At 40.0% G+C, this 72,089-nt stretch overlaps 3 protein-coding genes across 3 annotated transcripts; all 3 read right to left on the minus strand.

Moving 5' to 3' along the window:
• Positions 1-4,683: 4,683 nt before the first annotated feature.
• LOC101418845 (caspase-13) lies at positions 4,684-22,765 on the minus strand. The gene is made up of 9 exons (XM_004453282.4): positions 22,655-22,765; positions 15,730-15,984; positions 12,061-12,170; positions 11,110-11,283; positions 9,740-9,974; positions 8,773-8,904; positions 8,027-8,136; positions 6,383-6,486; positions 4,684-4,789 (listed from the first exon to the last, which is right to left on the minus strand). Exons 1-8 carry the CDS (start codon positions 22,659-22,661, stop codon positions 6,388-6,390), a joined length of 1,122 nt encoding a protein of 373 aa, XP_004453339.1. The 5' UTR covers positions 22,662-22,765; the 3' UTR covers positions 4,684-4,789; positions 6,383-6,387.
• Positions 22,766-24,499: 1,734 nt separating this feature from the next.
• Positions 24,500-37,823, minus strand: CASP1 (caspase 1). Its single transcript, XM_004453280.3, has 10 exons — positions 37,719-37,823; positions 36,817-37,083; positions 33,420-33,482; positions 30,416-30,531; positions 29,572-29,745; positions 28,922-29,156; positions 28,346-28,489; positions 25,931-26,040; positions 25,424-25,527; positions 24,500-24,595 (listed from the first exon to the last, which is right to left on the minus strand). Exons 1-9 carry the CDS (start codon positions 37,723-37,725, stop codon positions 25,429-25,431), a joined length of 1,215 nt encoding a protein of 404 aa, XP_004453337.1. The 5' UTR covers positions 37,726-37,823; the 3' UTR covers positions 24,500-24,595; positions 25,424-25,428.
• A 23,755-nt stretch (positions 37,824-61,578) lies between these two features.
• Positions 61,579-71,669, minus strand: LOC101425305 (caspase-13-like). Its single transcript, XM_012523223.2, has 5 exons — positions 71,490-71,669; positions 70,558-70,678; positions 68,777-68,920; positions 66,788-66,894; positions 61,579-61,677 (listed from the first exon to the last, which is right to left on the minus strand). Exons 1-5 carry the CDS (start codon positions 71,667-71,669, stop codon positions 61,579-61,581), a joined length of 651 nt encoding a protein of 216 aa, XP_012378677.2.
• Positions 71,670-72,089: the final 420 nt, after the last annotated feature.

A 72,089-nucleotide genomic window follows, 5' to 3' on the forward strand; every position in this document is an offset into this window, starting at 1 on the left:
TGAGGTCCCATTCAACCCCACCCCCCCACCCCCCCTCTCCCCCCCCCCAACAACACTCGTTCCCATCATCATGACACATCCATTGGATTTGGTAAGTACATCTTTGGGCACCTCTGCACCTCATATACATTGGTTCACATCATGGCCCATACTCTCCTCTATTCCATCATGTAGGCCCTGTGAGGATTTACAATGTCCGGTGATTACCTCTGAAGCACCATCCAGGGCAGCTCCATGTCCCGAAGACGCCTCCACCTCTCATCTCTTCCTGCCTTTCCCCATACCCTTTGTCCATTATGTCCACTTTTCCCAATCCAATGCCACCTCTTCTATGTGGACACTGGATTGGTTGTGTCCATTGCACCTTTATGTCAAGAGGAGGCTCAGATTCCACCTGGATGCTGGATGCAATCCTCCCATTTTCAGTTGTAATCACTCTAGGCTCCATGGTGTGGTGGTTGTCCTTCTTCACCTCCATCTTAGCTGAGTGTGGTAAGTCCAATAAATCAGATTGTAGGTGCTGGAGTCTGTTGAGGCTCAGGATCTGGCTATCACATTGTCAGTCCAGAGATTCAAATCCCCTAAATATATCTTAAACCCCAACATTAACTGCACCTCCAGCACATTAGCATGAAAGTCTTATGAAGGGAGATCCCATCTGAGTCCAGATTCATCACACATAAACACCATTTCCAAAGAGGGGCCATCTGCCCTGGTAGTTAACCCCATCGGCCATGACCATAACTCCCATGGGTCTCTTTAGCCCTCAAAGGAACCAATATCTGGGGGTTGTATCTGCTTTATCTGTCTCTCTGACTCTGCTCAGTTGTGCATGAGGGCAAACCTTCTGCCAGCCTCCAGACTCTTTTTTAGAAACTCGTAGCCATATAAACTTTCCATGTGTGCAGTGCCACTCCTGGGCAGGCTGAACTTTCTTTTGTACTGGGTCGCTCTCCTTATGGGACACGCTCCCCATGTGTGGGGATCCCTTATGTGGGGGACACCCCTGCGTGGCAGGGCACTCCTTGCATGCATCAGCACTGCATGTGAGCCAGCTCCACATGGGTCAAGGAGGCCCTGGGTTTGAACCATGGACCTCCCATATGATAGGTGGACAGTCTATCCGCTGAGCCAAGTCTGCTTCCCTACATTCCTTTTTGAGATACAGCTTTTGACCTGATACTGGGCCTTTGTAGTGATTGGTCACCTAGTTACTATAAGACCTGAGTTGCCCATCATAAATTGGGTGCTAGATAACTCATCAAACCATAAATTTAGGCATCCGCAGTGTATCAGCCAGTGTATTGGCTTCAGCCAAAGGAGTATGAAGCAAAATACCAAAAATCTTTTGGCTTTTATAAAGGATATTTCTTTGGGGCAAAAGAGTACAATTATAAGGCCCTAAAGAGTCCAACTCAGGGTACCATAAGAGGTACTTTCTCACCAAAGTAAGCTGCCATGTGATGAAGCAAGATGGTAGGTAATCTCTGCCTGGTCTCTCCTTCCTTCTTTCATCCTCTAAAGGCTCCATGGTCCCAGCTTCTTCTGATCTCAGCACTAGGCTGGCATAGACTCATCACTTTCCAAGCCTTCACAGCTGCTCAGCTGCTCTGTTTGCTTCAGCAGCAAACTATCAGGTGAATGGCTTGTTTCTTTTTGGGGGCTTTAGCTGTTTGAAACTTCTTCTTTCTGATGCATGGTAAGACAAACATGACCAAGTTCTTTCCTCATTCACATGTCTTCTTGAATGAGTGTCCATTTATATAGGCCCACCAAAGGGGCAGGGACTCAACCAGAGCCATTTCCTACTGATGTTGTCAAATCAAAATCTAAATTGATTTAACCAAGAAAACATAAAACCTTTGAATTTAATACAAACAAAAGGTATCACACCTAGAAGAACAGACCAGTTTACAGACATCATTTTCTTTCTTTTTTGGAATTCATAAATAATCTCAAACTGCCGCAGGCCACATTACATCATAGTATCTAAGTCACAGGATATCAAGAAGAAGAATGAACATCACCTAAAGGCTGCAAACTCTTCTGAAGAAAGGATCAAATGGTGTGTTTTCAGGCGTACACATGATAGTTGTGTCATGTTAAGTAGAAGTATGACTTTGCTATTATCTTTATTTGGAGATTAAGTATGGTTTAAGGAGATGTATATAGGTGCCAAGTAGACAAGGAGTGAACAGTGATGATTAAAATTATGTGTCACTTTGGTTAGAATGTGGTGTGTAGGTGCTTTTTCAAACACTGGCCTACATGGTTCTGTGGAGATATTTCATCAATGGGATTACCAGCCTCAATAAGGTGACCTTAAATAACTGAGATTATTCTGTATAATGTGAGTGGGCCTGATCCAATCATTTGGAAGTTTCAACAGCAAGAACTGAGGGTTCTATAAATCATAGGAAATTCTGTTTCAAGACGATACTTTTCCTACTCCTTGCTAAATATCCAGCTGCCAGCGTCCCTAAGATATCAAAACCCAGGACTTCAACATCATTCTTACTAGAATTTCCAGCCTATTGGCCCACCCTACAGAATTCTGACTTCCCAGCTCCCACAACTGCATGACTCAATTCCTTAAATAAAATCTAAATATATATATATTTCTTCTTTCTGCTCCTCAGACTAAATGAGTTCAATTGTCTTATCATCAACTTCACTGATTCTTCCTCCAGCCCACTCCAATCTGCTGTGACCCCTTCTAGGGAATTTTTAATTTCTGTTACTTTTGTCTTCATCTGTCTGGTCCCTTTTCATAATTTTCATCTCTCTGTTGTTATTCTGTCTGTGTTCTATCATTTTCCTGATTTCCTTTAATTTTTTGCCCATTTTTCCTTTATCTCTTTGAGAATATTTAGGATCCATTTTTAAAACTCTTTGTCTAGTCTGCCCCAGGCCTGTTCCTCCCCACAGATGATTTCCAATGCTTTAATCCTCTCCTTTGTCTGGGCCCTTATTTCCCTGTTTCTTTGCATGTTTTGTAACCTTTTGTAGAATCCTGAACATTTTGATATTTTAAAGTGTTATCACTGAAAATTATACTCTGGTATCTGTTCCTTGAACTTATACCCAGCCTTGGTTATGACCACGTTTTCACTGAATGCCAGGAAAGGAAGGGAGAGTGAGAGAGAGAGAGAGACAGAGAGAGAGGGAGGGAGGGAGGGAGGGAGGGAGGGAGGGAGGGGAAGAAGAAGGAGGAGGAGGAGGAGGAGGGAGGGAGGGAGGGAGGGAAGGGGGAGGGAGGGAGATGAGGGAAGGGAGGGAGGGAGACATTTCCCAGTCTTTGCAGATGACCTCTGCAAGGGCTCTCCTTCAGGGTTTTATCTATACAATGGGTCGTAAGATAACAGCTCCAGGACTAAGCATATGGGCCTCCCAGATGCTTTCTGAGTAAGCCTGGGTCTTTTGTGTGTGGCCCTGGGAATTCCCCCATTTACATTGTTATAAATGTCCCCTCTGAACTAGGAAACAGTTTCCTCATGGTCCTGGGCACTGCACTGTGTGTTCTGCGGCCAGCAATCTCTTGCCCCAGGCAGCTCGACTGGACTACTCTCCCACAGATTTTATAGGAGAGCTCCCTGAGCTGCCTTCTACATACAAGGCAAGTTCTGGGATGGGGAGTCCCTTGGGCCACCACCAGACAAATTGGACCAGACATATATGCTTCCAGCATGTACACCGGCGCAACTCTGCTGCCTCTAGAACCAGGAGGAGGCATCCAACTGAGAGCATGGCTGACTCTGTACTGAGCCAAGAGAGGATAAAGGAGGGTCCAGAGAAACACCACAAGATCCTACCACCTTTAAGTAGCCTTTCTTAAAATTTGGTGCTTGCCTGTTACTGCAGTTATTTAACTGTTTTCTGGAACTTTGAGAAATACTTTTCTGCCAGTTCTTGCTCATTGTTCAAAGCTTCTTAGAAGGGATAGAGACTATAAACTTCTCACTCTACTATCTTGATCAGGATGGGCCTCCTCATTCTGTGTTTGTGTAGCAGACATCTTTTTACACAGTAGCTCAGAGGAACATTTTGTCAAAATTTCCTAACACTGTTCACTTTTTCTGAAATTTAAAATTTTCTCTCTTCCATTGCTGATATTCCCCATCCTCTTTACAGCTCTTTGTCTCATTACATGTTTATTGTTTATACAAATAGAGTATGATAACACCATCTTGCATCAAAAGTCCAATTTACTTTAGGTAATATCCAAACACTTGCTAAAGAATAAAATGTTCCTGAAGTATGGAAATGTGCAGAAATCTGGAAAGAAAATAATCAACCAGGAAATGAATTAACTTACAGTAAGAAGAAAGAGATGCATGAGAATAAATTGCTAAAATCATAATAGTTTACTGAAGAAAAATTAGCTCAACTTATGATATAGGTTAAGTAAGAAATTAAAAAACCTATTCTGGACTATCCCAGACTCAGAATTTGATAAGTATGCAAATGAAGAGCTGATGGATTTAGAATTCTTGTCTCTGAATGAGCTCCATCTGCTTCTTCCCTGGGATGGAGCTATGGCTGTTTTTCTTTCCTGGGTAAAGTACAGATACTGTATGAGGCATAAAGCTGGAAAGTTCAGGTAGCTACTTCTACTTCATTTCCAGTCAACCACCACTTTCCCTGAAATTCCATTCTTGATTAGAGAGCGCAAAATACAGTTGATTTCTTTTCATTGTTTTTATTGAAATATAAAAATTTAAATAAGCATGCTATATCAGCAAAGGTTCTTCTTGAAGTTGGTAAGAATGACTGGTCTGCCTGTGATTTCCTGCAGAAGAGAGAGAACAGAAGGTTGAGATGTGCTTTGCAGCTTTAACGCACCCCTTCTTCATGATCCTCTTCCATTCTCCCCCATGTGCTTTTGCCACTTCCCTGGTCTTCCTACTTCCACCTGTGACTCCTAAAGTCTATACACCACATTGCACTCAGGGTGAGCTTTGTAAAACCTAGGTTAGATTATGTCACTTCTTTGTTCAAAGCACTCCAGTGATTTCCCATCTCACTGAGAACACACATTTCAGAAGATCTATCATGTGATCACCAAGGTCCTTGTGATCCGACTTCTCCTCACCTCCCTGAGTTTGTCTCTTGCTGTGCTCCCCATTCTCATTCTCCTCCTCCAGTTGCAGTTTTCTTCCTGTTCTCTAAACATGGCAAGAATATTTCGGCCTCAGAACATTAGTAATTGCTGTGCCTGTGCTGGAATACTTTTCCTGCAAAGAGCCACAAGTTTCACTCTCTCACTTTTCCGAAGTCTTTGTTCTACTTTTGCCATTTCAAAGATACCTTTCCTGAATAATCTAAAGCAGTGCTTTGTGTTCCTTTATCCTTCATTTCTCTACTTAGCTCTTCCCACTCTCTAACATATTTCCTTGTTTAGGTAATGTCTGTTTCCATTCACTAGTGTACAAGCTTTCTGAGAGCAGACTCCATTTGCTTTGTTCAGTAGTATATTCTGTGTCTAGAACAAATAATGGCACATAATAGGTGCTTAACAAAGTATTAGAAAATTAAATAATTCAATACCCAAATGTGTTCCTATTAGACTAATTAGGCACCAAAATCTGTTCTGCTGAATTGTCTTTCCAGTTGTGCAACCGGATGTCAAAAACCAGGGCAAAGAAATGATGTGGGTAAATATTTGCAATACTGAGATGAACTTTACTATAAAATATACTTTATATTTTTGAGAGTGAGATTACTAGTATGCTTTATATGTGATATAAAACTATTATGAATAAAAAAATAGCTGTTGATTCTAAACTCAATATACTAATACCAAAATATTTTGACAAAAAAATTGTTTACATGTTACTATGGGTGTTTGCAGGAATTCCTGAGGAGTAATTAATGGAATGAGAGCAGGCTCTGAGTGGTCTGTGAGCTACACTGTGGGAACAGGCTGAGAAACAGAGCCTGCCCCAACACAAACTTCACAGTCCAGAGTATGATGTCTGGTCATGTTGATTTGATATCTGTGCACTGAGAGGGTCGTAGTTCTGATTGATCCATAGTCAGCTTTTCTGTGTTTTCAGGATCTGATGAGAATATAAGTAATAATGGAAGTACAAGTCCATTTCTATTTTAATGATTTCTGCTCTGTGTCCTCTATTGTTCAACCCTGCCTGCCTGCTTTAGACTTGCTTACCTCCTTGATTCATTGATTGGTTGTGGAGATGGGAGCAGGGGAATCAGATGGCACTTAAATATAACTTTTTTAAAAAAGCAAATAATCCTCAAGCTATATAAAAAAACAAACACTAAATTGACCATCCAAGCCAACAGGTATCACTGGTCATTGGATCTTGTCATCATATTATATTCCTATTTATTTCACCAGTCGAGAGTTGATGATACTTACAGTTTTTAATTGCCAGGAAAGAGGTAGAAATATCTACTCATGGACTGCCGTTCGATGGTAGGCATCTGGACTTTAACACCTGGGTTTTCAAATGAATTCTGCACCTAAAAACAAGGAGAGGGTCTAGAGCAGACATATTGTGCACTGACAGAAAACATTCTGCACCATGAGCCAGAAAGGGCTAGGAATGGAGGGTGATCCTTTGGTTGATGCAACCATGTCCATGGACATTCTAACGCCCTGCATGGCCCCTCTGTCTCTGAGCAAAGACATCCCATGCCAGACTGTCATCTTTACCTCAGATTAAATGCCCCATGACAGGATCCAAGGACTTTCAACCTTGCTTTCCTTACTTTCTGATTTTGATCTGTAGATTCTGATGACCAATTATTCCTTGGTCATAAGAACTGAACTTGGAGACCTCCTACTATCCATCCCACCAAGGCTGACATCTCTATCTTCTGGGACTCAAGTCCCAGGATTTCTTCATTTCTTCCTTTAAATCCTGAGACTACACAGCCTTCACCTCCTCCCTCACCCCCATGCCACCAGGTGAAACTCTGAAATACTCCGCTATAGGCTGAACAGTGAGACCCTGCTTGCCTCAAAGCCACTATTTCTAGTCTTTTCTCAGGAATTCATTGAAAGTAAAATGTCTAATTCTTTTTGATGCAGGATGACTTCCAGCTTCCTACTTACAGGAACCCTGACTGTTCTGATGGGATCTTCTCCAACCCCACAGGAGTAATAATGCTCTCTACAGACTTGAACTTAAAAGTAACCACACTTTCCTGTGTGCTTAATACCAATCGCATTCTCTTTAAAAGAAAGAGAGCAGCGGATATCTAGTCACTCATTCATGCGTTTATTTATTTAGTGAATGTTAACTGAATGTCTGCTACATTGAGGTGTTTGAGGAAACCCCTGCCTACATGAAGTTTGCATTCTAGCAAGTAAATCTATGTCAAACAAACAAACAACAACAACAACAAAAAGCACACACAACAAATAATAGCATTTATAGTAAGTGAGTGTTGTTAAGAGCTACAGAGAAAAGTAAATCAGGATGGAAGGGAAGTAAGGGATGCCCCGTGTTGAGGAGGAACATTGAGTCTTCCCTTCTGGACCACTCTGTTGTCTGTCACTTGTCCTAGGTCTTTTTCTTTAAGGATCCCATCAGGATGTGTAATCACACATTTGTTTGTTGACCTGCTTGTTTGGTGTCATTGTCCCTCACAAGAGCGTAAGCTCCAGGTAGTGTATGTCACTTCTTTCTTGTTTATACCTATATCACCAGGAGAAAGACTGCTACCTAGTAGGTCATTCAATACATATTTATTTAATACCTTAAGCAATTAAAAATTGCTCCAAAATGCTCTTTTTCTTTTCTGAATTTTAAGAATTTATTGACCACAACATGCAAGTTTATGTTTTGTATTATTTTGTTCCATTTTATCTCCAGCTGTGGTATGTTGATGTCTTATTATTCTAACCCTTATTTGAAACACCCAGATGATAGAAAGCAGATACCACTCTACTTTTGTTTGCCTGACAAAGTCTGGCATTGTCACTTGAAAGGTGAAAAAGAATAAATTCTTCCTGAATGAATAAATGAAATTAATAGAAAAGGCAAGAGAAGCTTACCTTCCGAAATATTTCCTCTAGGTGAAAGCACCAGGAATATTTCTGGAAGCATGTGATGAGTTGTCTGATGAAGAAAGAACCCTTTGTTCTGTCTCTCCAGGATATGTTATCTATGAAGATAGAGGGTGGTGAGCTTTGGGCTGGGTCTTCTTTTCCTTTTTTTGTTTTTTTCTTTCAGAATAACTTAGGAATTCTCTTGACAGGTTTGGGGGAAGTATTTATAACCCTACACTAACTCACTTTCTCAGACAGACAGAGATCAAAATAGCTGACAGAGGCTGAAGACAGGAGGAGCCTGTCAGTTGCGGGAGATGGCGTTGCAGTTCTTGGGCCTGATTTTCTTCTCTGTGCCTTACATTAATTCACGTGGCTTCCAAAAGAGGCTTGAGAGAAAACTGGAGTTATCCCACTTTACAGAGGAAAGAGGAAAGAGCAAAGCTCAGGAGGATTCAATAACTTTCCCATGTTTACAGTGAGTAAGTGACAAAAAACAATGGCTGGCTGCCTGGGCCCCAGGTTGTTCATAAATTAAACCGTGCTGTCTTTTACATATGATAGTACAAAACAGACACATAGAGCCACATGAGAAGCTCGGTCCTCACAGCATAGAAGGAGGAAATGTAGCATGTATTGACAGCAGTCAAAATTTCTCTCAGACCATTCCTACATGCAAACTAGCTTGATGTTCTAGAGTCATTCTGAAGTGGCCTCAGGCCCACAAAACTCCGTCATGGGAAGACACGTACGTGGGGTAGAGGAGCAGAAGGCGATGAAGTCCTTCTCCACGTGGGTCCTGTAAACAGCATCTTCCTCGAGGTTTTCAGGTGAAGTGCTGTCTGCCGAGGCCACCGGGGAGTAGCTGACCCACCCGTGTTTCACTGTGGAGACATCAACTTTCTGTACATTGTTGTGCTTCTCTCAGTATCATTTTCTGATACTGTTCAGCAATTGTCCACCTCATTCTTTTCTAATGTTTATTCTAACTAGTTTCCCATGAGCACACACGCACAACCCCCTCCCCCCTGACATCACTGCCTTCTCTCCAGTGTTGAATGTCAACAAAGTGAGCGTATTACAAAACTGGAAAAATTCTTTCGCCAAGAAGTGTAAAGGGCTTACAACCTTATCTGCATAGTTTCTTACATATTTGCTGCACTGTTACAGGTTTATAAATAAAGTATTACTGCCTTTTTTTTTTTTCCAAAAATGGCTCTTATTAGTTGCAAATATTGCTCCTAATAGCCAGGAGAAACTTGGAAGAAAAAAAAATAAAAACAAAATTCTTACTGAATTTCCATTAACCTTTCTCACAACCTACTTATTCCCCCTTCAATCATATATGAAAAACAAAGAGTTCTGTTGTTATATAATGGCCCCACTTTCAAATGAAATCTTCTCAAGCCAGAGAATGTCAAAATGTAAAGCACTTACAGGTAAAGGTGTCATTAAAATAACTCCTTTCCAAGGTTTGACTCTTTTTGTTTAACTTTGATTTAGGGGTCCAGGTGTTTTCCTTCACCCCTTACCATATATTAAGTTGTGTAGGAACTTCTCAGCTAACCAAATTCTCACCATGCCAGCCCCCTAGAAGGAGTTTCCTAATAATTTGATTTAGTTAATTTGCACTGATATTTTTTCTCTAGATACAAAACGCACTTCATAACCTTCTCCAAACACCTCCTTGACCTGTGGACTTCCCACCTCAAAACTCACCACCTCTGCAGGCCTGGATAATGATGACCTTGGGTTTGTCCTTCAGACTGGGGCAGTAGCGGTTATTGAAAATCTGGAAGATGGTGTCATAAGACAGCACGTCTGGATTCTTGTCACTGTGCTTGGTCCCACAGATGGCTTCCAGGAGACCATGGGACATGAGCACCAAGAATGTGCTATCCGATGTCCTGTGCTCTGGGCGGGCAGCAAATTCCTTCAGCACACACTCCATGTCCTGCAAAGACCACAAAGGCTTATGTTAATAGGACAAGCATTAAAACTCATCAGACCTCCTGGATATCCCATGAGCATTATGAGAAATAGATGAGAAGTTCCTGGTACAGTGCCTTCACATTGTAGCTACTTGATGATGAGGCAGTGGGTTCCAACTTTCTGCTCCTGCTATCCTCATGACACGTTTTACATTTACTAATTGTCTCTGAAATCACCAATTCCTTTCCCTCTCTGTCTTTCCTCAGTATGGAACAAAAGCATGGCACCATAAATGCGTCAAACCACTTTCCTTCGGAGACCCTCACCCCTATGCTAGAAGAAAAGTCAAACCTCTAGCCCAGCTGCACTCCCTGCTTTTTACCATGCTCCCTTCTCCTCTCACCCCAAGTCAAATGGAGTCTCTCCTGGCTCAGATGTAGACTCGGTCCCAACCTTTCACTTGCAGTTATCCAGCTTGGAATACTCTGTACTCCCATCTTTCCATAGCTGCCTCTTTGCTGGTAGTCAAGTTTCAGCCAATGTTCTCTCTTCAAAGAAGCCTTTCTTGACCACCTAATTAAACGACCCTCTACCATCCAGCTTGCTCTTACGTTTTCTTTTCACTTTTCCTTTATTGTTTCATATTTTTTAGATTTTCTTTTTACTTAACACTCTCTGAAATTACCTGTTTGGTTTACAGTTTTATTAATTGTTCCCCCCCGCCCCCCTCCAAGAACCTCAAGTCAATCTGAGTTGGGAACTTCTTGTCACATTTATAGACCTACCCCAGTGCCAGGAATAGCTCTTGGTACAGTTGGAACTCAACATTTGATGAGCGCACACCTGCTAGATATTTATTATTCTAGCATTTCCCGCTTGAGGCTCAATCCTAGTCACTCCACTCAGGAACTAACTAAGAACTGTGTGGGTATATATGACAATCTTTTTCTGCCCAGTTTCATGGACTCAAAGATATTTGGACTTCAAAAGAGACTCTGGATTTCAATTCCTGAATACTTTCATTTTATAAATGCACACAAGCACACTCACACCCAGGGCTTGAGGCTGTGCAAGCATTTCCCAGAAGTTTTAAACCTGGCTTGTTCATAGGAAGATGCATATGGAATGTGTGTTTGTGAGCATGTGTGTATATTTACCCTGGCTGTGAGATTTTCTTCCACATCCACACTGAAGCCCAGGCCCTCGAGCAGCTCCTTCATCCCTGTGACGTCAAGGTCAGCCCCATTCCTTTCAGAGAGGTGGTCAAACATTGTATTGCATATGATGAGAGCCAGACGAGTGCGGTCTTTCTTCTCCTTTATTGGATAGATCTGCAGGAAAAAGATATGCAGTGAGCTGGACTTCCCTGAGTCTTTTTTATTTCCACCAACTAATGGATGTTGCTTTATTAAGAGCTCATACTGTTCTCACTCCCCGCACCTCTACCAGAAGACACTGCCTTCCTCTCCCTTTATAATGGATTGAGCTGACAAGAGAAAGAAGTGGGAATGAGAAGCAAAATACTTTTCAAGAACCTGGAGCAGGAATCAGGAAATATGTGGAGTAGTTACTCAGGGTTCTTGGGGAACTAGAATAATTCCTTTCATCCCCTTCTCTCCTCTCTTCTCCACCTCATCAAATATTTCTTAGAATTCAAGGTTCAGAGCAAATTTCATAAAAACTAACTAGAGGTATTCCCCATTGACTCTAGCCAAAAATGACTGCATCAAAGGTCTTTGGCCTTTGGTGGCATTAATATGCTGGCACTACTTTTAACACACCAACTTAAAAAGATTTGCAGACTTAAATTATTTTTTAAAAGTTCATGTCTAGCATTCTTTTTAATGAGAATGCAAACAATTACTGGTCTGCTGTGGTATCTAATAAATATTTTGATTCCATGACTACAGCTAAAGTTATCAAAAACCCCAAACTGTTATGAGAACAAATAAATAAACAGAACAGGTTATCTGCATTTTATCATTCCGTTGAAAGAGCATTGGAATCTGGGTGAGGTCATGGGGATCCCCCTTCTTCTCTCTTCAAGAACATTTGTGTTTAGATAAAGCAATCGTTTCTCTCCTTATTTCATGCAAAGAGCTCAGCACCTCTCCAGCTCTTTTTTCGCAAATTCTCAGGAATTCTTCACGAGGACAAAGCTTGAGGGTATCTGTGCCTTCTCCAGGTTCAGCTGGTCCAGGCTCAACTTCTGGAAGAACTGCAGGATATATGACATAACATAAATTGTTGCATCTGCCTCTGTGGCCCGATTATCACCTAACATGATTGATAGAGAAGGGAAATCCTGGGAAGAAGTCTTTTAGCAGGTAAGGATTATAGCTGTTCCTAACCTCTAGTGAGAAAAGGTGTTTTGTGACTAGGAAAGAAACCAGAAGTCCTTGGTGGAGAAAACTGATCCACCTAAAAATGTGGTAATAGGTTCTGATAATTCTGGTGAAAACATGTAGAGGATCTGGAATCAACTTTGACCAGGTTTGTCTTTCCTTATTCAGCAAACACAGCATGATTTTTCCAGTGGATTTACTCTAGGAATCTCATTCATGTGGACTTTCTGTCATCTCTGAGCAAGATTATGTTGAGTGTTTCTCAAAACGCTGTCTATCAGATAGGTAATGTGAGCCATGTATGCAGTTTTACATTTTTGGATAGCCACATTATGAAAAGTAAAAAGAAACAGGTGAAATTAAATTTAAGAATGGTTTTATTTAGTTTAATATATACAAAATATTACCATTCCAACATGTCGTAGCCACAGTGCTTGCATTTAATAGCCACACATAGCTAGTGGCTACTATATCGGATGGTACAAAATCCCGTCTGGGATGAGTCTCCTCCCAATCTAGACTGTACACAGAAACCCTAACATACACCCACACTTCTAGAATCCTGAATCCTGTAACATCCAGGTATTATTCTTTTCAAAAATCTCAGCCTGAATTTTTAACCTTTCCAGAAGAAATGGGCTTCAATTATGCCTGGACAAGTTGTATGCCAGCTATTTAAAGGAGAAATGCTGTTTAGAAGCCACGGCGGTATACCCAGGGTCAAAAGGACAATTTTGTTTTATTTTTTTGCCAGAGATTCTGACTTGTTCTGGATGTCCTTGCCTCCCAAGAGCTGAGTAACAAACTCTAAATTTTTCAACCCATGTTTGAGAATCTGTGGAAATAGCTCTTCCTTACTGGAGAAGTTTCAATCTGAGGTCCTCCTAAATTATATAATTTTATCCTTTACTGCTTGGCCTGATTTGACTGTGATTGTGCAAGAGACTGGGAAAGCCCAGAGCCTGCCCCCTGGAGAAAAAAGAAGAGGAATTTATAATTAGAAATTTGAAGAGCAGCATACCACAATGTAATATAATGAGGTGTCTGTCCAGGAAAGGAATAAACTTTTATGTTTGGTTTCATGAACCACCTAGGAAATTCTCCAATTTGATCTTATAATTTTTCTCTTTTCAAATATTTCACTCTTTTTTTTTTTTTTTTTTTTGCCATTAGTTTTTGAATAATGTTTGTAGATAAATATCTTTCTAAAAAGTATAGGCTCAAGCTCTGGGAGATAGAAAATTGTATAAGTCTCCAAGGCCACCAAAATTTCTGAACATTTCCAAATTTTGATAGATTAGACATCAATCTATCTATGACACATGGTCTCCTCCCAACTCCAGAAGATTCCTTCCAGTGTGAAGACCTCCAGGGTCCTGGAATGTCCCTCAGTCAGAGAGTCTGTTTCCTCATCAAAGGTCTCTTCCTCTGTTTCCAGTTTATTGACAAGTTTGGAGGACTCTCCATATTAACATCATCTCCTGAGTGCCCGTTTTGGTCCCAGTAATGGATATAAGGTTTGCAGGTTTCTATCTTACATCTAATAGTAATATTAACATGAAACATGATCCTTTCATTGCAGCACAGTAATTGCTAAGGAACTGACCATTGCCCAAAGGAATCTCCCATTACTGTGGCAGTACAACAGAAAGAAATGAGGCAATTAGAAAGTTCAGATAAAAAAACTCAATTTCTGAGTCTCACCTGGTATCTCAAGAAATGCTCAAGAAACCATTAAACTGATAAAATCAGGAAGGAACTGGCATGGGATTGGACTGAGCCATTGCCCTTGGCAGTGGTAATTGGCTGGTTAACTAACTAAATGACAAGAGTGCCTGGCAACTAGTAGTTTGTTAAATGAAACAAACAAACAAATACTCTTGGAATCTTCCTGTCCCGTGTTCCGTTCCCTCCCCTCAAGGCTATGCTAGTCTCCACAGAACGGCCTGAGCAGAGCCTTCACGGGTGCTATTGGCCCCTCCTCACCCAGCATCCTGGCCTGTTAGGCCAATGAATGCACAGTGATTGGAGACCCCTCGTGCAGAGAGAACCCACAGAGCCACTGAACCTCCCCTGAGAAGGCCACACCTGCCTCCTGCCTGCCACAGCTATTGTTGACAGGATAGGTTATTTCAGATTAGAGTTTGGTGCTACTTGTTATTCCTGGGGTTGCTAAAGGCATTCTGATTCAGTTTTTGATCCCTATTTCCACCATTTCCTTTCAATCTAGAATGTTACTAACCCATCCCATGTTTGAATGGAACCAGTTTAAATATCAAAGAGAATGCAGTCTTGTTCGCCATCTTGTGTGTCTATCAGACTAGCAGGTGCTTCCTACTGGTGGGAATGTCCCTTCTTCATAGAGGACTACTATTGAAATAGCTGATTTGATATAGTGAGGTCTCTCCAATTTATGTTGCCTTATGCTTATTATTGATAAACTAGTGTTCCAAGGTCAAGGATTTCAGGTAAAACTTGGTAGCAAATTGAGTCTGTCACTGGTGAACTTGGGCCTGAGAACATTTAGGCTCTAGTAATATTTATAATTCAATTCTGGGCCAAAGGTTTTGAAGGGTTATAAACATTTTTATGCTTTATAGGGGTTTTCCTTATCATATTTTCATAGCTTGCAGAAATGGATAAGCACTAAAAATCTTAGTGTCTACACCATAATTATGATAACTAGTAGTTATTTCATGCATGTTCTTCATTTGTCTATTCATCCTATATTTATTAAGTACATGCTATGTGCCTGGCACTTTAAAAGCTATAATTCACTGATGAAAAAAACCAGTTATGCTTTTGGTTTGAGAAACATGGTGGATGACAGTCCTGTTTACTGAGATAGAAGGGGGATAAACGTGGAAAAGATTTGATGGGGGCAATCAAGTGTTTAATTTTAGATATGTTGCTCCCATGGTTCCAGTGGACATTCAAGTGGATATGCTGAATATGCAGCTAAAAGTAAGTGAGTTTGGAGCTCAGAGGAGAGTTCCGGATGAGAGCTAACTCTTGATGGGAGCTGTCACTGTGCCTGAGGTTATGCTCCATATCTTAGAAAGCCTTATGAGGAAGGCACTGGCATTTTCCCTATATTACATATGCTGAGACTGATGTCTAAAGAGGTTAAGAAACTTGCACAAATTCACATCGTTTCCAAGGTAACAGAACCTCGAATCAGGTTCAAGCATCCCTTACTACACAGTGTCTACAATTAGTTATTACCATGAACAGCTTCAACACAAGGACTTGGCTTTTTCGCTAATTTCAAATGTGGTCTTCTCACACAAAAGACAAGCTGGTCTCTAAATGGACATAAGTTTAGTGAAAAGGATACTTTAGCAATGGAAGGATGGGAGGATCAGAGAAGACACTGATGGAGACCTGGGGATGATGGGAAATATGAGATTCATGTCGATGAATCAGTCTTACCTTCTGTACTGGTGGACTCTACTTCTTTGTTTAGAAGGGTGTCAACTAGGATTTGTCTTGCCTCGCGGCCTTTCTTTCGGACAGTATCCACAAAGACCCAAGCCTTATCTTTAGGTTTGGCATCATAAAATTTTTTCTCTTCTTCTTCATCCAATTTCAGGACATTTTTTTCTACCAAGTCTTCACAAAGGCTGGTTATGAGTCCTTTCCCCATGGATTCCAAAGCCTTAAGTGTTGTTTTGTTCCAGCGGTTTTCTGTCAGAAATGCAAAAACCCCTTCAACTGTGGCCACAGCTTAGAGTTTTGCACCCACTTCAAAGACAGCTCCCAATAATGTAAAATACTCTTGAAAAAATAACTCCTGACCATTTCACCATCTTGCCAGTAAATTATATGTTTCTTTCATTGTACCTGTAGACTCCTCTTGCCCCATCAAATTGATTCTAGGCTGTGTGCAACAATTTATCACCGGTTAAGATTTTCTTTTGTAGCTTCTCATCTCCCCTTTCATGGCATTGAGACTAATGCTAACTACCTAGCCATGCTTTATTCTCTCGTTTCTTTTTCTTCTTCCCAAAGCCCATGATGGTGATGATCCACCTGGAATGTATGCTCTGAAGCAAGTTCACATCCTTACCTAGACTGTAAATCCCTCCTCCAATGATTGTAAGATCTTTCCTCTCATTCATATTTAGCACTAAGACTTGGTAAAAGCACTATGACTTAGACTTTTTGTCATTGTGTCCATATCCTATACTCATATCTTTGTGCTTGAAAAGATTAATGTACTGAATATTTTTGTGGAATACATGAATGGATGAATAAGTGAATGAATGCATCTAAAGTTCTAATTCTTTAAGATCTTATTCTCAATCAATAATCAGAATTGAAAATAATCTGGTGAATAATCTTTCAATATTATAGATCAATTTGAAACCAGGTTAATGTATTACTTCCTAGGATAATATAAATTTTTATAGGGAAATATACAAGTCAAAGTACTAATCCCTTTATTTTAAGACTATATATATAATTTGGCAGGAGGTGTATGGGAAGAGTGAGTAGCTCATCAATTCTCAATTAACTCTAAACAGGTAGCTATTTGTCCATCTAGACACAAAAGGGCATTTTCTAAGGAAAATGTGCCAGGACGTTAAACAAGAGTGTTGGCCTAGAAGTACCAGCCTCATTGTCCATGCACTCCTCATTACTATTTCAATAGTGTTTATCATACAATTAGTTTGAGAAAGAAATGTGTAAGTTAAAATGAACAAAATGTTACTTAATATCAATTAACTTAACAACTAATATTTCCTATGCACTTAAATTGATAAAAAATGAAATACATATAAAACAATGTATGTCATCTCCATCATTATTATTATTACTTGCAAGACTTTACAGAAGTACACGATTCTCACAAGAATAAATGGGATAGTTATTATGTTCCCTAGCTCACATATAATTCAGATAACCTGTCCTAAAGCACATGAATTAGCATTTAAATCCTGTTCTTTTGCCACATGCTATTTAGTAGACCATGACACAACTTCATTCATAATCGTGAAGTATCATAATTAATAATCATTAAACCCTTATCATACCAAATGCTTTCAATGAACCTTCTCACTTAAGTTTCATAGAAAATATCATATAGCACATATGTTAGTATCTCTATTTCATGGAAAAGATAACAGACACAGAGAAGTCTCAGTGATTGATCAAATCATGTGTAGAGTATATAGTGTACAGGGAGTGGGGGGCATGGATTCAAACCTAGTGATTCTGAATCCAGAGCCCAAGTCTTTAATCATCACCTTGACTTACATGTGACTTGATAAAGGTCCACTTAAGAGAACACAGGCAAAATACTTCAGGAAATCAAGAAGATCAGATAAATTCTAATGGGTGGGGTTTCATAAAAAAGACCTCTTAAAAAGAGGTGGTGGAAACACTAGTCCTTAAATATGGTATAATGACATTGAATCAGAGTTTCAAGAATTGCAAGCAGAGCATAGGTTGGTGTCTGGAATATTCACCCAGCCTGGAGTCAGGGTTTCTGTTCTAGTTGTTTGAATCTTCTAAAGCTAGTAGGATTTTCACTGAAAGAATAGTATGGGGAGAAAGACAGTAAGAAACAAAACCTAAAAGCTTCTGCCTGAGGTTCTCACACACTTTATCATGGTTTCAATTATTACCTTATTCAAATGTCTCCCAAATTTATAGATTTAGCCAAGGTGTGGATCCCCAAAATGGGCCTATATATTCAACTGACTATGAGACGTCTCTTCTTAATATCCCACATACTCCTTAAACTCCATTTATTTTAAGCTGAACTGCTAATTTTTCCTTCACCTCCTTCATTCCCTATACTAGGAAATGATAATGTCGAACTCCCAAGGACACAAAAGCAGAAAAGATGAGAAGCATTGATCTTGTTCCACCTTTTTGAAATCTTGTTTTCCTTCTCTCCCCAAATGATATTGCTTTGATCTGCTAAATATTCAAGAATTTGACCACTTCTCTCAATTCTAACTGCTCATTATTGTAGTTCAGGCCAACCTCCTTCCTTTCCTAACTACTATAAGAACCCTTCAAATCTGCTCTTATACCCTTCCAATCTATTCTTTAAAATGCAGTAGTGAATGTTTCAATTTATAGATTTGATCATGTAACCTCTCAGCTTAATCTCACCCAGGCCTTCTCATTTATTTCAGAATAAGCCTCCAACATTTAAGAAGGCATACGGGACCTTGGTGAGCTGTCGGCCCTCCTCCACTGTAGCCTCATCTATTCCTACTCTCACCTTGCTCAGTACATTTCAAAGACTCTGCCCGCCCTTCAGCTCCTAGACAGCCTCTACTTGGAACCTCCAGGCTTGCGGTCTCCTCGCCCCCACATTCCTTCCTTTTCCTTTAAACTCCCTGTTTATTCTCAGATTAGATGCTGCTTCTTTCAGAAAAGCTTCTTTGATGCTCCTAGACTAGATGGAATATCAGAGGTATGTCCTCCCAGGACACGTGTTTCTCCTGAGGGTAACATTTTTTCCATGTTATGCACATACCTATTTCTTGTATGCTGCAGTTGAGATCTGTGCTCTGTGAGGCCAAGGAGCCTGAACTAAACCTGCACTACTTCTGGCATTCTGGAGGTGCTCAAGAATTGTTTAGTGAGTGAGTGATCAAAAGAACGTTTGAACAAGTGAATAAAATTTAGGTGTGGGCCAACTCATGAAGAATCTGTAATAACTAAGGAAGTAAGCTTGATTTTACTTAATAAGCAAATGAGCACATTGAAAGTTTTCAAACAGAGGGAAGGCATTCATTTACTCATTCATTAAGGAGTATTTAATGAGTGTTTGTTGGCAAAAAAAAAAAACTCTGCTAGTGTTGGCAGTACCATGTTGGACATATAGGCTAACCGTCAAGTGGAGAGACAGATACTCAAGTAAGTAAAATGGGTCCCACCATAAAATTTAAATCATGGCTCTATCTACACGATAACTATGAGCAAAGGCTTTGGAAGGAGGATGGCTGCCCTGAGGAGTGAGGGCTTGAACAGGGATCTAAAGCATTGGTAAGAGTTTGTCTCCTGGACAAGCTGGGCTGGTCTCCTGGCAAAGAGTATTGTGAGAAGATGCATAAAAGACTGAGGGTAACTGACATAATCAGGGAGCAAGGAGCATAAACTTGGGCTAGAACAGCTTTAGAAAAAAGAGTAGAGAAGTTGAAGCGTGCAGTTCTGCCTGAAGTCAGAGTGATCACAGACAGACTGGCCATAGGAAACCTTTTGCAGAAAATTGGAGTAATTGCAGTCTTGAGTTTGAAACTCAGGCAAACCAGATCACTCCACTCCATAGACATTTGTCCTAAGACAAATTACTTGCCTCTCTCATAGTGTTCTCCTCAATTATAAAATAGGAATAATAAGACCAAACTTTTTGGTAGATTTAAATATTCAATCAGGCAGGTATAAAGTACCTGTCATATGGTAGGTGTTCAAAATAATAGCTGTGGGTTGATGCTTTCTTTGGCTTTGTTGTTGAAACATTTGAGGAATCGAGGTTGCAGGAATAATAGAATTGGAGGGAATCATTTAGGAGGGAGAAGTCACCCATACCACATTTTTGCTTCCAGACATTCTAGGACATTATTCCCAAGGAGGTTAATTTAACATTGTCCAGCTCAACTCGATGGTATATGCATTGAGCCATTTTACTTGTCTTTGTCTTGTCTTAAAATTTCTGACATCTGTTATCTAATGAATCCAATAACCAATGAGGTTTACTGATGTGGCCAAAGACGTGGCCATGGGTGTAAATTCAAACAACCGCTCCTCAGTCAAATGATTGTTCAGTACTAAGAAGGTGACAAAAAAAGAATCAACCCTTGCATTTTTATGAGCTTAAATTAAATGTCAAGAGATGGGCTATAAACCCTGAAAAGAATTATACTTCAGGGACAATCATAGGAACAAAAAAAAATAACAACCAGGAAGTATGAGTGGATGAACACACACACACAAAAATTTTTAATGAAGCTGAAATGATGCTTTATAAAGATTAGTAGATAAATGTTTAAATACATTTTGAAAGGTCGGAAAGTCTGAGGAGTTCAGACATGATTTTTAAAGGATGGCAGCACAATATGGTGAATGTAATTAACACCACTGAATTACAGACTTGAGAGTGGTTAAAATGGGAAATTTTATGTTGTGTATATGTCACCAGGAGGGTAAAAATAGCAACATAGAACTGTACGACACACAGTGTAGACTATGTACTGTGTGCATAGTCCCACATAAACTGTGGACTATAATTATTAAGGTAGTAATAGTGGTTCATCGGTTGTAATTGTCATTGGGGCAACTCTAGCAGGGCTGGCTGCACGTCCCTGGGCCTCATAAATGCATCCTGTGCTCTGGACAGGTGTGTCAGCTTGGCAGGCTAGTGGATCAGGGGATAAGGGCCTGCAGTAGGTTCCTTCCCTCTGGGCCTACGCATCCATCACATTCGTTGGGGGCAGCCTGACTCCGGTGGGAGGGTTTTATGACCTCCAGCCCTGTGGTTTGTTGTCCCCAGCCTGTCCCTGGCCTGGAGGGAGCGGGGTTCTGCAGTACTCAACCCTGAGAGAGGGGTGCTGCATTAGAATATCTCCCCGCCAAGGCCATAGATGGCCACCTGCTGCCTGTGGGATGCTGGCAGCCAATGGCGAGGTTGACCGTGCTCTGTCTCTTCTCAATGGGAGTGAAATATCTTCCCGTCATGTCCCATGTCAGTCATACTTTTATTGGGGGTCCCGACACTTGTATTGGAGGAGTTGACACCTCTTGAGGTGTCTCTTCTTCTGCCCACCAGTAACAAAGTAACCACAATAATGCAAAGTATAAATAATCGGGAAAACTGGGGGTGGGCAGATGGGGATATGGAACTTGGAAACTTCCGCATAATCATTCTATAAACCTACAACTGCTGGAGGGAAGGAAGGGAGGCAGGGAGGGAGGAAAGAAGGAAGGGCCATAGGGAGCCATTGTGTGTTTCTGAGTGAGAGAATTATATGAATTATATGACTAGAGACCTAGAAGGTAAGAACTGGAACGTACCTAACTAATCATCCTTCCCAGGAATGCTATAGTCTGCAGACAACCCTATGTCAGGTCAGCTGCATAAGAATTATCTGTAGAACTTTAAAAAGTTGTATGTACATGCCTACAGTCTACTTACAATTGTGCAATTCTGGATCAGAGGAGGGTGTGATAATCTAAATATTTTTTAAAAGTGATAAAATTATATAGAGAAAGCTTGGGGACCCTGTAAAAGCCAAAACATCTGTACCCTACCTCTGCTCTGAGCTCCCTCTTGTTTCTTTTTGATAACTTTTGAACTTTAAAATCCCCACCAAAGTGACTGATTCAAATAACAAACCAAGCCCCTGGCGCATTACATCGGACCCAATACAAAATAAAGCCCACCCGTCCTAAATCCACCTCTATTAGATGGCCAAAGCCAGTTCAATCCCTAGGAGTCAAGCTAATGCCTTGTAAGGCTCTAAAAAATCATTTGCCATTCCTGAAACATCAAAGCTTTTTCCGTTTTTATACAAGACTGGGCTTCCATACTACAGCAAAACTTTTGGTATCTTGAATAAAATGCCGCAATCTGCAACCTTGACTCCAGTTTGTCCATTGACAAAGGAACTACAGAGTCTTCAGATAACCGCCAAGATTTAGGAATCACTGATCTAGTTAAACCTCTTCCCTCTCCAGGGAGGAAAGTGAAGTCAGAGAAGGGCTGACATGTTTAAGCACTAGCTGTATGAATAGCTAATGGCTCGACCACTTAGGTTTTTCGGATTCTGTGTCTAAGAAAGTTTAACCTGATCACAAGGGTCATAACCTGGAGGCAGCAATACCAGTTAAAAATCAGTGATAGCAATCCAAGAAATACGGAGGAGCTCGGCCAGGTTGCAACAGGGCTAGGATGAAAGGGGAAATGACTGAGTCGTTTTAAAAAGACCTAGAGTGTAATTCAATACGGGGACTGGCAAAAGGGGGCGGGGATCCAAAGGCTCTCAGATCTGAATCTGTTAGCAAAATTTATGACGTGGGTGATTAATTTAGATGAAGAAGAGCAGAGAAGATCTGAGTTCATTTAAAAACTTCCAGAGATGTCTCACAGGAAAACAACTTACTCTGTTTGTCCTTCTTCTTTCTCTCTTTGCCTACCTGAAGCTGAAAGAAAGGAATTCACTTCTTCCTGGCTCTGAAACATTTGGAGAGCACGTTCCACTCCTGTGTGTCTAAAGCAATCCAGCTGGCAAACTTTTGACCCCTTCCCCTTTTGTTATTTCTGTATCATGGGGCAGTGAATAAAGTGTTTTCTGAGACCCTAGTACCTGGCCCCTGGTCAGAAAAAGACCCCACTCACCAGCCATGGGTGACAGCCTCCGTCCCTCCTGCTGCGGTGAAGAGATCAACAGGCTCGAAACTGAAAGGAAAGGAGCATTTCCTTCCTGCACAGGGTGGGAACTGCTAGACAGAGATTATGAAACTGCTGCCCAGAACTTCTAAATTCATTGTTGGGAAATTCCCATATAGTCAGCTAGACGACTTCCCAGTTGTGGACTCTGGTTTCTTCTTTAGGAAAAAAAAGTAGAAGCCACCAGCTTTGCTTCATTTGTTGGTACCTCTGACTGCCGTTTTCCTCCTTTTCATTTGTTTTTCTCTTTCTGTTGCACCACAACTCTCTCTTACCTTCTCCATGCTTTCTTTTTTTTTTTTTTTAAGATTTATTTATGTCTCTCCCCTTCCCCCCCCCCCACCCAGTTGTCTGTTCTCTGTGTCTATTTGCTGCATCTTCTTTGTCCGCTTCAGTTGTCGTCAGCGGCACGGAAATCTGTGTCTCTTTTTGTTGCGTCATCTTGCTGTGTCAGCTCTCCGTGTGTGTGGGGCCATTCCTGGGCAGGCTGCACTCTCTTTTGCACTGGGCGACTCTCCTTACGGGGGTGCACTCCTTGCGCGTGGGGCTCCCCTATGTGGGGGACACCCTTGCGTGGCACGGCACTCCTTGCGCGCATCAGCACTGCGCATGGGCCAGCTCCACACTGGTCAAGGAGGCCCGGGGTTTGAACCGCGGACCTCCCATGTGGGAGACAGATGTCCTAACCACTGGGCCAAGTCCGCAGCCTCTCCTCACTTTCTGATCATTCAACATTTCAATCTCTGCTCACCTAAAGACACAAATCCTGAAGGAGTTACAACTAATAAGTATCTTTTCATTTCCAGATGAGAAATACATAAGAGTTTCTGTTTTCTACTTAACTGTGGCCATGGAAATGGTGTCTTCCCTCCCCTGACCCCTGGAAATAAGTTCTGAAGGAAACTTCCTCTCCATATCCCGCCGCTCTAGGCTTTTCTTCAACTGCCTAAGACTGCTTGAGAATTTTAATTTACCTTTTCACCTCCCCTTTATCATGGCTCAAAAACCCGATAGTTTCCATACCATGTTTCCACACCCAATAGAGAAGTAGTGTCACGCTGTAGCATGGATGTTTGATCGTACAAAGGAGATATGTCCAGAACAGTCAATGAAAGGAGAAACAAAGAAACCCCAGCTTGTAACATGTTGAATTTTGAAGGTCTTTAAAAGTCAGAAATTCAACTTTGTTTTTGGTGAATTAGGACTAGAAAGGGGTTTGCACTTGTAAGTGAAAGGATACTTCATCCAGTCTTTCCTAAGCTTAGCACTTCCTGTATGAAATATTTCACCCCAACTCATTATCACGACAGCCAGCAAGACAGTATTTTGCATACAACACACCCTGGTGTTTCATGTTTGTTGATTACCTTGTCTTCTCAATGAGAATGTAAACTATCAGGGGACCTGGAGTGGAATTAGAATGATTTTGTATTCCTCAAATTCCTTTGGAGGGATAGAAATGTGTAGGGTCTTGACATGACTTTGTCAGTAGAAACTGGGATTTTGGACAAGTCCCTTACTGGTCTGTTTTCTCTGCATCTCTCCTTCTGAACTCCTGAGGTCAGGCAACTGCCTTGAAGTAAGGAAGCTGCCTTGTCTTGCATCTGCATCCCTAAAGCAGAACGCCTAGCACTTGGTTTCTTAGAGGAAAGAATGCTGCCCTTACTTAGTTCGGCTTCTAACAATCAATCCTAAAGACCTCAAGTCCATTACCTGCCCCCTCTGGACTCCATCCCCTGCACTCCCGTGCTGGTAAAAACAAACAACAAACAAAACAAAAGGGACAACTTTTCATTTGTATTTCACATTTATTGGAATGTTGAAAGAAATGTCTGTGTCCTGTAGGTGTGAATCTCTAAAGTGGGTACAAATGACAGGATTCCTGGTTTCCTGTAAGAAAAGGAAATAAGCAGGCCATGAAAAAACATTGTCCTGCTAAAAGAATTGCCAGTTATAAGGTCGATCCACCCATGAGGACATGAACACTCATTAAAAGGAACAGCCAGGAAGTGGATTTGGCTCAACTGATAGAGTGTCCGCCTACCATATGGGAGGTCCAGGGTTCAAACCCAGAGCCTCCTGACCCATGTGATGAGCTGGCCCACGCGTAGTGCTGATGTGCACAAGGAGTGCTGTGCCACTCAGGGTTGTCCCCTGTGTAGGGGAGCCCCATGTGCAAGGAGTGAGCCCTGCAAGGAGAGCCGCCCCACATGAAAAAAGTGCAGCCTGCCCAGGAGTGGCGCCACAGACACGGAGAGCTGACGCAGCAAGGTGACGGAACAAAGACACACAGGTTTCTGGTGCCGCTGACAAGAATGTGAGTAGACACAGAAGAACACACAGCGAACGGACACAGAGAACAGATTGGAAAATGGGAGATAAAAAAATAAATGAATCTTAAAAAAAAAAAAAAAAAAAAGGAATAGCCCACGGCATGTGCAAATATTGCACTGTCATAGGGAAAACAAGGACAATCCAAAACGGAGCTCTCATAATTTAAGGCCACCCCTCAGTCCATCTCACTGGACCCTGAGAGAGGGCCGTCCAGCTCTGCAGAGCCGTGAAGGATGAGCCCCGTGGTCTGACTGAACAGCAGAAAGGCTCCCTTCCACATCCCCTGCTTATTGTTCTGGACTTTGACCAGGAGAGTTTCCGCACCATGTCCCCGCCCCACACCTGCCCCACACACCCGGGCTCACAGGCACTGACACAACTCACTTCATTTAATATCCTGGGAAGAGATAGAAGCATCTTGTCAATGTCACCCTTTCAGCGGTGGGCATCTGCGCTCTACTGCCTGGCATCTCAAAGGAAAATCGGACCTGAAAAGGGAAATGAAAGTCTGTAGACATTTTTTTCTGAGTAGACAATTTTGCAAAGAGTACTGCAAAACAAGTGAAAACAGAACATGAATGGCTTGCATCTATAAGGCATGGAGTATCCCCCAGACTTTTAAAATCTGGTGAAGGATCTTATAGCTATGACAGGCACAGGTAAATCAGAGTCCCCGAGTTTGTCCATTCAGGGCAGGAGGGGAGTTAAAGGAGGTGACAATTTTGTCGGGCTCGTGGTCATCAAGGTTGGATGTGGCCACCAAGTTTGCCGCCTCTGCAAAGAACCTCAAACCCCATCTGGAAAGAAAGGCATTTTTCAAAAATAAACATCGCTAATTGAAATGACCAACCCTACAGGGAAGTGGGCAGGGAGAAACCTGGAGAATCTTACCTTTCTGAAAATTTCCTCCAGGTCACAGGACCAGGCATATTTTTGCAAATTTTCAACAAGCTTTATAATAAAAACAGAGCCCCGTGTTGGATGTCGCCAAGAAACGTTATCTGTGAATAAAGCACATTCAAAACCTCATGAACCTCAAAAACTTTTTAGGAGCAATGTGGCCATCACTTGTTGAGCTGCCTTTTTCTGTACTTTTATTTTGGTGAAGTTGAAAGAAAGTTGTTTTTTTTTAAATCTCACGCGAGGCCGTTGCCTGGCCATAGCGCCTTAGGATTTCCACTGCCGCTGAGGAAGGCTCTTGCGTTGACATCGTTTTATGTAAGCCACACACCAATTTTCAGCGACTATATTTGAAGTTCAGTGAATATATTTTTACTGACATGCAGCAATTTTTAAGGTCAGATGAAGGGTACTATGAGGGTGCAGATCTTAGGGTGGCACAGTCCCTGACTGTGAGGAGCAGCCAATCTAGTAGAGAGGGGGGAGAGACTGAATGGGGTAGAGGGGAGAGATTGGGCTTTGGCTAAGAAACACCTCAGTGTGAATCCCAATCCTGCTGCTCACTGCCTCTGATTTAAGTTCACAATGCACTCTGAAACTCAGTGTTCTCTGTCAAAAAGAGATATTTTGAGGATTAGATGTAATTCATCTCCAGTGTCTGGAAGTGCACAGAACATGTAGTAGTCAGTCTGTGCAGGGTAGTTATTAATAACTTTTTAATGATCTACCTTATAAATAATTTCATTAAAATCAAATAATATTTGATCATAAAGTACTTATGCGATTAAAATGATAATTAAATATAAAAACCGTACCATAAGAAAGGACGAACCTAGGAAGGATTAAGGGGGAAAGACTGTATCCTATTGAAGGACTAAAAGGTCTTATGGAGAAGAGAAATATTAAAGAAGATACTAATTATATAAAATAGTAGAAGCATAAAAGAAATGAAGACACTTTAAAAGATTACAAAGAATTTTATAAGTGAACAGTGGTAGCAAAATTTGTGCAAATGATCATAGACACGTTGTTTAGCCAAATCTTTTATCCAATAATAATGGCAATAAAATGTTTAATGATAGAATAAAGGTCTATTTAAAACCACAGCTGTCTTCCGAGGGTGGTTCCAGTTAAAGGAAGTATGTGAGGCGGAAGCAGGCGTCTCTGCAGGTGCCTTGTGAAATCAAGGGGCTGCACGGTCACTGGGCACAGGGGAGTATGAAGGTGTGCTTGGATTCACCCAGGGTGTCCTCTGGAAGCGAGGAGAAGCCCCAGATATTCCCCAAGCACTTTATCAGGGGGCCCTCCTGGGGTACTGATGGGTGCAAAAACAGCAAACAGCTGGGACTCCTCCCCTGCCTTTAGCAAAGGGGTGGGATAATTAGTGGTTTAACAAGCCAGCACCAAGGCCTTTTGCTCTCTTGCCTTCGCCCTGTCCCAGTGCCTGCTCCTGCCTTATTCTGGCTTCTTCTCCCCCACCCAGATCACTGCACAAGTGATCCCGGGGATTTATAGTCTATAATGGTGAATTGTAATCTGTAAATTGGCTCACTTTATCACTTTTCAGCCCCTTCCTCTCTACCTGGGACCTATGATCTGATATTTTCTCCCATTTCTTTCCTCACCACTCTTTAATAAATTACTGGCCTAACTAACCCAATGTGTTCTTGAAATTCATTTCTTGTACCTTAGTCAAGAACCTAGAGAAAGTCCAGTAACAATAACAGTCATTTAATGTGTGCTTTACTCTGTGTCGTGCTCATTGTTTCATGTGCATTATCAAATTTAATCCTTAGAACACTTATTTTTATTCACCTATTAGTGAGGAATTCAAAGAAAACCTGGAGGAGTTCAATAACTGGATCTAGTTTACAAAGTACGAAGCTCGCCAGGATACGATCCCAGGAATCTTACTCCAAAGGCTAGCTTTAGAATACATAATCAGTGAGGTCTGTTCTGTTTCACTTACTTTATACTTCTGGTTAAAACCTGTTGAACTTAGGGCCCCAATAGGCCTTGTCTGCCTTTCTTCCTTTTTCCTGCCATCACTTTCCTATAAATACATGATATTTAGGCAAATTGAACTGCTAAATAATCTCTACATTGTGAAGCTTTTCTCTGCAGAGACAGATTCTAATTTACTTAACTATAGGTACTCTTTAATTTTCCTTTATCCCTCACAATTCCAAGAAAAAATGTTCTCCACAGAGGAGTTTATTAATTACTCATTCAGTGAAAACATATGTATGTTTGGTCTCTGTGGTTAAAGGGCACTGAAGGTATAACTCAGGGGAAGGTTTGCGTTGGTCTGGAAATGTCCTCTCTGAAGTTCCGTACAGGTCTCATGGTGGGTGTGAGCTGCTGTGTTGACAGCTCCACAGAGGAGCTGACACAGAGATCCTCTACCTGGTGTAGAAGAGCAGAAAGCGATGAAATCCTTCTCCACATGGGCTTTCTTGATGGCATCATCCTCAAAATCTTCTGGAGCCAGGGAGGGGCTATTTGTAGAGTCTTTAACTGAATCTTTTAACCACACTACTCCTGGGTTTTCTGGAAAGACATGATTTGGTTTCTTGTTACTACCAACTGACAGGAAGTGGATTTTCTTCCCCAAGCATCTGTGCAACCACATTTAGTAATTTATTGGTCTCCAACTTTCATTCACATGTACATATATGCATATAAGGTGGGAGCTATTTTTTCACCAAATATTATTGTTATGCTTTTCAAACCCTTGAGGGAATTCTAAGAATTGACAAAAATCAAAGTAAGCCTCAGGACTAAATGTGGTATCTCTTTGGTGGAAAATGGAACAAATATCTACCAAGCATCCACACAAAACACAGAAACTACAACCCTGTTTGGTAATAGTAGGGGTCCTTTGCCATTAAGGAGCAGACCCCAGGAGACTGAAAATGACGGACCACCTCCAGATAGGTCAGGGCCTGGCTGTCACGTGTTCGAACAGACCTCAGCACTCACCACCACGACAGGCCTGGATGATGATGACCTTGGGTTTGTCCTTCAAACTTGGACAGTTCCTTGTGTTCAGAATTTGAAAGACGGTGTTGACTTCTAATACATCTGCGACTGTCTCCGAATACTCCTTCCCACAAATGCCTCCCTGAATTCCATGAGACATGAGTACCAGGAAGGTGCTATCAGAGGTCTGGTGCTTTGGGTGGGCAGCAAATGCCTTCAGCTCCACAATCATGTCCTGCAAGAGACCACACAACTGACGTTGGTCTTTGGATCGTATGTAGTGCCTTGGGAAACCAAGGAGGAGACACTTAAAGAATTGCTGGGTGATAAGAAAAACTACGGAGTGGAAAAGAAAATGTAATTCTCAATTTGGAGAAAGGTGAAGAATAAGGATATGAGAAATCATTCAGTGATTTCTAGTATGGAGAGAGGGGGGCTTTACTGAGTTGATAAAACACTTCCCAAATAAAATTTCCACCAGGCTCTTGCTGCCAGACTGTGTTGGAAAAGGATTTGCAGCATCAAACATATTCCAAAGATGAATGGAGATTTTAGATTATCCTGAGATTGAGTTGCCTGGTGCTACAACGAAGCTTTCTAAAACTGTGAAAGGCTATGAAGGGTATTACTGCCAGTATGATAGACCTTACCGAAGCAGTGAGATTCTCTCTCACGCCCACACTGTATCCCAGGTCTTCTAGCAGCGTGGTCATCCCTCTGATATCAGCATCAGACCCGGTCCTCTTGGGAAGATGGTCAAACTCTGTGTTGCAGATAATGAGGGCAAGACGGGTGCGGGTTGACTTTTCCATTATTGGATAAATCTGTGGGAAATGAAGATTGTATATACAGTAATGTTCTCTTCTAATGGTGAACCTTAGATTAAATAGTCACCTCAAGGATTTAAGATAGCTTTTATCCCCTTCATTCTATCTAGAGACCAAATCACATGAACCATAAATAAAAATGGTGAAAAGGAATGAGTCCTACTGCAGGAGTGGAGTGGAGTTTGCAACTCCCCAGCTAGCAGTCAAGAAACTAATTATTTTTGAAAGATTGGACTGTGAATGATCACAGACTTTAAAGCCAGAATGAAAGAATGTTAAAACTGACTCCTTCATCTACTGGCTGTTTGTGGGCAAAATACTTATTTATCCATGCTTCATTTTCTTGATATCTAAAATGGGTTATGAGAGGGTTAAAGATGTGATTATATGCAAAATGCATAGAACAATATCTGACACATAGTAAGCATTCCTTAGTTACTCTTGCTGTTCTTATTATATTTTATTATTTACTCAGGGAATTGGAGCAAATTTGGGACTCTCCATATAACCCCGGGATTCTAGGAGCTAGAGCTCTTTATGGAAGGGAAGCAGTAGGAGGAGTCAGCAGACGTCCTCAATGGAATGAGCTCTAAGAGAGAGCCACCATACTTCAGAACCGCCTCAAGTGAATCTTTCACCCCTGATTCTTCTGTTCTGGACATAGCACCTCTGCAGACTTTTCTTTCCAGATCCTTTGGGCTGTTTCTAGTGGGCAAAGCTTGAGCCCCCCGCCTGGCTCTGAGGATGTGAGCCCAATTGGCGCGACCTGCTCCTCCAGGAAAACTGCAGGAGAAAAGAAATGTTATGAGTAAAGGCATTTGTGATTCTCCCACTAGGTGTTCCTCACAGCATCGTCAGTGTGTGAGCCAGGGAAGAGGGAGTGCATTCCTAGTGGAAGAATCCTGGGCTGTCCTTAACACTGCTTAGTGAGCTCACTTCTAGTCGAAAACATTCTAAGCCAGGAGATTTCCAGTGGTGTGATGCAGCGATGTACCTTCATCTCTTAGGATCAACATTTCATAAATATTTTGGATAAAAACAAAATGATGGTGCCATTCAAGGCTATGTATGCATGGCAAAATTCTCAGAAAAATTGTATTTTAGATAAAATAAGATACATTGACTTCACAATGATCAAAAGCCTAGGACAAAATTTAATGTGAGTAAAAAAAAAAAGGCAATTAAATTAGTGGTAGTAGATCTTAATTATTATATTTAAATATTTTAAAAAGATATTGATATATATTTACTTAACTGGCATAACAGGCATGATACTAGGCATTAAGAATGTGTGTTTTTTAAATTGGCTCTTGCCCTGTCCTTTGGGATGTCTAGCGATGGTGTGTACATATGGGGTGACTAAGAGGAGTATTGAATATACAAAATAGAATTTATAAGAAATAGAGTAACAAATGTTGCAATCAAGGTGCACCCTAAATATCGCACAAATGTATGAGGAAGCATTTTCACAAGGATTTGTGAGAAAAGCCCTAAGGTATTATTTGAACAGAACTTCAAAACAATCTGACAACGTGATGTACTGGCTAAAGAAGTTAACCTAATCATTGTCTGCTTCAAAATAGAAATACGTTTTCTAGATATTTGGAGGGTCTTTTAGAAACTAAATTATTAAAATAGAAAATTATATTCAATTTTGAAATCCAGTTTGAAGAGGAATTTGAAGAAACAGTACTATATTCAGTCTAGGCAAACCAAGGCAGTATGAAGTGTGTTGACTATGGAGAAGGTAAGAAGTGATTATTAGAATGTATATATTGAAGGAAGCTATAGAAACCATGTCTAGAAGGAAGAAGTTTTCTGTCTCTTCACATGGAAGTCTGGGGAACAATGTGAAAAATTAAATAGTAAATTGATAATTAATATGCCTTAATAAAGAAATAGAGCATCCCATAAAATGTCCAAGCAAAATTTCTTAGGATAATCACCCTTAATAGACTCAGTAGAATAATTTCTAAACTTGGTGAAAAATTTTAATAACTAGTCGTAAATATCCTCCAAGTATAAGGATCTTTTATTCAAAGAAAAAAGGGACATTTTTGGATGAAGTTATTTCAGAATTGTGGGTGAAGAAAATTGTTCCAGGACAAATATTTAGTATGAAAAAGGCTGGACTCATATAAAAATAAGCTTTGCTAATAAGGACCTTAGTGCTTATTGGCTCCGTCAAGATGGAATAAAACTGAGACCTACATTTTCAGGGTAGAGCATTGAAAAATTTTATCATCATCCTTATCATCCAGGACCTGGGAATTTCTGTCCCTCCTCCAGTATTGTGTAAAACGAAAAGTTTTTGCTAAAAGTTTGTGGCAGAGACTGACTCACTTTTCAACAAGACTGTTTCCCTTTCTTCTTGGGCACACAGCTGGTCTACATTTCCAGTCACTCTTAAAATTAGGAGTGGCCATGTGAATGAGTTCTAGCCAATGGAAGGTGTCAGCAATAAAAGAGGGCACATCCAAGCTTAGCCTCGAAAAATCTCCAACAAATGACGTTCCATACTCTTTCCAGTAAAACTAAATGGAAATGGAGATAGCCCCAGTTACTTTTGACATCATATGTTGTAGATATCAAAGCCACATGATGGAAGCAGTCTAGGTACCTGAATTACCACTTGGAGGAAAGCTGTCTGCTGATCTAGAATGCCCATTTTAGAGTTGTCATGAATAAGAAATAAATTTCTATCATATATGAATGATTATAAATACTTGAGTTTGTCAGAGCTTCTATTGTTACATTCATTGATACAGATGTGTTTAGGCTCGTATCTATCACTTCATTTTTTTCTAATATTAATTTGACAGTGAAGATTCTTAAATGTCTATTCACTCATGCTTTGTTTCAGGAAAGCCCAATAAAAGCAGGAACCTTGCTTCTCTAACAAGTGTATAGAACAGGGCCTGGGACACAGATGAAAAATATTTTTTTTCTAATGGTCTAGTAAATATTTGTAATTTTGGTTAAATAATTCAGCAAAATAGTCTTTTAACAATTATTTATCTTGTGCACACTATGTGCCAAATACTCTGTTAGGTGGGACCATACCTATGAATAATCAGGCATGTTTAATTTCCTCATAAAGTTTAAAGTCCAGTGGGGGAAAAGGATGGATTTAACAAGAAGAAATAATACAATAAAATTTAGTGAAAATCATGACCAGAGAATTACAGGGCACTGTAGGAAAGGGGGCTCTAAAATATAGTAGCAGAAGTGGAAATGGAGAGGCATATCTGGATCTGGGAGAAGAATCAATAACGCTTGGCCACTGCTTAAATGTTGGAGGTGAGGGAGAAGAAAGGGATGAAGATGCAGCACAGGTTTCTGGTTTGAACAACTGGGTGATGTTGGCACCATTGATTAAGACAAGGGAAACTGGAAGAGAAGCAGTTTGAGGCAAGGATGGTGAGTTCAGCTCTGGGCATTTTAGATACAGGTGTCTGTGGGAGGTAGGAGTGAATATGTCCAGTAGGTACTTGAAGCTGTGAGAATGAACAAGACTGCTAAGATGGAATAGACTTGTAAGAGAACAAGGCATAGAATTGATCCCCAACAATCACCATAGTCCCTGCACCCGGGGTTCTTCTCATGGATCAGTGGTTAATGTCAAGGAAGATGGAGTTCAAATAATGCTTTTGCTTTGGAAACTCCATTACCTGGCAAGATAGGAGCCGTGTTTGGGATGTCTTGAGTATGAGAGGCAATTCCAGATTGGGGACCTGAGGAAAGAAGGAGTACATTAAAATAGTCACTTATCACCTCTGAAGAACCTTGCCCTGATGTTTTGGATATACCACACTGAAAACTCCTTCTATAGTCCTGACCGATAATGGATCCTGTTCAAGACATGGCTTACCTGAAACCAAACTCATCACTAGGAGACAAAAGCCTCCACACTTATATAAGAACATACATAAGAAATAAAGGTAATAATCACAGGGTGGGTTGCTTAGTAGTAATGGTTTGGTTAGTAGTAATGTTTTGACAATACTCTTTAATCATTAGTTTGAAATGTATAACAACAGTGCAAGGTGTTGTGGTGGGGTGACGTATGGGAGCCCCGTATGATGCCATGTATGTTTGTTTTGTAAGTTCATAACTATTACTATCCACTTATTGTTTGTGTATGTTTATGTGTGAGCGATCTACTTCAATAAATTAAAAAAATGAAAAACAAAAACAAACCTCTACACAGGAATAGACTAGACAGTTACTTAACACTTGAGGCCAAACAAAAGCGTGTCGGGAAGTGACTCCCTGGATCTCTGCTGTCGATGATTAAAGTGGACTTGAGACACATTAAGTTAAAGAGTAAATAATCCTCTGAACATTGGTGTTTCAAAATGGTTCCCGAAGTGATCCCTCCTGCATGGCAGGTGTGTGCAAAAGTGATGTTATCTAAATCAGAGCTGACCTGGGCTTTGAGAAAAACTATGAAGGAAAGTTACCTCTACTGGGCCCCTAATCTTGCCAAGATTGATCACAGCAGTAAACGATAAGGTGTCCCTCTAGCCTACGCCCAGCCGGAGGGGAATGAACTCCAGCTCCAAGCCTGAAAAGAACTGGTAGAGTTTTCAGAGGAGTCCACCCAGAATCTGTGAAGGGAAGGAGTCAGAGAAATGCTACGAGTCTCAAGGCCTTTTACTTTGCTTCTGGAAAGAGAAAGTTCATGGGAATGTCTCCTTCATCGCAGAATCACAGAGAGTTGTGCAAAGTCAATAAAATTCCCCAATAAGATTCTGAAAAATCTTCCAAATATATTCCTCGCTGATGTTAATAATTCCTCCCTCTGCCTCCCTCCCAGGCTCCTAAAACGTTGAAATCTCCATGGCCCAGAGAGAGTCCTGACACATGGGTCAGATCATTCTAAAAGTTTAGTGCTATCTTTATGTGAGAGCTACAAGGAAACACTTTGTGATCTTTTTGAGTTCTATTCCCCATTCCCTGTATTCTCTATACTAAGTCACTGTGAACACTAATAGGAATCACAAGATTAATAGTAACAGTAATAAGCAACTACTCTTTGTTGCTTGGTTATCTTGTGGTAGCACTGGACTGGGCCCTTTGCAGGCATCAGGTCAGAAGGATCAAGTAAATTTCCCAAGTGTCATAGAACAACAAAGTGGTGGTATGAACACGGGTCTGTTTGGACTATCAATCCTGGGTCACTAATCACTAAGCTACTCTGCCAGCTGGCCCACGAAGGACCTGTTATGGTAGGCACTGAATCCTGAAGACAGTTCTTGGAATCTCCAATGCACGTGTAATCTGCCTGTCAGTAGGATATGCCCTTCTCTTAGGGAGAGCTCTAGAATCCCTCAGGTCCATTGCTGGGTTGCACACATTGCTCTCATCTATTGTATTTTTTATTTTTCCTCCAGGGTCACTATTCATTAGGGTTGTCAATTTCAAAAAGGATAAGAATTGAATTTGATTTTATATAAGAACTTAGGAGTATCTCAAGACTACAACACCCATTTGAGAAACTTACTCCAGAACCTTAAGAATTGACATGAGCTAAAAAATTGGGGAATACTCCAAGTCTTCAGGATTCATTCGTTGTGTATTCATTATATAATTGAATTCAATATATACTATTGAAGACAAGATAGCCTTATACAAAATATGTTCCATTTCCCGGTTCTCAATGGGGGAGAGCCATAGGATGTCTCACAAAATTTTGAGCCCTAGGAGGTTTGTTCTTTCCTTCCCATCTAGACTGCTCTGCTAAATTAACTATCAATAAATTCAAGAATATTTTCTGGAATAGTCCTTATGTCAGTAGCACACATGTCAAAACTTTCTTCTAGAAAGATCTTTCCCAGTAGAGTAGATAAAATCACTACATCTAATTAGCATAGACTATAGCCCTGGCAAAACTGACAAATGGATGGGTGCAGGCAAAGCAATGCCAACTCTGACTGAGAGGCTATCATTTGATATTTATAGAGGCAGAGCCCCTGTGGTAGAAGTATCACAGCAGGTTGTGCAAATGACTCTAGAATTCAAGGACTATGGGTTGAAAAGAGTAGGCAAGGAAGACTATTTGACAAGTATTCTTGACCTTTACTCTTAGTGATTGATTGTCTTTAATTTGGGGGCAGTACAGGGGAGTATATAATAACAAAGATCATTTGAAAGAAAAGCAAAAAATTCGACCCAAGTAGATGGACACAGAACACATCTGTTATATAAGACAGGCATAATCTTTGCCCCACCCCCTCCAGAAAACAGCCTTCTTGCTTTCAAAGAACTTCTTCTCCCTCAGAAGTGGCTTTAGGAAGTGTAACAGAAACCAGAGCTGGGACTCCACCAGAGCTTCCGTCTTCACACTGTGGAGGGAGTAAAGGGTTATAAAAATGGATTGGCTCAGGTGCCCCAGCCCTGTGCTGGGCACAGGAGGAATGAAGGGAGGGAGTAGTTCTCACAGAACGTTCCACAGCCTAATAACATGCAAGTGGAGAAGCTTACCCAAAAGAAAAGGCAAAGCATGAGGAAACTGGTAAAAAAGAGTCCACTTAGACTCTTGCATTTCTATAAGCATTTAACTTACTCTCTGAGTGTTCCACCATCACTGAAATATATTTTTTTCTCCTGGAGATCAATTCTTGGAGAAACGTTGCAAAAATAAATATTGGATTACAGTTGGTGGTGGAAAGAAATACCTTAGGCCTTCACACCTGACAATTACCTAAGTGCCTAAGGACCTCTGAATTTAACAAAGCAAAGGAAATAATAATAATGTGCCTTGCCAGGGGCATGGAAGGGTGCAGAGCGAAGCTTTTCAGACTATGCTCTTGAATTTCAACAAAATGAGCTGCCACAGACACAGGAAAGGAAAGGAGCTCGAAAAGAAGGAAATGTAGATCAAAGAAACAGGAGGAGCAAAGAGAGGAGACAGGGAACACATAACAGGGCCATTGACAGAAATGGGGCTCTGAAGCAAAAGGCAAGGAAGTTCTCTGCAATCCGCCATGACCAAGGAAGAAATAGGATATGGGGCTCAAAACACGGGGCCTTATTTGAAATTTCCTTGGAGTCATTGACCCTTACCTGCGGAGATCTGCAGCTTCTCTGCAAGGAAAGCATCTTCTTCACAAACATAATTGATGAAAATCTGGGAGGCCTTGGGCCCTTTCGGTATAATGGCATCAATCAGAGCTCGGGCCTTATCCTTGACTGTAGCATTTTCATCTCTTATTTTCTCCATCTCCTCCTGGTTCAGCACTCTGTCCTCCAGCAGGTCATCCAGCAAGGCATTTATTATACTTCCAACCACTGATCTGATAAACAGCTTCCTCTTCTCCTTCAGGACATTGTCTGTTTGAAGCACAAGGATTTCTTAAGTCTTAAGTCACTGTCTTCTCATGTTAGCAACAGGGCATTCACCTCCTTTATATTTATCCAGTAAAATCTCTCTCCTCAGAGTCCAGTAATCTAGGAGATATCAAATCCTTTCGTTCTATCGAGTCTCATTTCCTTCCCACATGTTACCCACATATGCTCACGGAGCAGCCCAAAGACGGGCCTTGAGAGCAGCAGTCATCTTGAGGTGCCCCATTTTTAGTCAAATCAGAAGGAAGAGATAATGACACAAAGATAGCCTGTTTCCTTAGGGGACAGTAGCTGCTGGCACCTGTACCGGGCTGGTTCTGCACCCCCATCAGCCTACACAATTAGAGAATTCAGTTACGATTGCAAAATGGCGGGAGGATCCCAGTACAGGCCAGGTCCCTTGCTGCCTCCGTGTGTCTCTCTCTCAGAACCTGCAGAGGCCTTCTGGGCACACTTCCTCCCTCTGTTCTCTCCCTCCTCCCTCGCTTCCCATTTTTTCCGTGGTGCACACTTACGCCTTTATAGAGCCTAATTAGGGCCCCTGAAGGAGCCAACCCCTTCCACAACTATTTCTTCCCACAGATTACCAAAATATCCTCTCAGACTATTAGAACACTTACCCGCCATGGCTTTTCTCTCTCACCCTGGATGTGTGGTATGAAACTGAAAGCAAGGGCTGCCGCCTTCCTTCTCAGGCAGGGCGTGCATCCAGATTGAGAAATAACCACCGCACATGCATATGCATGCCTCTTTTTTTTTACTCTAAAGAAATCATCACTCTGATGAAACTTAAATCTGTGTCAGGAAATGTATCCTGAGGAAATTCTTTTCACCAGGACGTGGAGAGCGTCTAGAGAGAAGGGGACTGGGACTGGAGAATAAGATGGAAATAAGCAGGTGTAGAAACAATTCCTCTCACCCAGCAAAGAACCCCCAATTCAGTAGGAAGTCAAACCCTGAAATTTAGCTCGAGCCCCAGGCCCTGTGCCTCGCCCGGCCACTCAGCTGCAGCTCAGAGAAGCAGTTCTGCTTCTGGGAAGGGCAATTTCTTATCGAATGCTCTTCTCTTAGAGAGTAAAAGCTCAGGCTCTGGATTCGGACTATAGGAATTAGCATTTTAATCATCCATTCTTGGGCAGAGTACTGAACTTGCCCACCCCTCAGTTTTATTAGCAGTACATGCCTACGCAGCTGTGAGCACTCAATGACTGAAAATGTGAAATGCGCCTGGAATATTTTCTGGTAGTCAGTAAGTAATGATAGTGTTAATATAACTATTTCGCAGTGGGAAATTGTGTACAGTTAATAATTTGCAGATGATCTAGGTAAGTTTATCTTTTGTGATAATCCCTGTGCATCACATGCATGCACTCATACAGCAAATACGTGTGGACGACCTCGTTCAAGCCAGACATTGTTCTAGGTGCCAGGGTCACAGAACTGAACGAAACTTCCACAAGGCCTCAACTACAGGAGGGGAGGAGAAACAGGAAATGCCAGAGGTTCCTGGACTCTTCAGAGGGCTGGGGTGTGGTAAGCCCTCAGGAGAAGACATTGATTAGAGAAGTGGTTAGGAAACATTGGAGGCCTCATAGAAGCCATAGGCAGGGCCCAGAGAAGACTTGTGGAGAAAATGCTCTTGTCAGTTCATGTTCAAGTAATTACCCACAGGAGCAATTGAGTTCATCGACAGGTTTGGTGACAGGCGGGCTTACGATAAAATGCACATTTTAGTCATTTATGCTAATCAGTTTCTTTACCAATAATACTCCTGTGATTACTACATATTCAACAAATAAGCACCGGAAATTTCTAAGATATCGTGTGTGTGTTTGTGTGTGTGTATGCACGCACGTGTGCATGTCAGCTGGCAGGAGGCCAAGAGAACTACCTCAATTAAATGTTGAAAGCTGGATTACTTTTGTTTTATAATTGTACACTTAAAATCCACTCGCCATTTGGCATGTGGGCCTCCAGTTTTGCTTCCTGTGCTCTAGGCTCAGTCTCGAATTTATTTTAATCGGAATGGAATTCACTGTGTAGGAGGAGAATCAGGTCGATTTTAATTTCCATGTTTTCTCAGAATGTGTTCCCCTTTGCTGTGCTACTCCCCCAGTGCAGTGCGCAGCGCAAGCTAGTACTTCTTGTGCGGTGGGGGGAGATTTGTGGCAGGGAGCAAAGCAGAAGCTGCATGCCCATCACTGCCCCTATCTGATTTATTCATTCATTTATTTTCCAAATACCTAAACCCCTTAAGGGTTTCACAGGAGGGAATTTATAGCAAGAATAGGATATGATATGAAAAGAAAGGGAGGAAAGAATTTTTACTATGCTAAAAATATGCTTCTCAAGACTGGGGCAGCTGACAGAAGCCCTTGTGCTTCTCCACCACCAGGGCCATGGGGGCTCCTGGGGCGGCACCCCCAGCACAGAAAGGATGGCCAGGCTGCAAGGGCGGGTGCGAACCCCAAGCCCGACTCCATCTCCTGGGAAGGGAAGCAGGGAGCCGCTGGGTGGCAAGGCCCGCTGAACATGCCAAAAATGGAAAGAACCAAATGTCCATTACAGCTCTGTGAGCAAACAGTGAGATCCATATTTATATTTCTATAAGACAGAATATTAATCAGCAATAAAAAGGAGCAAGTTTCTGATGCATGCAACGATATGGATGCGAACATGAAGCTGAGTGGCAGAGACACATACAGAAAACATAGCCCATGGTTCCAACCGTGCCAAGTTCTAGAAGAGACAAAGCTAATAGACTGTGGTAGAAATCAGGTTGCTAATTGCCTGGAGAGAGGGTGGAGGGAGATTTTGTGCAAAGGGCACACAGGAACTTTCTGAAGGTGATAGAAATGTTCTGTGTCTTGATTGGAATGGTGTAATATTGAAACATACATTTGTCCTTCCTAATACCAAACTGCACTCTCAAGTAGGTACACCTTATGTTACCTAGATTATACCACAATAAAATTGAATTTTCAAAATGAAAAAGACAATAGTTGTAATGATAGACTGGCTATTTTCTGTCCTTGTTTATCTGGATACACTCAAGCCTCCCCAAGTAAGTTGAAACTCTGGTAAGAGGAAGTTCCTATAATGACTGAAACAGAATTATCCACCACTATAGTTAGATGGGGATTTGTAGACAGAAGGGAGGTAATTTATATGGATAATGATGGTCAGTTTATCAGCTGAGATAAATACCTGGAAAACAGCATTACATCGATAGAGAACTACATAGAGAAAATAATTCAAAAATAAATGATTATGGCAGTCCAATGATAAAGAGTGTTTCAAATGAAGCATTATGATTTAAAACTCCCCATGTCAGATTTGCCTGTGATAAGTCTGTCTGGTACAAACATATTGCTTTTAATAACAAAGCAGGTATTATGAAAAGCTCTGATGTAGAGGGTAGAAGATTCTTGTATTGGGGCTCTGCTTGTGCCATTTTTAACCCTTAGAAAGTCACTTAACCTCTACTTTATTCCTCTTTATATTGTTAGGATCATTAGAACATTTTTTTTTAAGATTTTTTTTTTTTAATTTATTTCTCTCCTCTCCCCACCCCCTGCCAGTTGTCTGTCCTCTGTGTCCACATGCTGCGTGTTCTTTGTCCACTTCTGTTGTTGTCAGTGGCATGGGAATCTGTGTTTCTTTTTGTTATGTCATCTTGCTGCATCAGCTCTCCATGTGTGCGGCACCATTCTTAGGCAGGCTGAACTTTGTTTCGCGCTGGGGGGCTCTCCTTACAGGGTGCACTCTCTGCACGTGGGGCTACCCTACACGGGGGACACCCCTGCATGGGGCGACACTCCTTGCGCGCATCAGCACTGCGCATGGGCCAGCTCCACAAGGGTCATGGAGGCCCGGGGTTTGAACCACGGACCCCCCATGTGGTAGACGGACGCCCTCACCACTGGGCCAAATCTGCTTCCCTAGAACATTTTGATTAACACATCTTAGTGAGAGCACTAATTAACTCTACCATGTTATTTTACATTTTTCTTTCTCTAAAACCTTCCCTGTATACATATTATCAACATGGACTTTGGAGTCCAAAAGGTAATATTACCTGTAGATCTTGAATAAGTTACTTACCATCTCAATTTATTTTTATTTTCTAGAACGGAATGACTGTCTCCAATCTATAGTAGTCACAGGCTTATGGAAGACAGGTGCTGTCAAATTATACTTGTTTGTAGAGTGGTTCTAATCTTTTAATATCCTTTATTTCAGAGCCTATCACAGCAACAATGTAATTTAGACAGGTTACATAGTATTATTTTTCCATTTTATAATGAATAGGCATGAGTTGGTTCCAAGACATGCCGTGGATAAGGGGCAGAGTTCGGGTGAGAAGCTAGCTCTTCTCCCCGTCCAATACTCCGCTCTGTCTGGTGAGCTCTTCTCAAACCTAGCAGTGTGCTGGGAAAGATGGAGAATACGCAGACAATAGGATATGGCCCTGCTCTTATGGAACTGAAGATAGCATGGGGAAGATGAAGTATGGGCATTGGGAGGAACGATAATGATATAAGAGGGCAGAGTAAAAGTGCTAGGAGATATCAAAATCAAGGCAATTAAATATGGCCTGAAGCCGTCAGGGCAGCTGCCCCAGGCTGGGAAGGCACATTTCCTGAGCAGTGGGAGGGAAGGTCTCTGGGTTAGTAATGGGAAAAGGGAAAAGAGCACATGAAAGTACACTGCAGTCTAGGTACTGAGATAGGTCCTACAACCCACTCAGCGTTTTGGGAGAGTTCTAATTAGTATCCCGATTGTAAAGAGCAGGAAATGAAGGTTAGAGTCAATGTCTCTCTTGCTCAATAGCAGACTTTATGAGAGCGAAGTGTGGGTGGAAAGCTTTATTCCAAAGTCCATCACTTTTCTTTTTATTCTACAGAGAACAGAGGTGTGAAACCAGCGCAGTCCAGTGAGAGAGATTAATATGAACAAAATGCAGAGACCAGACTCACAGGAAAGAGGGACAAATAAAGAAATAATTTTACTTGAATCAAAGGGTGCTTGTTTGGGGTCACTGGGAAATACATTTCAGTAGACTGGGGCCAGATAACGATAGCTAATGAGAGTAACCCGGAAGGAGGAAGTTAAACCAAGGTGAAAGCAGTGAGGAGCCAACGCAGTGTCAAGGAGGAGAGCATGTTACCATATCTCAGAAGTGGCTACCTTGCGTTGGGTGTTTACAGTAAAGCCTAGAAATAATTATTTGGTCTACACCAGTCCTGTTAGTGGAATGTTTTGAAAATATTGATATTCAGACTCACCTGAGATGATCAACTCAGAACCGCCCAGGGTGAGGCTTAGTCTCTGCGTAGATGCCAGAACGTCCTCTTGCAGGAACGTCCAGGGGCCCTGGGACCTCCGTGCACCACAGCATCCAGAACGTAACAGGACGTGCTCTCTGAGGCTTTGCTGGTCTCACAAGGGTCAGGAGCTGAGCCCCGAGAGGCCAGGGCATTGGGGCCAGGAGAGGGTGAGGATGTGGGAGCACTTGGGAGCTGGGGGTGCCTGGGAGGGCAGCTGGGGTAAAGCAGAAGGGGTGGGTTCTCCTGGAGCAGGATTTCTACCCCAACAGCGCAGTGAGAACGCTGACCAGTAGATCATGCTGCTCTGGGGGACAGTCCTTGCACGTGGCTAGCGTCCACACGAGCCACTGAGCCTCGGGATCCCTGCTCTGCAGCTGGGAGACTTGGGAAACGTCAAACTACCAGCAGCTGCTCGGGTGTGCGCATGCGCTACCCGGAACTCGGTGGGAGGCACAGTGGAGGCAACTTCAACCACAATTGGGCTATAGTTTATAAGCGCCTCCTGTCAGCCGTCTTCTACAGGAGAGATCCTACGGTATTGCAGAGAATCCCCCAGCAATACTGAAACCCAGTTTCTCAGAGCAGTAACGGACTCATTAATGCAATTTATTTGGGGGGATTTTTCTCCTTTCATCTCCCTTCCCCACTTGCTGACTCCTGCTTCCTTGGTGCACCAAATAAGCTACCTGCGTTTAAGTCCCTGAGTCCCTCTCTGCTTTCAGAGGCATCCTAATTGAGATCATCATCATCATCTTTACTGAGCACCATCTGTATGGAAGGAACTATACTCAATGTCCTAAATAAATCGTACCATATACGACTACACTGTAAGGTGGGTAGTATTAACCCTCCTCGCAGATAAAAATCTGGAGCTAAGATTAATTACACATCTAATCAAATATTTAATAACCAGTATGTCACAGTGATATGTAATTGGATACATATCCAGATTAGTTTAATCCCCAGAGCCCAACCTAAACAGAGTGCTAGATTCATTTATTTTTAATAGTCTGTGTTTCTCAGCACAACTTCCTTCCCTTAGCTTGCAAAGTCTTGAGAATTGGTCCTCTAGTGTATCGTATCAGACTTAACTCCCACTGCTTCCACAGTATCAGTCACTAGCTTCAGGTAAACCAATCTGCTGAATAATCCCTAAAGTATTTGTCTTGTCTGCCAGTCAGAGCACACTTTTTGTGTGTTTGTTTTCTTCATTTGTTTGTTTACTTGCTGAGATTTCTCCCCATATTTCTCTGTGATTCTTCCACAACACCTTGAAGAGGTCATTAAATGACATGTAAACTTCAATGTGGCATGGACAGTAGAGCTTATCTTCAGAGGAAAAGCGGAATCTGAACTATTGCAGGGAGGAAACATAAAATAATATGCAAATATCATGATCAAACCAAAGGCAATCATTTCAGCTGTTGGAACTCCTTCTTTCGGTTCTGTACCCCGCAGCACTTCCTGTTCCTTTCATTTCTGAATATTGTGAAGTCTCAGTTATTGGTGGCCTCAACTCATAAAAACTGTTGAGGAAACGGCTTCTCTTCTTTGGGAGTGAAGGGTAAAAAGCAAATAAATCTTTCTGGGACCCGAAAAGAAGTGTGCCCCATTTTCTAGTGTGCTCTTTACCCACACATATTCTTCTTTCATGGATGAGATTCTTTTTATTGCTTACTAGTCACTGAAAGTAATCAGGCACATATTGGTGTAATCATCCTCATATTTTCTCTTTTTTCTTAAAGCATCCTTGCTTCTCCATCACTTCCCCTTACTGCCCCCTCCATACACACCACATTTTTACATCTTTCTAAAAATATTTTTTCTTTATTTTTTTAAAACATAATTTCCCTACCCCTACCCCACTGTCCCACATTAACAACATCCTTCAATAGGGTGACACATTTGTTACAATTGATGAAGACTTATTGGAGCATTGCCACTAAGCATGGAATATATTTTACATTATAGTTTGCATTCTGTCCTGCACAATTTTGTAAGTTACAATAAACTATATAATGGCTGGTATCTGTCATTTGCAACATCATTTAGGACAATTCCAATGTCCCAAAAATGCCCCATTATTACACCTATTTTTCCTTCTTCCTCCCACCAATGGCAACTGCCTCCACATCAATGATGAAACAGCTTCCATTGTTAGAATAACAGTAAGTTAATAGTAGAATAACAATAAGTCTCTCTAGTCCATCATTTATTCCTCAATCCTGAGGATTCTGGAATGGTGATGCCCACTTCACCTCTAATTGAGAGGGGGCTTAGATCCCATGGGACAGATGGATGGGATTATCTTGCTTGCAGTTGCAGACTCTCTCTGTTCCTTGGGATGGGTGTTGACCATCATCATCTCCTTGTTAGTTGTCCTGAGAGAGAGTCCAAATGGCATCTGGATAGCTCAAAGATTTAAATGTCTTTGACACACACCTATCGATTCTAGTACTAACTATGGGTTTGTATAAAAGGGGCAGAAGAGCCATGTTTAGGGAAATCACAAATGAATCCAACTCTGTCACACTGGAGAACATAAATTACAAAGTAGAGCCTACTGGCAGGGCACTGATCTCCTGAGCTGTCTGCCCTGTCTATAGTGTCTGGGTGTCTCTAGAGCCCTCGGGAGCCCTGTTAATTGAGACAATATTTACCATGGCAGTCAATGAATTTCTGCTGAGACATGCATAAACATAACCTCTGAAATGACCTCTCAGCTCACTTTGAAATCTGTTAGCCACAAAAATTCATTTGTACTTACCTTTCCCCCTTTTGGTCAAGGTCTTTTTATAGTTTCATTGCTAGTTGGCACTTGGTAATAATCCCTTGGTGCCAGGTAGGCCCATCCCTGGGAGTGATGTCCCATGCATGGGGTGGAATGGTGGTAATGGAAGGTAATGCATTTATGTGCTGAGTTTTGGCTTAGAGAGAAGCCACATTTGAGCAACAAGGAGGCTCTCAAGAGGTAACTCTTAGGCAACATATAATGCTAGGCGAAATTTCAATGTCAAAAGAAAAGTTTCATAAGTACAGTCATCAATATCAAGGAGCTGTCGTGACAGTGCATCCTCCTTCACTAGTCACTGCCCTGTACTCTGGGAATTCTTGCTCTCCCATTAGAGAATGTGGCAGAGTTCCCCAGGATACGAATTCAATATTCTTTCCATTATTTTGTGAATCTCCACCCATAGTGACAATGCCCCATGAGCACTTTTTTTTAATACAATTCTTTTTTTTTAAAGATTTATTTATTTATTTATCCCCCCCCCCTTTGCCCCCCGCCCTGGTTGTCTGTTCTCTTTGTCTATTTGCTGCGTCTTCTTTCTTTGTCCGCCTCTGTTGCTGTCAGCGGCACAGGAATCTGTGTTTCTTTTTGTTGCGTCATCTTGCTGCGTCAGCTTTCCGTGTGGGCAGTGCCATTCCTGGGCAGGCTGCACTTTCTTTCACGCTGGGGGGCTCTCCTAACGGGGCACACTCCTTGCGTGTGGGGCTCCCCTGCGCGGGGACAGCCCTGCGTGGCATGGCACTCCTTGCATGCATCAGCACTGTGCATGGGCCAGCTCCACATGGGTCATGGAGGCCTGGGGTTTGAACCTCGGACCTTCCATGTGGTAGGCAGATGCCCTAACCACTGGGCCAAGTCTGCTTCCCACCCATGAACACTTGAACACATTCATATGCCTTAGAGGTATGCCCCAAGTGAACCTCCTCCCATGCATGCCCCATCACTGACAGCCCACACCAATGATCCTCCCCTGCCTCAGATGGGAGCCTTCAATGATCCAAAACCTCTTCAAAAATGAAGCCAACAAAATAGCCAAGTAAAATTAGTAAGAAAATGAATAATGATAGTTTAAAAAATAGCAAATAAAATGCAAAAAAATTTAAAAGTTTTGAAATAATTTTTAAAAATTTTGACATGTCTTTCATCACTGTAAGATCTGTTTGAGGCATAATATCATTTTCACATCTTACTTTCTCACTGTTGCACAAATAGTCAAGGCCTTATCCTGCTTTTCCTCAGTACAGGGTAATTAAGGCCAGTTTCCAATGGATAATGGTTACAGCTGAGAGAGGCTGGATGCATTCCAGATGATTTTACACTGGACTTCAATTTTAGTTAAAATATGTTATTGTAGTTTTGACAATGCCCTGTCATAGTTTGCAACAAATATTTCACAAAAATGCAAGGTGTTGGGATGAAGTTTGGGAGCCCTATATGATGATATGCATGTTTGTTTTGCAAGTTCACAACTTTTACTATATATTTATTGTTTATATATGTTCATCAATGATATAGCTCAATAAAATTTTATTTAAAAATTTAAAAAATAAAAATAGAATAGGTTTTGAGAACAGGAGAAAAAAAGGCAGCACATTGTCCACCAAAAAAATATTAGAGTAAATATTCATCACTGTGTTAGTCACTTGATGGCAACTTGATAAATGCAGCAAAAACAGAACATCCCAATAAGTACGAGAAACATTATTTTACATCAACAAGGCTGCAAGAACCTCCAGCTTCCTTGAAAAACACTGGATAATGATAAAGAAATTGCAAATTCATTACGCCTCCTGCACCAAAGCAATGCCACACTCGCCCAATAGTAGACCTGAATTCCGTGGCCTTTTGTCTTCTGTCTTTAAAGTGGAGTAGTTCCAAGTGTTCAATTTTGGGAAGATGGTATTGCACTAGATTGGAACAACAATTAGATCCGATCCCTCTACTCAAAGTCTTCTCTGCTCTATCAGCATTGGGCTTACCTGGTAGCTCAAAAATGCAGAATCTTGAGCTCTACCCAAGCCTTCTGAATCTGAATTTGCATGTTAATAAAGCCACCAGCTTAGGTTTGAGAACACTGCTCTCAATGCTTCTTCCAACTAAAACTCTCGCAGATATCACAAGATATGAATTTAAGAATTATTGTCAACAGCAATCCAGAGTTCTGCAGGGCAGGAAATGACTGTACACCTGAATTCATGTGTTTGAAAAAATTCCAGAGCCACTGAATTTGGATTCCGTTGCAATACGTTCACCAGGCATATAGGAAGCACTCAATAAATATTACGATAGGCATCTCAATTCATCTCATTAGTGCATTCAATACAATATTTAACGTAACTATTTACTGAGGTCCAATTATGTGCCAGGCACTATTTCAGATGCTAAAGAGTCCAAACGCCTTACCATAATAAGAACTTATCTTATAGTAATAGAGACACATATCACACTCAATAAATGCATGTTAGTGGAAGAAAATAAAGGAGCAATAAAATGTTGGGAGACTGGATTTTTGATTGGGAGATGGGGGAAGGCATTGCTCTTTATCAGCACGTTTAATTGGTTACTCTAGAAATAAACACCCTAGGGCCACCTGCCTTATCAACATAATTGTTGAAAATTGAAATAAAATCTAGGCACAAAGTACAGATATTTGTCCTTCACATTCAGCAAATTCTTTAGTAATTCAAAGAAAAAAATTCTCAGAAGATTTGAAAAATTACATTTTTTCACTAATAGCTTCTAAATGTGACATAATTTGATATATATACTTAGAATCTGGGTTAGGTGACAAAAAACTCTTGTGCGCCAGCCCAGGAATGAATTGAGTGTAAGAAGCAGGTTGGGGGTAGAGAGGTCTGCTGCCACCTGGTAGATGAGTTCTTTCTGAAGGGTATTAGTTCCTCAGCCTCAGCTGGTTTTGCCCAGAAGAAGGACCCAGCTTGTCCCATGTTTTTCATTTAGAATGAAGTCCCAGCTTGCTCCATCTTTCCTTTTTTGCATACTATAACTCGTTTTTAAAAATAGTTTCAACTGACTATTGTTTTAAACCACAGTGCAGATTAAACAAAGCTTGCCTGTGGGTCACATTTGACCTGCAGGCCACTTATTTCCTTTCTGTGTTCTTGGCAAAGAATTGCACTTATTTTCTATGGAATAGGATTCTCTCTCAGCAATGCATAGTATAATAGAATTGATTCTGGAAATTTAAATGTGTGGCTTTCTGAAGGTATTATTTTCCCTTTTCCTTCCTAGTTCACCAAAGAAGCTTGTAGCAGGCTCTGTGACCCTGTGCCTCAGAGAAGATTTGTGACAGGACAGAAATTAGAGATTGCTTGAAAGACTGGAATCTGGAGCAAGAAATGGAAAAGGAACACAAAGATTGGAAAAGTCACCATGGAGAACACAAAAGAATATTATCCTCACATTAAAGTTTCTTTTTTATGGTTTGAGAGAAGAGATAGGTGTTGGAGTTTCCCAGCCAGCAGGGACACGCATCACTCTGCGTTATACCCTAAAATTGTGTCCAGACCACAGCAGATGCTGTGAAGCAGGACATACTTCTAAAGGGAAGCAGAACCATAGGCACATGGGCTCCCAAACTCAACTGGGATTCCCAGTTTTCCAGAATCCCAGCAAAGAGCTGCTAGATGGGGGCCCATTACTGCCTTAAAAAATGAAAATGTTTGTGACTATAAAGCTTAAATGGAAACGATAAGATTTTCATTTCTCATTTTTCTGAGACCACACAGGGATGCATAAATGTGTAAGACTCTAAGAAGACAGGGCTCCTAAAATGGCTACACTTGGAACTATTCATCACCCTTATTTAATAGGGACTTGGATTCAGAAAATGATTTTGGTTCAGGTTAAAGTGTTCGTATAATAAATGAATAACGGGATAAATAATAAGTGGGCCCTAGATCTACTTCTTCCTGTGCCTTGTACAGCTCTTTGAAGGGACCCAGTTTTTCACCTCTCAGTCCTCTATTTTCAGACAGTCTACAATATATATAATGAATATATCTTAGTGAGATCAACAATCAAATATAAAATGTTATTTTTTTTCCTTCACTAGAAACCCTATCCTCTTCCCAGCTTTGGTGTTAAATAGCCCTTGACCCATGGGTACAGTTTTAGTTGTTTGATATCAAATGAGTTCTTAAAGTGATTTCAACCTGAGTTTGGTCACCTGGTCAGTGTATTCACTTGTATCACTCCTGCTATCTAGGTCTGTTGTGACAATTAAATTGTATAATATGTATAAAAGCATTGCAAGGCAATAAGTATAACTATTATATTGTATTAGCTATAGTTTTGAAGGAAGGTATCCTGACACTTTACATTCCTATACTTTATGAATAAAGTGCTTATAAATTCTTCATATATCTTATTCCACTGTCTTTTCATAATGCCTCTCTATGTCAGACAAGATAAAATTTATCTATACCTTCAGAATAAGAAGACTACGTTAGTAACTGGTTCAGAGGCTTGCCAGGAACAAGGAGCCTCTTCCCTTGTTCTTCGAGGGATGTGCTGCTTGTTCTCCATCCTCGCAGGCATCCCAGGAAATGTGGAGACCCTCAGCAGGTAAGATAGGACTTAAAACCCCAGTCTCAAGGAGTCTAAATACTCTGGGGCATAATATAGGAAATATTAAATTGCCATCCAGGAGAACATAGACTAAAGTGCTATGAGAACAGGGACTTACGCAGGGAGTTACGCATGCTATTACGTAATACCCTATGCAATACCCTGGTACATAACAGGGAATTAAATACCGTCTGGGGCAGATAGGAAGATTTCTCACAGGTACCAGGGATCTGCAGAGTAAGGGTTTTGGATAAATACCGGGAAGAGGGAGAGGTTAATGATTTGCTGATAGCTTACTCAGGAACTCTGATAGCTTGTTTAACTTGACCACCCATGCTGGGAAATGACTCTTATCCCAGCTTTGCAATAAGGAAATTGAGGCTACAGAAAATAAACCTCTGGTCCAATGTGGTAGAGTGAGTCATATTCAAAATCAAAGAATGAATCAAAGAGCATCGTGTATGTGAAAAGTGTAATTAGATTACCTAGCTCTAAAACAAGGACTGTGTCTGCATGGAGCAGAGGCATGAGATAAGGAAAATCCAGACAGAGAGAATAATAAGAACAAAATCAAGAGGCGAACATCATGGGAACAAGGAAAGAGATGTAAAGCCAAGGGCCTTGTATAAGAGAAATGGGGAATACATTTTGACAGATGGAATCCAAAATGCAAAGACTTATGACAGCCAGTATGAGTGTGGGATTCAAACGGTAGGTAAATAATTGTGAACCAAAGCTGGTTCGTGAGTTTTATCTTTCTGAGAAAGCTTCACCTAAGTATTCAACCAACACTGCACTTGATAATGTAACTTTTTGAAAATGTTGAGCCATTACAGAAATACTGCATCAAAATCTCCAAGGATGAGAATTGGGCTGTCATATATCTTTAGCACTAGGAGGCAGTTTCAGTTTCACTATATTACCGCGGTTTAAAATCATTGTCCGAGCATCTGTATCTGTACTTGGGAGTGGTGAGATTCTCTAGAACATCCAGACGCTGTCACTTCCCATTCGACGAGGCATTGCTGCTTTCTGAAAGGGCAGGGGCTGAGTCGGAGTGGGCAGGACATTGGGGCCAGGGGCCAGGAAGGGAGCCCCTGGGATTTGGGGTTACAGAGAAGGAAGGCTGTAAAGTGGGGCAACAAGGATGAGCGGCAGGGCGCTTGCTGGATTGGCGGGCAGTCAGGAGGTGGGCCCTGACAGATTCCCACAGTGGGACTGTGGGGGACACTGAACTGTGAAATCAAGACAAGGTGGGAATGCTGAATTTGGGACTCACTCTAAGCCAAAGCTCTTGAGGGATATTGAATATAAAATACCAAAATACAAATAAGTATTCAGCATGAAGCCGAGAGATGAGGAGAGGGCAAATATCAGAGAAATTAAATATTTGAAGGTCGAAATGGGCAAGTTCTAATATGTTCTTACTTATTTTCCTATGGCTGCCATAACAAATTACCGCAAATGGAATGACTTAAAACAACACCAGTTTCTTATCTCACAATTTTGTAGGTTAAAAGTCCAATAAGGGTCTAACCAGGTTAAAGTCAAGATATCAGTAGAGCTGCATGCCTCGTGGAAGACGTGGAAATAATCCACTTGAAGCTCATCCAGGTTGTTGGCTGACTTAGTTCCTTGTGGTTGTAGGACTGAGGTCTTTGTTCCCTTACTGGCTGTGAGTTGGAGGCTGCTTCTCCTTTCTAGAGGCCCCTCTCTGGTCTTTGCTTATGGCCCCCTACCTAGAACCAGCATTGTGCATCAAATTGTTCTCGTGCTTGGGCTCTCTCTGACCCTCCCTTCTGCTGCCTCTCTTCTGTATCCCTAATGAGAAAGTCCCCTGCTTTTAAGGGCTCTTGTGATTACATTAGGCACACTCAGTTGATCTTCAGGTCAATTGATTAGTAACCTTAATTACACCTGCAAATTCCCTTTCAGCATGTAACATAACATAGTCACAGCTGTAACGCTCATGGGTAAAGATCACAGGGGCCAAAACCCACCCTATCACATCTCAGATGGACAGAATTGAGAGAATGAGGGAGAGGGAATATTTAAAGAGAATTTTTCAGGACTCAGATTATCAGCATTCTGAAATATACAGACCCACAGTTCAAGGAAGCATGATTCATTAAGCAAGATCAATACAAAGATCACTGGGGAGCAGATCTAGCTCAAGTGGTTGAGCTCCTGCATCCCATGTACAAGGTCCCAGGTTTGATCCCCAGTACCTTCTAAAAACAAACAAACAAAAAAACCAAACTCTCATGGGTAAGTGGATGTAGCTCAGTGGTTGAGCACCTGCTTCCCATGTATGAGGTCCTGGGTTCAATCCCTGGTACCTCCTAAAAAAAAAAAAAAAGATCACTGCCTTACAACTGTTATATGAGATAGGCCATTACTGTTCCTTTGAAGATGAGAAAATGGTTTCAGAGAGCTATTTGTCAGTGGTTACCCAGATTGCTTTGATTCAGGGTATTAACAGGGTGTTAAGAGAGATTCCTTGTGTCCCTATTCATATAAATCTCCAGAGCTGGTATTTATGGTGTCACAGAGCACACAAAGATGTAGTCACCCAAGGCTTAGGGAGTGCTTTAGTTACAGTTCATTTGCAGACATCAGAAACCACATCATCTAGTTCAGCCAGAAAAGGATTTATTACTGTACGTGGCAGCCACCTACCAAGATGGCTTCCGATTATCCTCCTCTGGTGTCCATACTGCGTGTGGGCTGGACTTCAGTCTCATTTTCAACAAATGGAATATGGCACATGTGATTGGGTATTACATCCAAAATTAGGTTTTACAAAGACTCTGGCTTGTGGGCCTCTCTCCTTTCTCACTTGCTCATACTGATGGAAGTCAGCTGCTATATTGTGAGGAGTCCCGTGGAGAGGCTCACGGGTTGAGAAACTGAGTAAGGCCTCTGGCCAACAGCCAGAAAAGAACCGAATCCTCAGCACACCTGTGAGCAAGCTAGAAAGCAGGTCATCTCCATGTTGTCTCCAGTCAGAGACCTCAACCCCTGGTTGACATCTTGATGGCAGCCTTGTGAGAGTCCTGAGCAGAACGCCCGGCTAAGATGCGCTTCCACTCTCACACAGAAAATGAGGTAATTGCTTGTTGTTTGAGAGTAACTTATTACACAGCAATACATGCATAATACACCATATATTGGGTGGTGGGCAAAAATCACTGTTAGAGCTAGAGAGGAGCTCCATGTAGGCTGAGCATCCAGGGAGAGGTGCCTTCTCAGAATCACGTAACATCTGGGATGATTAGGAAAGTACTGCCACTGTGGCCGGAAACTGCTGAATGAGGAAGTTACTGACTATGTGATTTCCTCATGCATACATACTCCTCTTTCACAGACAAGATTTTATTATTGTTACTTCTCACAGAAAAGAATCAAATATATATAAAATAATCTCATATCCTTCCTCATTTCTTTTCTCATACATCCTTTCTTTACCATTCATTTTTTTCTCTCTCCCTCACCCACACACACAAACACAAACAGTACCTTGATTATTTTTTCTACTAAAATCTGAAGATATTTTCTGCAATTCTAAAAAGAAATGTTGATTTAGCATAAGAGTTCTTGAGGAAAGGGAAAAAAACTTGTTATTCAGCAGTAAAATATGGGAACACATAAACTTTCTACATTGAATACTTATCTTAACAGAAAAGAGTACACCTTAAAGGAAAGTCCCAAGATATATCTCCATCAAGGTGCAGGCAGTAGGTCATTATTCAATATTCTATAAAGATAAACTTGTAAATTATTTTTTATCTGCTATACTTAAGCAACAAAATATTTCCATCCTATAAGATGGACTGGATAATGATAATCTTCTGTCTATCCCTAAAATCTGGAACTAGACTAGGTGTTCAATATTGGAGATATTGTATGGCTGCTAGATTGGAAACATCTAGAAGATGATTCATGTCATGATTATCTTCTGAAATACCATGAGATTAAAACCAGAAAAAGGGTAGAGCTACAGGGAGGCAATAAATGCCATCTGGACTAATTCAAAAGAACTCCAGAGTCCCTAACTTTGGGCCACGATACTGACTGCAGTGGCATCAGCAGAAATGGAACTTATTCCTTTCCATCCATTCAGCTCTTCCTCCTCTCCTTTATTCTCCATGCTACCTTAGCCCACTTCCTCATGGGAAAGTTTTCACTGCAAATAGCCTAATTGGCACCTAGATAATTTGTTTTGTATGTTATTAAAGTACAGAAAGATTAAATTAAAACTTGCCGAGTGGTCAAATTTCCTTTTGCAGGTAGGTACAAGGATTGGGCTCTTGCAATTTCCTGCAGAGGAGAGACAGAGAGAGAAATGTGGGAGAGAGTCTGTGGCAGTAGTTGCCCAGGGATAATACCTGTAATAAGGAAAGACTCAATTTTATCAGGGTGAATCTTCCATCCCCAAATATCTCTCTAATAGTCCAAGAAAGATAAAGAATGCAAGGAGATGTTTGTGGTGGTTTCCAACCCTAACCTAATACTCATATGATCTTGAGCTAGGAAGGACCACACATCTTGCTATGAGAAGTGAAGTTTATTGTGCTGGACTGATCAAATGTATATTTGGAAGACTGATGTAATAGATGAAGGGGAATTTGGGCAGGTTACTAATTAATGTATTGGCTGAAATTTATTTCATAATAAAAATTTGAAGGTTGGTGCTATTTTTTTTCAAAAAAAGCTGTATTTCTCTCAATATATTAAACACTTTGGAATAAGTGAATTTCTGACTCTAAAGTTCTGGTACATATTTGGAAGGATATTGACCAGAGAAAAATCAGGGTGTTGCTTAAGAAGTTGAAGGGGTGACCCAACCAAAATCATGTATATGAAATTATGTTTAATTAAGAAGCCTGTTATCTGCATTGTAGGATGCTGTTTTGAATGTGATACAATGAGAGTGCCATCAGTTTAAGTTAAGGACATAAGCTAATTTCCCTCAAGTTAATGGCCGACCAATCCCAGTTATTGGTAAGAGCAAAGTGGCCAACAAAACAACTGATTTTCCCATAGGTGACCTTCCCTACTTCCCTGGTGAGCGATGCCCTGTGAATATGTTTGCTTAGGTTTGTAAGTGTGATTTAATGCATGGTTGAAAATTGGTATATCATAAGTATTTAAATCCTTGCCTCTTGCATTATAGAAAATGTCCTTTGGTGTGTTTGCTTTTGTTTATTTTTGACTCACTTTATTGTGGTCTAATTTACATGCACTACAAAGAACCCATTTTAGGTGTACAGATCAATGTGCTTTGCTCAATGCATACACTACCAAAATCTACTTTTAGAAAATTTCCATCATCTTCACAAACTTCCTGGTATTCCTTTGCAGTCCATTTCACCAATCCCAAGCTCAGGGAAACCACTGTCCTCATTTCTATCACCAGGCATTATTTTTGCCAGTTCTGTATTTCCATATGAGTGGAATCATTGAATATGTACTATGGGTGTAAGGGCTCTTGTGATCAATGCAATGTTTCAGGGATTTTCCGTTTTGATGTGTGAATAAGTAGTTTGTCTTTTTATTGCTGAGAAGCGTTTACTGTATGGATTTACCACTGTTTATTCTCCATTCAACTAGTAATGGACATTTTGGTGTTTGCACATTTGGGTTTCCATAGTAATAGCTTATTCTGGTGTCAATTTGCATTTTTCTGATGATTAAATATGTTGAACAACACTTCATTTACTTCTGGGTCATTTGTAGCTTCTTTTTTACAATGTCCTGATCGAATTGTTTGCATTCTTATAATTGAGTTGTAGGTATTTAAATATTTTTGATAAAAGACCTTTTTTGGATTTATGTATTATGAATATTTTCTTCCAGATTCTTGAATGCCTTTTAATATCTTCAATAGTGTCTTGAAGAGCAAAGGTTTTAAGTTTACAAAACCTGACCTATCGTGTTTTTTTTTTTTTTGCAGGGGTGAGGTGAGGTCTTCTACAGTCAGTGGTTTTTTGTGTGTGTGTCCTCTCCTATGGCTAAGCCATGTCTCTTTTTTTCTACCTTTTTACTTTACATACTTTTATCTTTACATTTAAAGTGTGTTTTTTTAAAACTCATAGAATTGTCTTATTTTTTATCCAGTCTAACAGTTTCTTTTATTAGAAGACCTTAAGCCAATTACATTTAATTTTATTGAACTTATAAATTTAAATTATATTTAACATGGCTGGGTTTGTCAGCCATCCTGCTGGTTGTTTTCCATGAGTAACACCTGTTCTTTTTATTTCTCTGCTTTCTTTTTGAATTAGTTGAGTAATTCTTTTTAGTATTTATTTTATCTACTCTCTAGCCTTATTAGCTTTACCACTTTGTTTTTAGAAGTTGATAAAGAGTTGATAATAAACACCTTTAATTTATCACAGTCTTCCTTCAAATATTATTCTACTTCACATTTAATGTTAAATATCTTACTACAATACACTGCTATTTCTCCTTCCCCTTCCTTATATTATTATCATGGAGTTTATTTCAAAATATATTATAAAACCTGCAGTACATTATATATATACATTATAACATACATAAAGCCTTCACAAGGAGGCCCTGAAAAGCAAACCCAGGGTCTCCCATAAGGTAGACAGGAGCCCAGTCATTTGACCCACATCCGCTTCCCTATATACATTATTTTACTTTAAACAATTATCTTTTAGAGATTAAGAAAATGGAAGTGAAAAGTCTTTCAAAAAGATTGATTTATTCATTCATTTTCCCCCTTTCCCCTCCTCCCACCTGCTTTTTTGCTGTCTGTGTTGTCTTCTCTTCTCCTTTTCTCTCCTCTAGAATTCACCAGGATTCAATCCTGGAGACCTCCAATGTGGAGAGAGGTTCCCCGTCAATTGTGCCACCTCAGTTCCTGGTTTCTGCTGTGCTTCACCTTGACTCTCCCCTTGTCTCTCTTTCGGTGTGTCGTCATCTTGCCGCATGACTCACTTGCGCAAGGCAGTGACTCACCACAAGGGCACTCGCTGGGCACTCACATGGGCCCTGGCTCGCCACACAGGCATACCTTCTCTTCTTCTTTTTCACCAGGAAGCCCCAAGGATCAAACCCAGGTCCTCCCATACCACAGGCGGAGGCCCTATCACTTGAGCCACATCCACTTCCTAAAAGTCTTTAATAAATCTGGGACTTAATCAGTTGAACTAAATTTCCTTCTGACACCATTTTTCTTGCACCTGAAGAACTTCCTTTATTTTATCATCATCATCGTCATCATCATCATCATTATTGTGTAAAGTTAGGGTTAGTCAAATGTTGACAGATCTTCTTTTCTTTTGCAACAGTCTTTATTTCACCTTCACTTTTTTCCTGTAGGTTTACAGAAAAATCATACATAAAATGCAGAGTTCCTATGTACCACCCTATTATTAACACCTGACATCAGTGCAGGACATTTGTTACAATTCATGAAAGAATATTTTTATAATTGTACTATTATAGTCCCATTAGGGTTCACTGTTTACATTAGGGTTCACTACTTTGCACAGTTCTGTTTTTTTTAAATTTTTTCTAGTAACATATATGCAACCTAAATTTTTTCCCTTTAACCATATTCATACATATAACTTAGTGCTATTAATTACATTTGGGGGGGAAGGGGAGAGAAATAAAATAAAAAATAATTCTTAAAAAAAAAATTACATTCATACTGTTGTGCTACCACCACCAACATTCATTACCAAAGCTTTTCTATCAACCTACATAGAAACTCAGTGCAGTTTAACAATTAATTCCCCACACCCCCCAGTCCCAACCCAGCTGCTGGTAACTTATATGCTAGTTTCTGACTCTATGAATTTGCTTATTCTAATTATTAATATTTAATATCAGGGAGATCATACAATATTTGTCCTCTTGGGTCTGGTTTATTTCACTCAGCATGATGTCTTCAAGGTTCATTCATATTGTTGCATGTACTGAAACTTCATTACTTTTTATGGCTGAATAATATTCCATTTTATGTATATATCACAGATTATTTATCCATTTATTGGTTGCGTCTCCCTTTTGGTAACTGTGAGTAATGTTGCTATGAACATTAGAGTGCAGATATCTATTCAAGCCCCTGCTTTTAATTATTTGGGTATAAATCTAGAAATTAGATTACTGAGTCATGTGGTAACTCTAGACTTAACTTTCTGAGTGTAGCAGTTTGATATGGTTACAAATTCCAAAAATAGATATTGGATTATGTTTGCAATCTGGTCTGTACCTGGGCATGATTAAGTTATGATTAGGGCTTTGATTGGGCCACATCATTAGGGCATTGAGTGCCTACCCCTTGGTGGGTAAGAACTCACAAATAAAAGGCATGGCAATGGACAGAGTTGAAGGCGTACTTAATGTTGGAGTTTTGATGTTGGAATTTGATGCTGAAATCTTAAACTGGAGCCCCAGGGAAAGAGACAGAGCCATTCACCTGATAGTCTACAGCTGACCTTGGGAGGAAACAGAGGAGCTGAACCCAGAGGAACCCAGGAAGCCTGAACCCTCACAGACATCAGCAGTCATCTTGCTCCAACACATGAAAAGAGACTTTGGTGAGGGAAGTAACTTATGCTTTATGGCCTGATATCTGTAAGCTTCCAACCCAAATAAATACCATTTATAAAAACCAACCAGTTTCTGGTATTTTGCATCAGCACCCCTTTGGCTGACTAATACACTGAATAACTGGCAAACTATCTTCCACAGCGGCTGCACCATTTTACATTCCCACCAAAAGGGAATGAGTGTTCATTCCTATTTCTCCACATCCTCTTCAACACTTGTAGTTTTCTGTATTTTTAATAGTAGGCATTATAATGGGTATAAAATGGTCTCTCATTATGGTTCTGATTTGCATTTCCCTAATAGCTAATGATGTTGATCATGTGCTTTTTTGGCCAATTGTATATTTTCTTTGGAGAAATGTCTAGTCAAGTCTTTTGCCCATTTTTCAGTTTGTGTTTTTGTTGCTGAGTTTTAAGATTTCTTTATATATTCTGGATATTAAAATATATATATGTGGTTTCCAAATATTTTCTCTCATAAAGTAGGTTGTCCTCTCACTTTCATGATAAAACCCTTTGATGTGCAAAAGTTTTTAATTTTGATGAGGTGCCATTTATCTGTTTTTTCCTTTTGTTGCTTTGTGCTTTGGGTGTAGTCTGAGAAACTATTGTAAAGTCTTAAAGTTGCTTCTATATGTTTTCTTCTAAGAGTTTTATAGTGCTGATTCCTATATTTAGGTCTTTGAACCATTTTGAGTTGATTTTGCATATGGTGTGAGGTAAGGGTACACCTTTCTTTTGCATATGGGAATCCAGTTCTCCCAGCACCATTTGTGGAAGAGACTATTCTTTTCCAATTGAGTGGAGTTAGCACCCTTGTCAAAATATAGTTGTCCATACAATAATGCAAGGTGATGGTGGTGAGAGATGTATAAGAGTCTTGTATGATGATATGGATGTTTCTTTTATAAATTCACAAATTTCACTATACACTTATTATTTATGTATGCTTATGTATGAATTATATATTTTAATAAAATTTTATTTAAAAATTCAAATGGCCATAAATTCAAGTGTTGATTTCTGAACTCTATTCTATTCTATTGTTCTCTATGTCTGTCTTGTGCCAGTACCATGCTGTATTGATTACTTTGACTTTGAAGTAACTTTTAAGTTTGGGAAGTGTGAGAGTCTTCCAACTTCATTCTTCTTTTTTCCAGATGGCTTTGCCTATTCAGGATCATTTACTCTTCCTTATGAGTTTGAAGATTAGCTTTTCTATCTCTGCAAAGGAGGCTGTTGAAATTTTCATTGGAATAACATTGAATCTGTAAATTACTTTGGGTAGAATTGACATCTTAACAATATTTAATCTTCCAATCCATGAACATGGAATGTCCTGTCATTTATTTAGATCTTCTTTGACTTCTTTTAACACTGTTTTGTTGTAATAGAAACACTACTGATTTTTGTGCATTGGTCTTGTACCCTGCTACTTTGCTGAATCTGTTTATTCATAGTTCTAGTAGCTTGGATGTGGATTTCTCAGGATTTTCTGCATATAGGATTATGTCTTCAAACAGGGAACATTTTCTTTCTTTTCAATTTGGATATCTTATTTCATTCTCTTCCACAATTGTTTTACCTTCAACTTCACTTTTGAAGGATATTTTTGCTGGATTTGTATTCTTGGCTGTCAATATAATGTGTAATTTTTCTCTGGAATTACAAAAAAAAAAACACTTTTTTTCAGCAACATGATTATACTGTGCCTTGCTGTGGATTTATATGGGTTTTCCCCTCTTGGGTTCCATACACTTTCTTGATTCTATGTGTTACAGATTTTACCCATTTTGAAAACTAATGCTGGTCATTCCTGGAATATTTTGTGCCTCTAATTTCCTTCTAGGTTTCAATTACATGTACAATTGTTAGATCACTTCTTATTGTTCTACAAGTCACTGAGATTCAGCATCTGTTTTTTGTGTGGTGTTTTGTTTTGTTTTGTTTTTGTTTTTCTCCTCCTCTATTCTTTACTTTGGACAGTTTCTATAGCTAAAATTATCTGTTCTCTTATTGTTTTTGTTATTATTGCAGTTTCTAAAATGCAGTTAAGTTCAATGACTTTAATTTCTGATACTATGTTTTTCAGTTCTATAAGTTCAACTTGGATCTTTATTTATACATTTCATTCTATGTTCTTTACTTTCTTTGTAGTATTAAGTGTATTTTTAACATTCTTTTAAAGTCTTTGCTAATTTTATCATATCTTACTCTACTTATTGGTCTTTCATATTTAATGACTTTTAAAATATGTGGCAATTTTGATAGGTTGTCAGACATTGTAAATTGTATATTTTGTGCATTTGTACTTAAGTAATTTTACTGAAAGAGTGTTAAAGCTTCTTTTTGGGAGTCTCTTATAAAATTTTTTGTGACTCTCTTTCATTTTTACGAGATTTGTTTTTAAGTGTTATTGGGGCAGATATCGAGTAGCTTTTATTCTAGAACTATTTTACCAACACTTTTAAAGCATACCCTCTAGCATCTCTGCTGATTGTCCTGAGTGTTCACTGGGCCTCTCCACTTATCATGTACCAGTGCTGTGGGAGGTCTATTAATTGTTGACCACAGATGTCCCAAGTAGTAATTGTTTTCCTGGGTTCTGGTTATTTCATGCTCTGAATGTGCAGGTTGATATTCAACCAAAAACTCAGATATTTGGTGTTCTTTTCTGCATATCTTCCTCCCCTCTGGAATTTAGCCCTTCACATTTTAGCCACCTCATGAAGTGTGATTGCTGTTTCCTGAACTCAGTGAGATTGTCATATTCTCCTTGAATTACCCCTTCCTACACTGAATCACAGACATTTTGGAATGTCATAAAATTGCGGTAATTGTACACTTCACCTTATTTGTTTCCCTTTTCTCAGAACAAGGAGTCTAGGAACTGCCTATTGCCCAAAATGTGAAAACTTGTTTCAAATATTTTGCTTCATTTTTGAGTGAGTTATTTATAGCAGAAAGGCAAGACCAGTACCCATTACTAGCTTATGGACAAAAGCCAAAATTTTACCTTTGTTTTTAATAGATATTAATATAGTGTAAGTGTAAAAAATAAACAATAAATAATAAACACAAAATATTGTGTAGGTCATTCAGGAAAAACGAATCACTTCAGTCATCACTCAAGTCAATTTCCTGATTTGCTAGCATCATCTGTATATACTTACTAATTCTAATTTCCTGGGAAGAGATAAAAAGGTCTAGGCAATGACGGTCTTTCAATGGTGGGTATCTGAGGTTTAACACCTGGATTTTCAAATGATCGTTGAACCTGGAAATGGAAAAAAAAAAAAAAAGTTTTGGTTTCTACCAATTTCCAGAAACAGAACCCATTGCTCCATGGGCCAATATGATGATGATTGGAATTGAGGATATTTGCTGAGTTGTGAAGGAACAAGAGCTTTAACAACTCTGAAAGGGACCAAACCATTAATTATGTTGACAACTCCCCACCAACATCCATAGCTAGAAACCCTGTCAGTGTCTAAAGTTTACCTTCAAATAAATTCCCCCTGAAACCAAGACCACATCAATCTCAATTATCCATAATTTGCACAATAATCTGCATGTGTTTTTTTTTCCCCCCAATCAGTCTGGTTAGTACTTTGTCTATTTTGTTAATCTTCTAAAAGAAAGAGTTTTTGGTTCCATTTATTTTCTCTCTGGTCTTTACATTTTTCTTTTTATTATTTCCATTCTGACCTTTTATTTTCTTTTTTGCATATGCTGATATTCATGTACTCTTCTTTTTCTAGGTTCTTAGGGCAGAAGATGTGTTAACTGATTTAGGACTTTTCTTGTCATATAGTACTATAACTTAAGTTTTCACCTAAGTTCTGCTTTAATAGCATATCACAATTTTTTATTTGTTGTGCCTTAATTTCATTCAATTACTATCTTATATCCATTTTATTTTATTTTTTTTTTAAGATTTATTTATTTCTCTCCCTTCCCCCCACCCCACCCCCACCCCAGTTGTCTGTTCTCTATGTCTATTTGCTGTGTCTTGTTTCTTTGTCTGCTTCTGTTATTGTCAGCAACATGGGAATCTGTGTCTCTTTTCTTGTTGCATCATCTTGTTGTGTCAGCTCTACGTATGGGTGGCGCCATTCCTGGGCAGGCTGCACTTACTTTCGTGCTGGGCAGCTCTCCTTACGGGGCTCACTCCTTGCACATGGGACTCCCCTACGCGGGGACACCCCTGCGTGGCAGGGCACTCCTTGCACGCATCAGCACTGCGCATGGGCCAGCTCCACACGGGTCAAGGAGGGCCGGGGTTTGAATCGCGGACCTCCCATGTGGTAGACGGACGCCCTAACCACTGGGTCAAGTCTGCTGTCTTATATCCATTTTAAAGACTCCTTTGGCCCATGTATTATTAAAAGTGTATTTAATCCTACTATTAATCCTATTAATTATTATCAATCTTATCGTTGATTTCTACTTTAATTTCATTTACTTAGGGAACATATTTTGTATGTTTCAAATCTTTCAAATTTATTGATACTTGTTCTAGATACTGTTCTAGATTGTGTTTTATTTTGGTAAATGTTCCATATGCATTTAAAAAGAATGTTTATTCCTCTGCTATTGGTTGGAGTGTTCTATACATGTTAATTGGACCATGTTGTTTAATTGTATTGCTCTTGTCTTCTTTATCTTCTTTGACTTTTTGTACACTTGTTCTATCAGTTACTGAGGGTATTGAAATATATTTCTTCAGCTGTGGATTTGTCTATTTTTCACTGCAGCTTTAACCATTTTTGCTTCATATATGTATATTTAAGTTCTGTTATTAAGTGCACGGGTGGTTAAAATTTTATGTCCTGATAAACTGACCCCTTGTCCACATAGCATTACCTTTTCAATCCTTGCTAATATTCCCTGCTATGAAATCTGCTTTGTCTGAATCAAATAAACCTTTCCAGCTTATTAGTGTTAATATGTTAGTATGTTAGTAACTTTGTCCATTATTTTACCTTTTAACCTATTTGTTTTCTCATAATTAAAATTTCTTGTAGACAAGATAGCTATATCTTCTTTTTTATGCAATCTCACAATCTCTATTGATTGCTTAAACCATTTGTATTTAATGTGATTATTGATAACTGTAGGTTTTAATATCTTTTTTTTAACTTGTCCTACCAGTTCCTGGTTCCCTCTTTCTGTTTTTTCTGCATTCTTTTGGATTATTATTTTGATTTTGTTTTGTGTCCTTTGTTGGCTTATTAGCTCTAATTCCTTACTTTTATCTTTTAGGGGTTAAATTAGGGGCTTAGCGTATACAAATGTAACTTATCATGGTCTAACTTCAATTGTTATTATACCACTTTATCTATAGAGCACAGATCTTAAAATTATCAAATTCCATTTCACATCTCTCAGAATTTGTCCTGTTTTTGTCATACATTTTACTTTTACATATGTTATAAAGCCAACACTATATCATAATTATATTTGTTTAAGCAGCCTATGTTCTTTGAGAGTATTAAATAAAAAGAAAAATGTGTATTTATCTATGAAATTACTATTGTCATTGCTGTCATTGCTTTTTGTAGATCTGCATTTCCATATAGTATCATTTTCTTTATGTCTGATGGACTTCCTTTAACATATCTTACAATGCAAGTCTGTTGATGATAGAAAGTTTCAGTTTTCATATGCCTGAGAAAGTCTATTTCACCGTTGTTTTTGAAAAATATTTTTCTGATTTTCTTGACATAGAAATTTAAATTGATCTTTTTTTATCTTTGACTACTGTTTTATCATGTACTGTTTCTGATGATGAATCTTCTGTCATTCTTAACTTTATTTCCTGTATGTGTTTTTGTGCTCTGCTTTAAAATTTTTCCTTACTCAAAGTTTTAAAGCGAATATATTAAGATTGCTGTAATGTTTTTCACTTATTTTAATAGTTGAGGTTTGTTGATGTTCTCGAATTTGTGGGTTTTAAAGTTTTCTTTAGATTTGAAAAATTGAAAAATTTGAGCCATTAGTTCCTTAAATATCATTTTGTGTCTACTTTCACAACTCCACTTATACATATCATAGGTGTCTTAAGTTTGTTCCACAGTTCAACAATGCCTTTTTAATTTGTTGTTGTGTTCCTCTTTGCCCTCCATGTTTCATCTCATATAGTTTCTTCAAACTTCTTTGCTATGTTTTTCTTATACATATCTAATCTGCCATTAATTCTTTTTTTTTTTTTTAGTAGAGACATTAAAGAACTTTTTAGATGACAGCAATAATCAAGGTTTACAGTGTACACTTCCCTGCCCCGCCCACCCCCCACTCCCCTCAACCTCCATCCCAAGATAGCTCCCTTGTCTGTTTACTGGTTGTTTTTGCTCTTTTTTTTTTTCTCATTGTCTGCTTCTTGTTTGTCTTCTTTTTTTTTTTTTTTATTGACTTTGTAATAATATTACATTAAAAATATATATGTGAGGTCCCATTCAGCCCCACCCCCCACCCCCCCTCTAATTAATTCTATCTAGTGTATTTTTCATCTCATAAATTCTACATTTCATATCTCAAAATCCAATTTAGTCTTTTATAACTTCTGTGAGTCTCGTTAACTATTTGAACATACGGAATACTGCTACAATAACTATTTATTGTCCTTGTTTGCTAATCTTAGCATCTGTTGTGATTGACTGATAATTCTTCACAATACGGATTCTATTTTCCTATTTTTATTTTCCTACTTCTAGATGCTACCTGTTTCAAATTTCACCTTTTAAGTGCTGGATCTTTTTATAGTCATATATGTCCTTGGGCCTTGGTCTTGGATGAAGTAAGTAGTTTGGAACCTGTCTGATCCTTTTGGGTCTTGCTTTTAAAATTTGTTAGGAAGGATCAGAGTAGTTTTTATTGCACAGATTTTTCTTCCTTACAACTGAGGTAAGACCTAAGTGCTCTCCCAGTGAATTATGAGATTTTATAATTTGGTTCTATTTCTGAACCTGTAGGAACAACACTGATTCTTTCCTCTGATCCTTTCGGGTAGTTATTTCCCCTGGCTCCTGTAGTTCACCCCCATGCTGAACTGTGCTCTGGTAGATACTCAGGCAGACCCTCTGAAGATCTCTAGAGTTCTTTCTCTTTGCTGCTCTCTTCTCTTGGTGTTCTGTCCTATGAACTCTAGCCAGCTTTTCTGCTGGGACTCTCAGTTCTGGCTCCTCAAGTCTGGAATTCCACCGCCAGGTTCTATCTTCTTGCTGCCTCCTGTGCTGTCGCCTGGACGTTTCCTGAAGACAGTGAGCTGAGGCAATTGCAGAGCTCACCCTTGTCTCTTTACCAGCTCCCAGGGGGCAGTGCCCTTCATTACTTGATGCCCAGTGTCTTGAAAATCATTGCTTCATTAATTTTTTTCTGGGGTTCGATGTTGTTGTTTGTTTATTTCAGACAGGAGTGTAAATCCAGTTCCTCTTATGCCATCCTGACTGGCATCAAAAGTTTCTGATCTGTACAGTTTAATTACAACTTCTCACTTCAGGATTTATGTATGGGAAACCTTAACTGTGGAGATTCTTTCATTTAATCCTCATAAAGATCAAATTTTCTTAGTTTTCTGAGATTCCAACCCTAATTTCTTATTCTTTAAGACTTTGACTCAGATTATTTTTCACTCATCCCTTATCTCTTCCATTGATCAATAAACATTTTTATGCCAGTCAAAAGCACTCACACAAATTTCACTCTTCTTCCAAGCTTTCATTTTCTGATGGCCACATATAACATAAGACTTCCAAACTTTTTTTAAGGAGGTACTGGGGATTGAACCCAGGACCTCACACATGCAAGGCAGGTGCTCAACCACTGAGCTAAACTTGCTCCCTCCTTATTAGAGCTCACAGGAGGCTGTTATTTTTCCCTAGAAATTTGAAATTACATATTTTAGCATGATGTGATTTTTATTATCTCTGTTTTCTATAAAATAATAGCTATGGAAGCAGCATCTGTGTTTACTATATTTACTGTTTTATCTGCATTATGTATCCTCAGTTCTAGTGTATACAGGAACACAGTAAACATTATAAAGGAAATGAGTTTTGCACCCAAACATCTTTCCATAATTGAATACTTAAGTAAATCATGTTCCATAGCAAATGTTATTTTTCTCTACATTCTTCTGTATTCTCTCTTTATAATTCTTTATCTCCCCAAATTTTAATATTTGGCATACAGAACTTCAGCATGTGCTATGTGCTTTTGGTTATTAGAGCTTAATACCATCACTCTGGAAATAATTTTGAAAGTAAGGTTCACCACAGTGTGAATAATATCCTATCGTTTGTGTAAAATTTGCAGGTGGGTTATCCATATATATTTTTTTGTTTGTGTATATAAAGACATATGTGAAAGAGATAATATGAAGTTACCATTGAAAATATTTCTAGCAGGGAACAACACCAAGAATATTTTCGGAAATAATACATGAGCCGTGTGACGAAGATAGAACCCTTTGTACTGCTCCAGGAAACATTATCTGTGAATAAAGGAAAAGATAAATCTTAAGCTATACAACCTGCATCTTTCAAAACATCATGGATTTTAAATATCTTTGGGCAGATTTAAACAAGTAGAAAAATAGAGTCAGATTCCTGTGTGTGTACAAAGATTAATAGGGTAGACACAGATTGAACAATAAAAGACATCATGTAAGGGGTACACAGGTGAGGAGCACAGGGTTCTAGTACCAAAGTTCTATAGTTCAGAATATAAAACTCTCACGTTTAAATTAAACTGTATTTCTAGCAAAGGTTCTCTGTCTTAATCTTGAAAACTTGGCTGAGATAGAACAACTAAAAAGTAATGGAGGAGTTAATCACTCCAGATCCATCTGACTCAGAAGATGCTTCTAGATTACATCATGGATACCCTTTTCAGATTATAGGGAGGCAGCAGTTAACCCTGAGGATGTAAATCCCAGATCAGTCAAGGACAAAACTGTTTTTTCTAAGGGGGCAATGCTCTGTTTTCACAATAGCCCTTTCCTGACAGTGTCATAAAGCTCTAAATAATGTAACCTCTGCAATTTCTTTGTTGGTTTAACCAAGAGAGAGTAAAATTCAGAGTCAAATTGACTTGAATTCATACCTGTTAAAATACTCCTTGTGTTTACTCAGGAAATTTATATGATTTTTGTGAGCTTCAGTTTCCTTATCTATGGGAATGAGATAATAGTGTTTACCTGCTAGAGGGTGCTGCACTGGGTGGACTGTGGATGAGTGTGGGCTGTGGTGTGGACCATTGACCATGAGGTGCAGCGGTGCTCAGAGATGTATTCACCAAATGCAAAGAATGTCTCATGATGATGGAGGAGGTTGTTGTTATGGGGGGAGGGGTGGGGTGAGGGGCGTAGGGGGTATATGGGGACCTCATTTTTTTATTATTTATTTATTTATTATTAAAAAAATAAATAAAGACAAAAAAAAAAGGATGGATATAAGACATGTTAAATTACACCAAAAATATATAGGGGCTGATAGGCTAAAATGTAAATTATAATGTAAAACATAAGATAACTAAAAATTTAGAAAATTATATAGTCTAAAATATAAACCACAATGTAAACCCAAATGTTACCTTGTTTGAAAGCTATTGTCTCAATATCTGTACATCAGTTTCAGTAAATATAGTATGAATATGTAAAAAAAAAATGAATTTATATGAAGAATTGAGATATTGTTGTCTTGCTTCCCATTTCTAACCTCAAGGGAAAGTTTTGTTTGGTGTTTTAGAAATTCTGTCTGCCTTTGCCCAGGTCATGTACACTATGCCTTCGTGAATTCTTGTCTCTCTGCCATGCTATCTCTTTTCCTAAATTATAGTACCTTAAGTATGATGACTTTCTTTCTGAATCAATCCTTTAAGACTCTTTGTTACTCCTTGGTTGTAATCCCACTTTGCCTGGTGCTACTAAATGTTTGATAATTTAAAAAACAGCAACAACAACAAAAAAACAGTATTTCATACTCAAGATTTCTCATTTTCCAAATTAGAAAATACATTTTTTTGAAAAGGAGGTCATGTCTTCCTTTTCTTTAAAAAAATCCTCATCAGTAAAAACGATGCTCTTCTGCATAGCAGATTCACTAAATGCTCCTGTTGGCCTACAGACTGGTCACTTGATAAGAGGGAATGGGAGACTAGCCTCTGGGTAAATGATGACATAGAAAGAGGCAGGGCCACCCCAAAGTAGCTGTAAAAGAAGGCTGCCAAAGCCCAGATGGGTTTTCCACCCATTTAAAAAGCCCAACAACCCCAAGACTTTTTTAGTCTGTTTTCTGTCTTAAAACCCTGGGACCAATTATGCAGGGAGGGAGCCTCATCCCTACAATTCTGACTGATGAGTGAAAGACACGTACAAGAAGTGGAAGAGCAGAAGGCAACGAAGTCCTTCTCCAGGTGGGCCTTGTGGATACCGTCATCCATCAGGTTCTCTGGTGACCATGAAGAGCTGTGCGCTGAGGCTGCTGGGGAGCCAGTGACCCACACTGCTCCAGAGTTTTCTGTAGAGGCATCATCCAGTTATTCACTGATGTGCCCATTTTAGCAATCTGTGCCAACTATTCCCCAAATAAGAACACACTTTTATGAAGAAGTTCCAGTTAATTTCACACACGCATACACACAAAATAGGCATAACCCAGCTGTATCACCACTCACATTAATGAGATGCCAAGGAATTTCTGGAACTGGTGCTCACTGATGAGGGCAGTACTGGTGCTAAAAACTACCATTGATTACTTCTATGTAAAGTGAGCAGTATTTGGTTTAGGGATAATAAAATAACAGCAATACCAATAAGAAGATTGTGGCTGACATTAAAATATATAGTTTGTATTTATACACGCATAAATATGTCTTTATATATGCATGTACATATGCACGTATTACATATTAAATATCACATCCGTATGTGTGTATTTGTATAAGGTGTGTTGTATATATTTAATTTCTGGGAAGCGGACTTGGCTCAATGGATAGGGCATCCGCCTACCACATGGGAGGTCTGTGGTTCAAACCCAGGACCTCCTTGACCCATGTGGAGCTGGCCCACATGCAGTGCTGATGCACGCAAAGAGTGCTGTGCCACGCAGGGGTGTCCCCACACATAAGGAGTGCGCCCTGTAAGGAGAGCTGCCCAGTGTGAAAGAAAGTCCAGCCTGCCAAGGAGTGGTGCGCACACATGGAGAGCTGACACAACAGGATGACACAACAAAAAGAGACATATATTCCCGTGTCGCTGACAAGAATAGAGGTGGACACAAAAGAACACATAGCAAATCGTCACAGAGAGCAGACAACTGGGTGGGGAAAGAGAGAAAAATACATACAAAAAATTAAATAAATCTTAAAAAAAAAAAAAAAGATTTAATTTCCAAGTCCAGATGGTGGTACAAAACCAAAGAAGGAAATACCTGCTTTCTTCTACAATAGACAAGAGATCCTAAACCAAATGTCATATCATTTCTTCACCCATTCCTGATTCTTCCTTCTCTAAGCCATTCCCCAATTGGTATAATTCCATTTAAGTTTGAAGTCAGAAATTTTTTACTGTATGTAAATAAAGGTATAATTTATATACAGTAAAATTCACAATTTTTTGTGTACAGTTTAACAAATTTTGATAAATATATATAGCCATGTAACCTCCTCTATAATCAATATATCTACTCCTCAGCTCTAGCCCCTGAACCATAGATGTGATTTTGTTCTAATACTTTGGCCTTTTTCCAAATGCCATAAGAATGGAATCATATAGTGTGTAACCTTTTGGGTTTGACTTCTTTCACTTACTTGGCATGGTATTGAGTTTTGATCCCTCACTGTCATGTGAAACACTTTTCAGGTCAGAGCTCATAAAATTTTGATCAACAAATGTTGAAATTACAGCTATTTCTTACTACAATTTTAATAACTCTCCTTAAAGATAATTTAGAGTTAACATTAACATCCTCACCACTTGCTTTGTTTCACTGAGAGTGGATGGCATAAACAATCAAGTTGCATATCAATTTCACTATTGCCACCCCAAGTGCCCTTTCCAAAGAAATCTATTTGGTATGTTTGCACTAAAGTGAAGCTCTAGGCCTGCACAGCTCACACCTCCCTCCCTGACCTCTGGACCTCCGTCAGAACTCACCACCTCTGCATGCGTGGAGGATGATGACCTTGGATTTGTCTTTTAGATAGGGACACTGTTGGTTGTTGAATACCTGGAAGATGGTGTCGTAAGGCAAGACATCTGGATTTTCTTCTCTATCCTTTATTCATTCATCTTGTGCTGGCTACATTTTATTTGTCATCCCTGGATATATTCCAAGCTCTTCTCGCCCCTGTTTTATGGTTCTAGGGACCACATTGCTTGGACTCTTGGCACCCAGCTTCCAGGTATATTTGACTAATTGGAGGCACTTGTAGTAGACTGGAGAAGGTCAGAGAATAAGAAGAGAAAGGAGTTAAAATACCCTGCTCCTCCATACACTCCCATACCCAGTGTTGCCACAGTTTTGGCTGTGTCTCTCCATTATCACACTGCCTTCTGGATGAATCTCTTCTCCAGCCTTCACCATGTTCTGATACAAAGGAAGGATAAATAGATAGATAGATAGATAGATAGATAGATAGATAGATAGATAGATAGATAGATAGATAGACAGAAAGATAGAGATAGAGAGATAGACAGACTTGAACACATATGAATGTATGTGTGTATATATATGAATGTGTATATATGTGTGTATGCAAATATTTGTGTGTGCATATATTTCTTTCTGGGTATGTATAATTATGATAAATATAAACAGTCATGTAACTGCTAATCAACCACATCTGAGCACTTTCTGTATTTCAGACCCTGTAAAATGCCAGGCATTTTACATACAGTCTTTCTCTTGCTCAAATATATACACATAGCTCAAAGAGGTGTGGGTGAGGAAGGATGACAGCTTTAACATTTTCATTTTGAAGATGAGGAAAAGTGAAATGAACGGCTCCAAGTTACAAAGCTGGTACCCTGAGAGAAGTCGGTGGACAAGTAGGTCTGTCTGCACCACATGAGGCAGGGCCTCTTACCCTGGCTCTGAGTTTCTGTTGCACATCCATGCCGTACCCCAGACGCTCCAGCAGACTCTGCATCCCTATGATGTCGTGGTCAGCCCCACTGCGCCTTGGGAGGTGGTCACACTCTGTGTTACAGATGAGGGGGGCCTGGTGAGTGCAGCCCACCTTCTCCTGAATTGGATAACTCTTCATAACAAAGGCAAGTTAGATGCATCGTGTTTTTCCTCACACAATCACAGCATAGTCAGATTCAACTCAAGGATGGTGAATAAGAATAGATATGGGATATTTATTAACGATCTCATGGGGTAGACTAGAAGACTCTCTCTCCTCTGTTCCACTTTAGTCAAACATTATCTAACATTCAGGATCAATTTTAAACTTCTGAACGCTAAAGACATTGCCCACCTACATCAGCCTACCTTGATCACAACCAAAACATAACGCCTCTATAGCATTATTTTATAGCATCAATTTATCATTTTTATAAAATGCCTTGTAGCATTATTGCATGTCAAATTTCCCTCCTAGAATGAAAATAGCTACCTACAACTATATTTTAACCCTCACTGAGATTCGAGACATTACTTGAGAAAAGTGACTTTCACTCTC

This window comes from Dasypus novemcinctus, chromosome 27 (genome assembly GCF_030445035.2).
Source record: "Dasypus novemcinctus isolate mDasNov1 chromosome 27, mDasNov1.1.hap2, whole genome shotgun sequence".
NCBI classification, from domain to species: domain Eukaryota; kingdom Metazoa; phylum Chordata; class Mammalia; order Cingulata; family Dasypodidae; genus Dasypus; species Dasypus novemcinctus.

Excerpts from the sequence above, each read along its gene's own strand:
- LOC101425305 (XM_012523223.2), bottom strand. The coding sequence starts at position 71,669 with ATGAAGAGTTATCCAATTCAGGAGAAGGTGGGCTGCACTCACCAGGCC. Across the intron at positions 70,679-71,489 it reads AACAGAAACTCAGAGCCAGG|GATAGAGAAGAAAATCCAGA; the intron begins GTAAGAGGCCCT and ends GAATGAATAAAG. Across the intron at positions 68,921-70,557 it reads CCTCCACGCATGCAGAGGTG|AAAACTCTGGAGCAGTGTGG; the intron begins GTGAGTTCTGAC and ends ATGCCTCTACAG.
- LOC101418845 (XM_004453282.4), bottom strand. Across the intron at positions 8,905-9,739 it reads TATCCAGGCCTGCAGAGGTG|TGAAACACGGGTGGGTCAGC; the intron begins GTGAGTTTTGAG and ends ATGTCTCCACAG. Across the intron at positions 8,137-8,772 it reads CTTCTGCTCCTCTACCCCAC|ATAACATATCCTGGAGAGAC; the intron begins GTACGTGTCTTC and ends CTATCTTCATAG.
- CASP1 (XM_004453280.3), bottom strand. Across the intron at positions 29,746-30,415 it reads GGAAAGAAAAGTCTGCAGAG|ATTTATCCAATAATGGAAAA; the intron begins GTGCTATGTCCA and ends CATTTCCCACAG. Across the intron at positions 25,528-25,930 it reads TGGAGGAAATTTTCAGAAAG|GTCCGATTTTCCTTTGAGAT; the intron begins GTAAGATTCTCC and ends TTCCCTTTTCAG.